The sequence below is a fragment of the Solanum lycopersicum genome, chromosome 2 (genome assembly GCF_036512215.1).
Source record: "Solanum lycopersicum chromosome 2, SLM_r2.1".
Taxonomy (NCBI): Eukaryota; Viridiplantae; Streptophyta; class Magnoliopsida; order Solanales; family Solanaceae; genus Solanum; species Solanum lycopersicum.
In genome coordinates this window covers 47,326,816-47,398,904 of record NC_090801.1, presented here as the reverse complement: position 1 = coordinate 47,398,904, position 72,089 = coordinate 47,326,816, and the positions used below count along the sequence as shown (strand labels likewise).

The 72,089-nt window shown below is 33.0% G+C and overlaps 2 protein-coding genes and 1 long non-coding RNA gene across 3 annotated transcripts; all 3 read left to right on the top strand.

Moving 5' to 3' along the window:
- The first annotated feature begins 27,237 nt into the window (after window positions 1–27,237).
- LOC101263172 (probable CoA ligase CCL11) lies at window positions 27,238–29,421 on the top strand. Its single transcript, XM_004231582.5, has one exon. It carries the CDS (start codon window positions 27,542–27,544, stop codon window positions 29,198–29,200), a length of 1,659 nt encoding a protein of 552 aa, XP_004231630.1. The 5' UTR covers window positions 27,238–27,541; the 3' UTR covers window positions 29,201–29,421.
- A 5,591-nt stretch (window positions 29,422–35,012) lies between these two features.
- Window positions 35,013–39,074, top strand: LOC138341711 (uncharacterized). The gene is made up of 3 exons (XR_011214579.1): window positions 35,013–37,121; window positions 37,702–37,771; window positions 38,831–39,074. It is a non-coding gene; the product is annotated as an uncharacterized lncRNA (long non-coding RNA).
- A 651-nt stretch (window positions 39,075–39,725) lies between these two features.
- On the top strand, window positions 39,726–41,898 carry LOC138342103 (uncharacterized). The gene has a single exon (XM_069294292.1). The coding sequence runs from the start codon at window positions 40,669–40,671 to the stop codon at window positions 41,896–41,898; it is 1,230 nt and encodes a 409-aa protein (XP_069150393.1). The 5' UTR covers window positions 39,726–40,668.
- Window positions 41,899–72,089: the final 30,191 nt, after the last annotated feature.

Below are 72,089 nucleotides of genomic sequence, written 5' to 3'. Positions count from 1 at the left end.
GAGGTATAAAGATTAGACTAAAATAATATAAATCCATTAAACAAACTGGATTATTCATTGAGTTTATCCCTAAACTTATACTATTCATCTATGTATATTCTCTAGATTTTATGAATCTTTTTGGACAAAAATGTATCTATTTATTATGATAAATAATATGACGACTTTGGAATAATTTCTCAACCTATATATAAAATTGTTCATTCACCATTGTGAAATACATACAGGAGAGACAAGAAGACATTTGAATAACATATCTATACATTCTACTCCCAATATATTTTGTCTATATTATTTATAGTATATTGTTTATATTTTACAAACTTATGGATAAAGAAAGTCCCAACGAGTATACTTGGGTGAACACAATTAAAGATTTTACAAAAAAAGTGTGTATAAAATTAGATTAGTCCTTTGAATTTGATTGGTATAACTAGGTTAGATGTGTCATATTGATGAAAAGATTGATTTCGTGATGATGATGATAAGGTCTAATAGAACATGATGATATTAAGAGTTTGTGATCAATTGTGATTGGGATGCAACTATATAATAAAGATTGTTGGTTAAACGAATTTTGTATGATAAATATGACTTGCGAGTATCTAAAATTGTGATTTTCTACTATTTGCTGAGAAACGTGATTGTATGTCAAGTAGTAGGTGATGGGAAACCGCTGGAATGAGCTAGAGTCATAATGAGAAAAAAAAAACTAGTGAAATGTAGTGCAACCTTCGAAAAAAGGTGAGAGCAAAAATATTTGATGTAAATGCCAGCGTTAAAATATCTTTAAAAGAGTTGAAAATTAAGTTCAAAGACACATGATATCATTTGTTTTGTTTGGGTTATGGTAATAGTGTCACATGTTCATCAGATTGATTAAAAACTATTGGATAAGACTTGAGAAAGAATTGTACAGAGGTTTGGATCAAGTGTAATGAAAGTTTTTTTGTGATTTTGAGTGTAGTAATGAGTCTATCGATAATATTTACTCAGTATATGTTGGGTTAAGGAAAAATTACATGAATTGATACTTTTTAATAAATAATTATTGATTTTAGTAATATTTTTTTATTTATTATCATTTATAGCAATATATAGTAATATTATGTTAAATCTGCAATATGTATTAAAAGTGAATTATGTATCCAATATATATGTATTACAATTTTTTTTTTAAAAAAAATATATTATGTTTGTTTGGTAAAAAATTGATACACTATATTATAAGTATATTAAAATGTGTGATAAATATATTATCCATGAATAAAATTTGTATTATTATCTTTATGAATATTATTATTATAATGATAACTATTTTTTAAATATAGTATAATTATGTAAGTTTCCTACTACTAACCCCTAATTGTACTTTCCTTTATTTTTCTTTGGTGGTGAGTCAACTGGAGTGTAACGACTTGTTTAGTCGTTTTGAGCAGCAGACTTCAATTCTGGAAAAACTGGCAGAAGCGACGGATCCCACGACGGACCGTCATGGGCACGACGGACCGTTGCAGGGTCTCGTTTCAAAACACTTAGAAAATCTGAAATTGGGTACTGAAAATCGACTCTCTGAACTTCGTAACGGAATGGCAGGACGGACCGTCACAGGTGTGACGGACCGTCACAGACCCTTCAGAGAAATTGAGTCTCTGAAGTCTGTGACGGAGCAGCAGGACGGACCGTCGCAGGCGCGACGGGCCGTCACAGACTGCGTAATCCCAGTCTGGGTCGGATTTCTTGATACGTTTTAAGGGACGTTTTTGACTATTCCTGCTTTAATTATAAAGTTAGTGGGTTAATGTTAATAAGTCTAATTACTTGGGGGTTAAAAGAGGTAACCTTAAGTTAATTAGTGGGTTATATTTGCCATCTTTTATTCTTAATTATATGCTAATTAGGGTAAAAGAAAGAGGGTTTGAATAAGAAAAAGAAAAGAACAGAAAGAGAGAGAAGAAGAATCGATAGAGAGAGACGAACGAAGAGGAAAAACACAAGGCTTTGGGAAATTCTTGCTTAATCACTAGTCTTCGGTGGAGGTAGGTTATGGTTATTTTATACTATTCGTAGTAAACTCTTAATAGCAAATGATATGTATTGGTAGTATTGTAAACCCTTCTATATGCTTAATTGTATGCTTGCATGAATGTGATTATGTAATTGTGATATAATAAGCATGATGAAGCTATTGAATCCTAAATCTTGAAAGATAACCCTAATCTACTTTGTTAATGATGATGTCTTGGTATAAAAGAAGGCTTGATGAACGAAAGTAGTGAGATTAGGGGATCGGGTGCCACATTCCAGTACCAGGATAGTATATGAGGATCGGAGTGTCACGTTCCGACACCAGGATAGAATATGGATCGGGTGCCACGTTCCGGTACCAGGATAGTATATGAGGATCGGAGTGTCACGTTCCGACACCAGGATAGAATATGGATCGGGTGCCACGTTCCGGTACCAGGATAGTATATGAGGATCGGAGTGTCACGTTCCGACACCAGGATAGTATATGGATCGGGTGCCACGTTTCGGTACCAGGATAGAATATGGATCGGGTGTCACGTTCCGACACCAGGATAGAATGAGGATCGGAGTGTCACGTTCCGACACCAGGATAGTATATTAAGGAGCGGAGTGTCACGTACCGACACGAGGGGAATAAAGATAATGAATCTTGAAAGATGTTAATATATTCAATCTAATGAACCGAATTCCCAAATGAGTATGATGAGGAGGCGTGAGTCCTCATTGATGTGCTTGGTGTTGTAACCAAGGGTTATGGTAACTGTAAATGCTGCATACTAAGGATATTAGTTGATTTTATGATATTGCTTAATATATACTGTTTTCTATTTTGAGTTGGCCGATGATATCTACTCAGTACCCGTGTTTTGTACTGACCCCTACTTTTATTGTTTTCTTCTTTGTTATCTGTGGAGTGTAGCAAACGTGCCATCGTCTTCAACTCAACCGCAACTCTAGGTAGTCTTCGTCACACCGGATCTTCAGGGTGAGCTAATACTTCTAGCTTGGACTGAATCTTCTCTTTCATGTCTTGATGCCTTGAACCTCCGGCATGGACTAGCTTTTATTTGTTTTAGCTTCTTAGAATACTCTTAGTTTAGTAATTTGATCATAGATGTTCTTGTGGTGATGACTTCTAGATTTTGGGGATAATAATAGTTATTGATTTTATTAATGAGTTTAAGTCTTCCGCATTATTTTCTGTTGATATTATATTGAAATGTTAAGGTTTAGATTGGTTGGTTCGCTCACATAGGAGGGTAAGTGTGGGTGCCAGTCGCGGCCCGAATTTGGGTCGTGACATGGAGACCCAAATTTTCAGATCTCATTGGAAGATTCTCATGAAAGAACTCCGGAAAAATTTCAATAGTTTTATTTTCAAATGTTGTTATTTTCATTATTTTTATTCTAGTTGTTATTATTGATGAATTTTTTTTATGTTTATTGTTTTAGTCAAATATTTTGTTTTTACATTATTATTATATCAAAGTTCTAAGATAGTTAACTCGGGTAATTACTGTGCTATCAATTTCACATTGTTTCACCGTTCTATCCAAATTATTTTCCCATTGTTTTGACATTTTGGTTTAATATTTCTTACTTGTTGAATGAGTTATACATTAAAATTTGCCAATAAAAAATATCTTTTCGTTAATTATAGAAGTTTTCTCAATGTTAAAAGATGAAATTTTAGTTTAAGTTTATATATATTGTATCTTAAAACTGGTCGATGATAAGACGAGTTCGAAGCCTAAAGGGCAAAAAAAATAATAAAAATTTCAAAAGTATACATGAAAAAATTTTCTAATCAAAAGGATAAAATCGCTATTGACGTACCGATTTATTTTAACGCCGTTAACAAATGAAAATCGATACTCTCTGAGTAATTTTGTCCAATTTTTTTTTTTGAAAATCGCTATCCCTGCAGCGTTTTTATAATATTTTTTAAAAAAAGTTTAAAGTCGCTGCTATGACAACATTTTTAATTAAAAATCTTCTTTTTTAGAAAAATCTTTAGAACTTTTTTTTTGGAAATCGCTGTCAAGACAATATATTAAGTTGAATTTTTTTTAAAAAAATGAAATCGCTACCTTGGCAGCGTCGTAAACTTCTTTTTCTTTTTTTAAAAAAATTGTTAATATTTTTTTAAATTTTATTTTATAAATTGGCTGGAATATAAAAAGTATAATACGATTTAAAATAATAGTTGGCTGAAATATTTATAAAATAAAATAAAAATTAAAAAGTATTGACAATTTTTTTTTAAAAAAAAAAAAGTTCACAAAAATCGCTGCCAAGGCAGCGTTTTACAATTTTAAAAATGTTAAAATATTTTTTAAAAAAAGATTCTCTAAAATCGCTGCCTTGGCTGCGATATCTTAAAAAAATAATTTCCAATCCACTAAAATCGCTCCCTTCATTTTTTTCTTCTTTTTTTTTTTTCAATTCAATTCACTAAAATTGCTGCCTTGGCAGGATTTCCAAGAATTCTACCTATTTTTTTTAACAAAAAGAAATTAAGGAAAATCGCTGCCAAGACAGCGATTTATAATTTTTTTAAAAAAATTTCAAAAACGCTACAGGAGTAGCGATTTTTTTAAAAATAAAATTGGACAAAATACCTTATAGAGCAACGATTTTCATCTGTTAACGGCGTTAAAATAAATCGCTACGTCAGTAGTGATTTTACCCTTTTGGTTAGAAATTTTTGATGTATCCTTTTGAAATTTTTATCATTTTTTTCCCTTTAGGCTACAGACTCTTAATAAGACGAGTTTTTATTTTGAATTTAATATTTAATTCATATATTTTTATTTAGTACTAACACTTTTACTAGTTGTCTTTACAGTTATTCGGAGTTGCTCCCCATTAATGCTATTCAAATGATGTTTGAGTTATATTCTTTATTAATTTATCATAGATTAATTACAATTTTACTTACAATTTACAGTTTCAAAATACATTCACTCCAGATAATTAATCAATGCTCTGGCAGGAAGTTCATAAGTTTATTTACAATACTTAAGAGAACATTTCACTTCAACATTACAGCCACTTCTTTGAACTAAAGTTAAATAAATTGGAAGGAAACAAAAAGTATGCATTACAACTTAGTGGTACTAGAAAATTTTTTAGAATTAAATAAGGGCATCTTAGGAAAAATTATTGTCCTTTATTAATTTGTTAAAATGGACAAGTAAATAGGGACAGATATAAAAAAAAATATGGACGAGTAAATAGGGACAGAGGGAGTATATATTAGTGTTAGGCAAACCTTACGCTAATTCTTATATTATTTTTTATTTTATTATTTATATTTCATGTTGCTTATACTTGTATATTTTTTATCTTCTCCTTACTTTGAAAAAAAATTATGAATGGGAACTACCAATTGGGATTTCGAAGGATGCCCACCTTTGTTCCTTTTAAGTTCATTTATTAATCGATTTTCTAGTTTGCCTAAAATTAAAATTAGGTAACGATTCATTTTAAATTGTTTTATCCATTTACCCCTTTTCAAAATTCTATTTTTTTTAAAAAGTTGATGATTGTCTTTTGGTGAGTCACGGCTACGTTCTCTCAAAGGATGTCAACACTTATTTCTCACGTTAATAAGATTTGAATTTCTGCATTATGATTGTATTTCGTAAGTTGAACAATTAACATATATTTAGATTGAATTCGTTGATTCGTCCACCTAGGAGGTTAAGTGTGAGTGTCATTTATGACTCGTTTTAGATTGTGACATATAATTAGAAATAATTTAACTTTAAAATTTATTCTTTACTTTTTTCTTTTGTTTGTACTTGTCACTGTTTGATATGACACATCTATTAAAAATAATTATTGATATATGTATTTTACTAAACTATTCCTAATAAATGATTTTACTTTTTAGTATTAGGTTTTGAAAAATAAGTATTTAATAATGAGGGTAAAATATGTAAAAAAATTGTATGATATCAAAAGTAAAATAAAAATAAAAATTTTATTTTTTAAAAAAGTGACAAGTAAAACGGAACAAATGGGATATTTAATTTTCTTTAATTAAAAAAATACAATTACATAAATATCTAAAGATTTTTTAAACCATAAATGTTTTTAAATTTTTTTAATTAAATATGGTATCAAATTAAAACTTACCATGTGAATATTTTTCCTTAATATTACTATTTCCTTTTTATATGTCGATCTCTTTCTATTAATAGTTGTTTTTAATATTTTCTTTATTCATATTTAATTGTTTATTTTTTTTATAGTTATCTCTAATTACTTGTTCATTTTGACGAATCAAAAAAAAATTTAAAAAAATTCTTATTATACCCTCAATTAATTACTTTGAAAAAGGCAGAACTCTTTGAAAATATTAAATTTTTAATTCATTTACTTCATAATTAATAGGGGTAAAATGATAAACTCACTATGTCAATGACTATTTTCTGAATAGGTGTGTCAATTCATAGTGAACAAATAATTAGGAACATATGGAGTACTTGTTATTCCATAAAATCAATGAATAAATTATCCTATTTTTCATTTTTTTTCCATTGTGATTTATTGACCATGAAAATATATATTTGACCAACTTAGAAAAGCTAAGTAAATGATTCATGTTCATTGGTTAAAGTAATTAATCAAATAAATTAATTTATATTCATTGATTGAAAACTTGAGTTCCAAAAACATTAAATAAGTATAGAATAGTAAAGTTACTCCCTCCGTTTTAAAAAAGCTAATCTATATTTTGGCCCACCTTCTAGGAAAGATTCTGTTTCAACTAAGTCTCAAATATAATACTAATAGGGGATAGTTGAGTTACTTGGGTAATATTTATTATTTAATATAAATATAAATTATAATTTATAAATATATAATATAAATCAATTAATAAATATTAATTAATCGAAACCAGACCGGACCGAAACCGAATAAATCGAAATGAATCGATACCGGTACACCAATATCAAACCTTGATTCCGTGTCCCGATTTAAGATGTCCCGTTCCGTCACATAGGCAACCAAATCGGGACGAACCAGAACGAATTGAAACGGTATCGAAATTGTACATCTCGTTCCGTTGCCCAGTCTTAACCTCATCATACATTTTAAAAGTCCTTTTTAGATTGTTATTTTACAAGAAAATAATCAACTTAATAGATCATAAAATTTAGAAAAAAGTGTTGAAAATATATTTTATTTAATATATTAATTACTTATTTCTCAAAACATTATTTTTCTTATTGATTTGGTTATTTTATTATTTATATTGCATGTTCCTTATATTTGTATATTGTTTTTCTCTTCTCCTTAGTTTGAAAAAAATGATGAATGAGAACTAACAATTGTGACTTTGAAGGATGCCCACCTTTGTTCCTTTTTCATTTATTAATCGGTTATTTAGTCTTTCTAAAATTAAAATTAGGTAACGACTCCTATTAAATTGTTCTATTCATTTATCCATTTTTAAAATTCTATCAAAATGAATTGAACTGATATCAAAACGGTACATCTCGTTCCGTCACCCAACCTTTTAACTTCATCATACATTTTAAGAGTCCTTTTGGGTTATTATTTTACAAGAACATAATCAACTTAATAGATCATAAAATTTAGAAAAAAATGTTGAAAATATGTTCTATTTAATATATTAATTACTTATTTCTCAAATCATTATTTTTTAAAACATTGTTACCATTAATTATATAGATATTATGATAAATACAGGTATAAATGCTTAAGGAGCATGCAAAGTTCAAAATAAAATGAAGAAAGTATTAAAGAATAATCCCTCAATTGTTTTTACTTATTAATTTTCTCTTTGAGAGTAAAAAATATTAACTTTGATTAGTATTTTAACATGTATTTTTTTATTGAATTGATATATATTATTTTTACTATTTCACACTACACTAATGAACTTCATGGCTGATTATACTTTGACAAATTGTAGTAGCTAATAATTATGTTATTAATAACTTTTTATTATTAAAATATCATGTTATGATTTTAGAATAATAAATTATCTATTTCATTATAAAAATGATTATTTATATCAAATTTAGCTATAATATAAAATTATGACTAGTGATAATAATAATAATGATATCATCAATGAAGGTTCTACACAATTTGGAAAAAGTAAGTACTTCATTCGTACTTGTACTTGGCACTCCAATTAATTGACATGCTTTTTTTTTAATGTTAAATACTCCGTTTCTATTTAGTTATTTATTTTAGAAATGACATACATATTAACACATCAACTATTATCATTGGTTAGTTACAAATATTATTCTTAACTTAAAAAATTATGTAACTTTCCAAGTATAATAAATGTATTTTCTGGTTTCAAAAAACATGCATTACAACTTACTAATACTAGAAATTTTCTAGAATTAAATAAGGACATTTTAGGAAAAAAATTATTATCCTTTCTTGATTTATTAAAATGGACAAGTAAATAGGGACATATATAAAAAGAAAAATATAGACAAGTAAATATGGACAGAAGGAGTATGACAAGTGAAAACAAAAATCTATTTTTGTGAGGTTAATAGAAGAAGTGGGGTTTTGGGTACATTGAGTACTTTAATTTTTAAAATTTAAGAATATAAATATGTTTCTTAAATATTTTATAGTCTTTATAATTTCTTAAATACTATGTCCGATTAAATGTTGTAATATAAAATGAGACAGAGGGAATACTTTTTAACTTTTAAAATAAAACACATTTTCTCCTTCGACTATATAGAAATTAAATAGGAAAAATTATATATAATAACAAACTATTAATTTAAATTAAATGTTATAACCACAGTTTGATTTAATTGTGCTCCATAACAAACTGTTGTCAGTCGCCTCTCAAAAATTCTCGCTCATTCTCTCTCTCCAATCTCTCCCTCGCCTGTCTCGCTTTGTACAAATAGAAATGTATAAATTGCGTTATGTTTGTATAGAACGAGAGAAAATTGTATCTACACATGCAAATATATATATTTTCGTCTTATACATTTATAATTATATAATATGAATAGTTCACTGCCTAGTTCTCTTTTGTCTTTCTCTCTTTCTCGCTTTATACAAACACAACTTATAGAAAAATACAATGTATAATTTATGTTTGTATAAAAGATAGATAGAACAATATTTGATATACAAACGTTTTATTTCAATTCAATTGGATACAAATTCAAATTTATACAGATATATAAATACATAAAATTAAATTTAGAGGCTGCAAACAAAATTATATGAATCTAAAAAGGAGCCACAATTGCTTCTTTGTATATATGTCTAGCGAAATAACCTAGCTTGTTTTGTATATACGTATAGCGAAATATAGCCATAACATGTTTAATATGAAGTGCAATTATATAAACTATAGCTATAACATATAAATGTTATTTTATATGTCATGACCCAAAACCGGGCCGCGACTGGCACCCACACTTACCCTCCTATGTGAGCGAACCAACCAATCTAAACCTTAACATTTCAATGTAATATCAACATAAAGTAATGCGGAAGACTTAAAATCATTAATAAAAACCAATTCAATAACTATTATTTTCCCCAAAATCTGGAAGTCATCATCACAAGAACATTTATCCTCAAATTACTAAAGCTAAGAGCATCTAAGAAGCTAAAAATACATAAAAGCTAGTCCATGCCGGAACTTCAAGGCATCAAGACATGAAGAGGAAGATCCAGTCCAAGCTAGAAGCATTAGCTCACCTTGATATCCGGAGAAATGAAGACTGGCTAGAGTTACTGTTGAGTCGAAGATGACGGCACGTTTGCTGCACTCCACAAATAAACAAGAAGAAAACAATAAAAGTAGGGGTCAGTACAAAACACGGGTACTGAGTAGATATCATCGGCCAACTCAAAATAGAAATCAATATATACCAAGTAATATCATAAAATCAACTATGATACTCGACATGTAGCAACAGCAAGTACTATATCATTAACAATTACCGTCAAGTTCACACATGAGGACTCAAGCCTCAATACCATGCTCATTTGGGAATTATGTTCATTAGATTGAGTATATTAACATCTTTCAAGATTCATTATCTTTATTCCTCTCGTGTCGGTACGTGACACTTCGCTCCCTCATATTCATTAATCCTCTTGTGTCGGTACGTGACACTCCGATCCCCTACTACTATGTGTCGGAACGTGACACTCCGATCCCCTAAATCTACGTGTCGGTTTGTGACACCCGATCCCCTAAATCTACGTGTCGGTTCGTGACACCCGATCCCCTAAATCTACGTGTCGATTCGTGACACCCGATCCCCTAAATCTACGTGTCGGTTCGTGACACCCGATCCCCTAATCTCCTTCTATCCATTCATCAAGCCTTCTTTCTTACCAAGGCATCATCAATCTCATTATTTTAGTTCATCACGCCTTCTTTTATACCAAGGTCTCATCATTAACAAAAAGATTAGGGTTTTTCAAGATTTGGGATTCAATAACTTCATCATGCTTATATAATCACAATTATATAATTACATTCATGCAAGCATACAATTAAGCACATAGCAGGGTTTACAATATTATCAATACATATCATTCGCTATTAATAGTTTACTACGAATATCGTAAGAGAAACCATAACCTACCTCCACCAAAGATTAGTGATCAAGCAAGCAATTTCCCAAGCTTTGTTTCTTTTCGTTTCTCCTCTTTCTCGTTCGACTTTCTCTCTCTTTCTCTTGTTCTTTCTATTTTCTTTATTCAAAACCCTCTTTCTTTTACCTTAATTAGCATATAATTAAGAATAAAAGATGGCAATAATAACCCACTAATTAACTTAAGGTTACCTCTTTTAACCCCCAAGTAATTAGACTTATTAACATTAACCCACTAACTTTATAATTAAAGCAGGAATAGTCAAAAACGTCCCTTAAAACAATTGAGGAATTCCGACTCAGACTAGGATTTACGCAGCCTGTGACGGCCCGTCGTGCCTGCGATGGTCCGTCCTGCAGGTCGTCGCAAGGTTCAGAGACTCAATTTCCTCCAAGGAGTCTGTGACGGTCCGTCCTGCCATTTCGTTACGAAGTTCAGAGAGTCGATTTTCAGTACCCAATTTCAGATTTTCTAAGTGTTTTAAAACGAGATCCTGCGACGGTCCGTCGTGCCCATGACGGTCCGTCGTGGGGTCCGTCGTCTCAGCCTGTTTTTTTTTCAGAAATAAAATCTGCTGCCCAAAACGACTAAACTGGTCGTTACAATAGATACCAATTTACCCATCGTTCGTCCCCGAACGATCACAAGAAGGAAAACAAGGGCGAAAAGGAGTACCTGAATCTGTAAACAGGTGTGGGTATCTTTCTCGCATATCTGCCTCCTTCTCCCAAGTGGCTTCTTCAACGGGTCGATTCTTCCATTGAACTTTGATGGATGCAATCTCCCTTGATCTCAACTTGCGAATTTCTCTATCTAGAATGGCAACAGGTTCCTCCTCATAAGACAAATTCTCGTCAAGCAAAACTGAATCCCAACGGATAATGTAGCTTCCATCCCCATGGTATCTTTTCAACATCGACACATGGAATACCGGATGCACTCCGGACAGCCCTGGAGGCAAGGCTAACTCATAAGCCACCTCCCCTACTCGCTTAAGTACTTCAAATGGACCAATATACCTTGGGCTAAGTTTACCTCGCTTACCAAACCGCATCACCCCTTTCATTGGCGAAACCTTCAACAAGACTTGTTCACCCTCCATAAACTCCAAGTCTCTAGCCTTCCGGTTTGCGTACTCCTTCTGTCTACTTTGCGCCGCTAGAAGCTTTTCTTGAATAGATTTCACTTTATCTAACGATTCCCTCAGAAGGTCAGTGCCCCAAGGTCTAACTTCAAATGCATCAAACCACCCAATGGGAGACCTACATTTTCTCCCATATAGTGCCTCAAATGGGGCCATATCAATGCTTGAGTGATAGCTATTGTTATAGGAGAACTCTGCTAAGGGTAAGAAGCTATCCCACTGACCACCAAATTCTATCACACATGCACGAAGCATATCCTCCAACACTTGAATCGTTCGCTCAGACTGACCATCGGTCTGAGGATGAAATGCAGTACTAAGGTCCAACCTAGTACCCAATTCCGCATGCAGTGTTTTCCAAAACTTAGAAGTAAACTGCGTACCTCTGTCTGATATGATGGAGAGTGGAACCCCATGCAATCGCACCACTTCCGAGATGTAAAGTTTGGCTAACTTCTCTGCATTGTAAGTCACCTTGACCGGAATGAAGTGAGCAGACTTAGTTAACCTATCAACAATTACCCAAATAGAATCAAATTTTCCCAATGTCTTTGGAAGACCAACCACGAAATCCATTGCAATCCTTTCCCACTTCCATTCAGGAATGGGCATTCTCTGAAGTGTTCCTTCGGGCCTTTAGTGTTCATACTTTACTTGTTGACAGTTTGAACATTTGGCAATAAAATCCACAATATCACGCTTCATTCTACTCCGCCAAAAGTGTTGCTTTAGGTCACGGTACATCTTGGTTGCACCCGGATGTATCGAATACCTTGAACTATGAGCCTCTGTCAGAATAGTGTTGATCAAATCATCGACGTGGGGTACACATACCCTTCCCTTGATCCTCAAAACACCTTCCTCATCGATTGTCGCTTCTTTAGCCTCTCCTTGCAACACTTTATCTCGGATCCAGATCAATTTTTCATCATTAAACTGCTTTCCCTTAATCTTGTCAAGGAAGGAAGATCTTGCCTCCACACAAGCTAAAAATCCTCCCTTCTCATTTACTTCTAATCTCATAAGGTCGTTAGCCAGAATCTGGACTTCTCTAGCCAATGGGCGTCTAGAAGCTTGCAAGTGAGCTAGACTTCCCATGCTTCCCGCCTTTCTACTTAAAGCATCCGCTACAACATTCGCCTTCCCCGGATGATACAAAATAGTGATGTCGTAGTCCTTCAGTAGTTCCATCCATCTCCTCTGTCTCAAGTTCAAATCTTTCTGAGTAAAGACATACTGTAGGCTACGATGATCCGTATTGACCTCACACTTAACCCCATATAAATAGTATCTCCATTGCGTTAATGCAAACACTACCACAGCCAATTCCAAATCATGAGTTGGATAGTTACGTTCATGCACTTTTAATTGTTGTGAAGCATAAGCAATCACATTCTTCTCTTGCATTAGCACTGCACCCAAACCCGAATAGGATGCATCACAATAGACAATGAAATTCTTACCTTCCACTGGCAAGGTGAGAATTGGTGCAGTAGTCAACAGAGTCTTGAGCTTCTGAAATCTTTCCTCACACTCATCCGACCATACAAATGGAACATTTTTCTTAGTCAAGTTCGTCAGTTGGGAAGCAATAGAAGAGAATCCCTTGACGAATCGGCGGTAGTAGCTAGCTAACCCAACAAAGCTCCTTATTTTTGACACATTAGTAGGTCTTACCCAATTATTCACTGTCTCAATCTTAGAAGGATCCACCATCACTCCATACTTGGAAACCACGTGCCCCAAGAAGGACACTGCATCTAGCCAAAACTCACACTTAGAGAACTTGGCATAAAGCTTTTTCTCCCTCAACATTCCCAATACCATTCTCAAATGCTCTTCATGTTCCTCCCTACTTTTAGAGTATATCAGTATGTCATCAATAAATACGATCACAAAGAGATCCAAATATGGCTTAAAAATCCCGTTCATCAAACTCATGAACGCAGCAGGGGCATTCGTAAGACCAAAAGACATCACTACAAATTCGTAATGCCCATACCTGGTTCTAAAAGCTGTCTTTGGCACATCCGTTGCCCGTATTTTCAATTGATGATAACCGGATCTCAAGTCAATCTTAGAATAGACACAAACACCTTTTAACTGATCGAACAAGTCATCAATGCGAGGAAGATGATACTTGTTCTTTATGGTTACCTTGTTCAACTGCCGGTAGTCTATGCACATCCGAAAACTCCCATCCTTCTTCTTTACAAACAAAACCGGAGCACCCCAAGGAGATGCACTTGGTCTAATGAAGCCTTTGCTCAACAACTCTTGAAGTTGGGCTTTTAACTCTCTTAACCCCGCGGGAGCCATTCTATAAGGGGGTATAGAAATGGGGCGAGTACCCGGTTCAAGATCAATACAGAAGTCAATATCCCTATCTGGTGGCATACCAGGAAGATCTGCAGGGAACACATCCAAAAACTCACGGACCACCGAAACCGACTCAATCGAAGGTACTTGGGTAGTGTCATCCTTGAGATGTGCCAAGAAAGCTAAACACCCTTTACTAACCATTTTCTTAGCACGAAGAAAGGAGATGATACGCACCGGATTGGAAGTGTAGTCACCCTCCCACACTAACGGATCTACCCCAGGCTTGGCTAACGTTACCGTTTTAGCATTACAATCCAAGATCGCAAATTGCGGAGAAAGCCAAGTCATACCCAGAATTACATTAAAATCAACCATTTCTAAGATAACCAAATCTACATAAGTGTTTCTCCCCACAAAGTTCACCAAACAAGACCTATATACCTTTTCAACTACCACAGACTCACCCACCGGAGTAGAAACACGAATAGACATATCAAGTAATTCACAATGTAAATTTAGATCATTAGCAAATGAGGAAGATACATAAGAAAATGTGGATCCAGGATCAAACAATACAGAAGCCATGCAATCACAAACCAGAAGATTACCTGTGATGACAGCATCAGATGTCTCCGCCTCCGATCTCCCAGGGAAAGCATAACAATGGGACCTTTCGTATGTTTGTCCGTTGTCCCTACCATGTTGTGATGTAGTGGCTCCAGTTTGCCCATCACCCCGGCCGTTTTGGTGACCACCATTACCTCAACCACCATGTCCTCCAGAATAACGACCTCTACCATGACCACCTCTACCTATAGCTATTGGGGGTCTATAACTCTGTTTGGGACAATTCCTCCTAATATGTCCAGTCTCCCCACATCCATAACACTCTCTAGAGTCAAACATAGGTCTCTCAGGGAAGTGTTGACCGGTCTGAGGTGGACCCCCAACTACAGTTTGTAGTGAAGACTGAATGGGTCGAACTGAGTAACCTCCGGAACCCTTTCCTCTAGAGTAAGAACCATTAAAATCACCTCCCTTTCGAAACCTCTTTGATGTCGATGCCATGGTGAATTCATCTGGCTTCACTCCTTCCACCTCTACCACGAAATCTACCACTTCTTGGAAGGATTTTGCCGTAGCCGCTACCTGTAAGCTGAAATCCGCAACTCTGACCTCAACCCCTTCACAAAACGACGAATCCGCTCTTGTGGACTGAAACAAAGTTGAGTGGCATATCTGGATAGTGCACGAAATTTAGCCTCATATGCATTGACCGACATCCTACCTTGCTCTAGGCTCAAGAACTCATCCCTTTTCCTATCCCTCAAAGTACGGGGGATATACTTCTCCATAAACAAGCTAGAGAATGAGGCCCAAGTCATAGGTGGTGCCTCCGTTGGTTGACACTCAACATGTGACCGCCACCACATTTTGGCGTTCCCTTGAAACTGATAACTTACGAACTCAACACCAAACCGTTGTACTATACCCATCTTGTGTAGTAGCTCATGACAGTCAACCAGAAAATCGTAAGCATCCTCAGATTCAGCACCCTTGAAGACTGGAGGTTTCAATTCCAAGAACTTACTGAAAAGTTCATGCTGATCATTTGTCATTATAGGCCCAGTAGTCAGACGTGGAAACGTACCTATGTCCAATGAGGCATCCATACGAGGAGCCATAGTGGCTGCATGTTGTACCTCTGAAACCGGAGGTGTTCGTGCAGAAAACACTAGAGGGGCCTGACCCTAATCAGACAACCCACTAAGATAAGTGAGAACCTGATTGATCATCTCTGGGGTAGGTTGGGGTGACAATTCCTCATTTTGCACTTGTTCATTCTCCCTTTCCTCACCCTCTCTTACAACTTCCTCAGTCGGTGGAGGAGTCACTGCCCTAGTATCAGATGGGCTAGGTGCTCGTCCTCTTCCTCTAGAGGACGTCCTCCCACGACCTCTACCACGGCCTCTTGCCGCTACTCTTCCTCGAGCTACAGCCCCAGTGGCTGGCTCAGACGCTTCTTGTCTTGCCGATGTTGATGTTGGCGCAATCGTTGCTCTAGTTCTAACCATCTGCGAAATAGAGTGAAGATGGTCAGATACCAATTTGTATCACCTAGATACCAATTGGACCCAAGTAATAGCACGAAAGAAAGAAAGAAGAATGGAATTTTCCTAAAGTCTTATAGCCTCTCAAAGAAAAGTAAAGGCGTCCCCCTACCGTTCCTTAAGACTCTACTAGACTCGTTCTTGTGTGATGGGACCAACGAACCTAATGCTCTGATACCAAGTTTGTCACGACCCAAAACCGGGCCGCGACTGGCACCCACACTTACCCTCCTATGTGAGCGAACCAACCAATCTAAACCTTAACATTTCAATGTAATATCAACATAAAGTAATGTGGAAGACTTAAACTCATTAATAAAAACCAATTCAATAACTATTATTTTCCCCAAAATCTGGAAGTCATCATCACAAGAACATCTATCCTCAAATTACTAAAGCTAAGAGTATCTAAGAATGGACGTGATGACACTCGTCTTATCCCACCAAGACAAGTAAGCCTAAAACTCAACTATTACAATAAAAATGCGGAAAAATTACTATCAACTTACATTATACCCCAAAACCTGGTTGTCACGTGTACAAGCCTCTAAAGTATTACAATCGGATCAAAAGAAAATATAAGTCTCATATGATATTGTTTCTAGAGTAGAACAAAATCATAAACAAGAGTAAGGAGGGATGCTGAGATGGCCAACAACTACCTCACAAAATCTCCAGGAAGCCTCGGAAAAGAAGAGAATATATCATAAAAGTCCGGGCTAGTAACCTACAAAAATTTGTAGAAGCAAGGGGTGAGTACCAAACCACACGGTACTCAGCAAGTAAACCTCTAACACAAGCTAAGGGGATGAAATACGGGTACTCCTACCACCCCCAACCGAACCTCCACAACTACAACCTGCATAAACATCAGCCCAACCTAACAACTCACAGTTTACATAGAACGTAACTCAACAAAAACATTTAGACAAATTACATATCCTCCACAACAACACTTTAACAAATTACATATCCTCAACATCAACACTTAAACAAATTAGATATCCTCAATAGCAACACTTCCACAAATTTACATATCCTCAATAACACACTTCAACAAATTACATATCCTCAACAACAACACTTCAACAAATTATATATCCTCAATAACAAGCTCAGTATTCAACAATCACAAGTTCCGCAAAAAGGCAATCACTAGATCAGCAAAACACAATATCAAGTTCACTAATGATAAGTATGTGCAATGTAATGGAATGCAATGTCAAGTATAATGATGTATGTCTGACATAGTGATACACACCCGCTGTCTCTCAGTCCGGGACCCATAGGGGAACATATCTGTCCATGCATCTGTCGCGGCGCACGACACGATCCTCGATAATAGTAACCATCGCGGCGCGCAATACGTCCCTCGAAATATAGTATCCATCGCGGCGCGCGATACGTCCCTCGAAATATAGTATCCATCGCGGCGCGCGATACGTCCCTCGAAATATAGTATCCATCGCGGCGCGCGATACGTCCCTCGAAATGGTACATCCTCTTAAGTACCCATTCTTTCTCAATGCACATAACACTTGTCACAACCAATGCCTCAGAATAATGCAGATGACAAGTTCACACATATAATGAGGAGATGACCATTTTCATAACATCACACAGTTCACAACCACACAAACATGAAGTTACATCAACAATGATTCAACAAGCCTTCAACCCTTTCTCAACACAATAGACATAAACAATTAATCACATTGCCTTTTGTTATCCCCATTCTTTTCATCATTAGAATTAATCAATGTGGACAAGTCAACCCATCACCAATCCCGTTACTCCTAACATATACCACAAGGACATACACACATTTCATACACTTAACAAGAGTTTAGAAATCCACTTGCCTCAATTAGTCAAACGATCACTCCGGGGACTTGAGCCTTTCCTTTTCGTTAAACTTCCAACTCAAAGCAATCTATTCAAATATATATTCACAATAAGGTTTCATAACTAACAACACTTATATTATTATATGTTTAACCTTGACCTAAAAACTCACTTAAATTTATAATCAAGTTCGTAAATCTTGATACCAATTAACATGTTTGCTCTTTCAATCTCCTTCAAATTCCAAGTCTAGTTAAGTCATATCTTCTCCAAACACTACCACCCTAATAGTTTCAAAAAATATAATACACTCAACATTCAATTTTATATATGTATACCAGTATATAAGGGATAACTCAAGTATAAAGGGTCATGAATTCCGATGAATTTAACGTGCAAACTTATAGATAATTTACTTTATTTTTCCTTTTGTTGTTTTCTTGGACAATTACCTTCATTCTTTAAAAACAAGGATTTAATTTATAACTGTAAAACAATAAGAAAATCATGAAATTTGTTTCACTTAGCCTTACACGTATACAAAGCAACATGAAATAAAATGTCAAACTTTTCCAGGCATAGTAATTAACTAATCTGTAGGTTAACATTAATTCACAATCATCTATTTTCCCACTAAATCTTGAATAAAAGAAACTTCCAACAATAATTAAAAAAAATTCTATCTTAGAAATCTATATTCATTCAATTCGAATGATTACCTTAATTGCACAGGTGACTCTCAAAATGTCGTTATCGCTGCCCTTGCTACGGCCGAGAGTTCTCCTCAAGTTTCTTTTTGTTTGTCTCTCAATTTATTATATTTTAAATTGGCAAACCCTACTACTACTTATTTTAATATAAATGGGTCAAGTAGTATAGGTCATTAAATAAATTAGGGACTTAGTTCATTAGTCACAAATTAACTTAATTATTCAAAAATAACCACCAATTAATTCACTCTAGTTAGATGAATGTTCAATTTTTTTTTAAAAAAAACTTCTGGGTTATTACAGACGGTCCGTCCTGCAGGTCGTCGCAAGGTTCAGAGACTCAATTTCTTCCAAGGAGTCTGTGACGGTCCGTCACACCTGTGACGGTCCGTCCTGCCATTTCGTTACGAAGTTCAGAGAGTCGATTTTCAGTACCCAATTTCAGATTTTCTAAGTGTTTTGAAACGAGACCCTGCGACGGTCCGTCGTGGCGTCCGTCGTCTCAGCCTGTTTTTTTTTTCAGAAATAAAATCTGCTGCCAAAACGACTAAACAGGTCGTTACATTATATTTATTATACGTGAAAGTTGCTCAAGTAAATATGATAGCCATTACTAACCATGGTTCGTTTACTTCTTTTATTTTTCCTTGCCACTTTCACGTTATTGGTATAGTTGATCATTAATATATACTTTTTTTAAAAATCGTTGGATGAGCCCTGACGTGTCCAACATAAAATATTATTAATCATTAATATACATTATAATTAGCTATCCTCTTCATGCTTTGTAGATCAAGATTACTGATGATCATCTAAAGAGTAAATCTATCTTTAATAAATTATTATATTGACAGATAAATTTATATTAAGAAATTAAAACTTTAGCTAAAACAGAAGGAGAGAGGGATTAAAACACAACAGCTCTCCGGTATTGAAAGAGTTAGAACATTAATATATATAATTTTTTCATTCGATGCGATACTTTAGAAAAGGATAATATTTTTCAAACTTTTTTGTATTATTCTTTAAATAGTAAATTGTTCATCCTATCTGATATAGTTTGTTAATGTAGATTAACACAACGAACTATATTAATTTGCGTCTTTCCTATTATATTTTTTTCCAATCCTTAATGATGTGATTTATCATTGATTAAAAATTATTTTGTTAATCTTGTGTGATGATTGATTATTTCAATCTTAGATATTAGTTATCTTTGGGTGACACATAATATAGTGACTTATATAGGAAGAGTATTATAATTATACGATAAAAAAATCGAGTTAGGTATATTGTATTAGCCGTAGCTCCCTTGTTTTGAAAATTTATCTCCACGTTATTGGTCAAACTGAATGCTTTTGACAAATTGTAGTAAATATCTACAATTATTTGGCTAGTTCACGAAATTTTCTTTCATGGTTGGTGATATTTGGGTGCAAATAATGTTTGTTTATATAATTTGTCACTATTTGAAAATTATTTTAAATTTTTAAATATTATTTTTTTAATTATTTGGATCAAATCTTATTATTTGGAATCTTTTATAAATTGAAATTTTATACATCAAACTTTTATTTTTTACAAAAACACCTCCTATAATAGTGGTTTGCGTTGTCTTCCATCATTTTTTATGTGAATACCAAAGTAGTGATGAAATATTCATGATGAACAATAGGCTCAGGGTAACAAAATCATGTGCTTTGTCTACTTCATTATGTATGGAATATGTTTGTGCACTCACTCCAAACTACCACATTACTCCAGTGTCATGGACACTAATTGCAACGATGATCCAATTGACTTGTTATACAAACTTATATTAGTTTTGGTAGTTCTTAAAACCTATAGGGTATACATCATATTTACTAAAAAAGTGAAATATGTTTCCCAAATACTATGACCAAACACATGGTAAAATTTCACCTAATTTTTCGCTAAATAATATTTGCCAAAAATATTTAAAAATCTATGGCCAAACATATTATATTATATACCAAATAAGAAAAGATAGTTCCAGTCTAAACAACGAACATTAACGCAAACGAAATATGTGCTACAACTATAATTAATATAATATAACACAAAGTATGGGAACATACAATTTAATTTTCTTGGGAGAAAAAGACTTGAGAGTTTATTTCTTGGGAAGGAAAATGTTTTTAGAGAATTTTTTTTTTTTTGAAAATAAGTAAGTTTGTTATTATTTTCTAGTGTTTGTTAGTAGGAGTGTATAAAAGTCAAACCTATAAAGTGTTATCGATTTGTTGTTATTGGGGTATTGAGTTAATAATTTTTAATGTTTTATAGAAAAAATTATTGGGTTATCGGTTCGATATTGAATTTTAATATTGGGTACTGGGCAAATCATAACCCATTAATATTAGTAATTTTACTACTTTTACATGTACATAAATATTATATTGTAATTTCAATATCTTACTAGTTACTATATATGTCCTTTAACCTTCAATTTACGCTTCACAATGACTTTGAGTTCACAATCTCACATCATACAAAACGTTAAAATCTAAAGTAAGAACCTTATTTTTCTTAATTTCTCTTTGTGTTACACTTGTATAGTTTTTTTTTTTCATGTTTGTTAGTTTATTGTTTCTATTTTATGATCATTTGTAAAGTTACATTATTATTTTTTTTTAATCAAATTTATTAGAAAAGTCATATATTTATTTTATAAGTATTTTCATATTGGTTAAATCGAAAATCGCATTATTAAGGACCAAAACCGTTAAAAATATCTTATTGATTTGAAATATTAAAAAACCAAAAACCAATAGAACCAATAATATATAAAACTGAACCGAGTCGACCGATGCACACTCGTATTTGTTAGTAATAAGAATATATTGTCCAAGAGCATTTAAATTTTATCTGAACAAATAATATGACACCAAATACGAATCCAACACGTTAGCATGGATCCGTATCTCATCGTAGTGGGAGTTAGGTCAAACTTTTAAATTTTCTTTCAAGAACCAAAAGGGTATTAATTAATATAACTGTGTTTTCACTGATTTTTTAGAAAATTATTGTTGGTATTTAGGATTGTAATGAGAGTGTGGGAGAGGGAATGACTGACTTGAGCTAGGACCATGTTCTTCCAGGAATATTGATGAAGAAGCAAGCCTGGTTAATATTTGATTTTGTGTATGGCAATGTGGATACATTTTTTATACATTATATATACGTGATTATACGATATATATAATAGAGATGCATTGCATATACAACATATAATAATAAATAAACGTTGTGTACCAATATATATATAAATATATATATCTTTTTTACATAATTAGTCATCAAATATATATTAAATTTATATTGTATAAATATATACAATATATTTAGAATCCCTTTGTTTTTTGGTTTAGAAATAAGTTTTGGGGCTTAGAACTTCAACCATTTATTGGGAACTTCGAAAATCTTGTAGCTTAAGTGCTTTTGGGCCTTGGACCCATTTTGAAGATGTTTGGAATGAGTTATCAGTTTTTGCCCAAATTCCAAATTCTATTATATTAAAAATCAAGGAAATTACGCGGTAAAACAAATTTATAATACATAATCATTTATCATAGCTATAATTTGTTATAATTATCACTAACGATTGGTATTATACATTAATTACATGGCCCTACTTGAATTTGTATAGTTAGTCATGTTTGTATATGTATAATTCGCCAAATTTGTATAATTCACAGCTAATAATTCTTTGTTTTATTTGTATTTATATACGATTGTTTGTATTTGTATACGACGATGATTTTCATTGATTTTTCAGTTTTGACATCATGTACATTCAATCTTTTTGTGTATAACTTTTAAAAGTTTGTATAAACGTGTAGTTTTTGGATTTTGTATGATATGATTTATATAATATAATGTGTATAATATATTTTGTATAATTGTATAAAGTTCATATATTTATATTTTTATCAATTTGTTATTTCGAGTTTTATTATATTTGTATAATTTCAGACTTTATATTTCTCAATTATACAAAAACACATGAATTATACAAACGTACCTGCAAATTATACAAACGAGATGCGAATTATACAAATTATTGTCCTCTCTCACTCGCCTCTATCCTCTCTCGCCTCTCTCCTTCTTCTCCCAATATTGCTCGCCCCTCTCCTCCCTCTCCAAATTTACCGTTGTCCCCAGACTTCACTCTTTCAACACTTGTATACTTTCTAAAGAGTCAGGGCTCACCTCTCTCTTTCCTCTCCTAATCTCGCTTGCCATATATACAAAGCATATGTAAAATATACAATTATCTAACTGATATACATATACAATTCACCTCTCTCCCACTCTTTGTCCTCTCTCGCTCACCTCTCTTCTCTTTCCCGGTCTCACTCGCCTCTCTCCATCCTATAACATGTAGGCACAAATTGTAAGTATCAAATTATAGCTATGAAGAATAATTAGTCGATTTTTGATTGAATATATGTGAAAGTTCCTCTAAAATCACTTTCCAAAGCTTTTACAAATCCAAACTGGAACTTTTCTTTTATACCTTAAAATCTTCACATTGAATTAATCAGACATCAAGAGTCGTCATCTAACCAACTTAAATAAAAAAAATTTGAAATTTAATTTTTATTTTAACCTATCTTTTTTTAAAAAAAATAATAAGTATCCATTTTAATTATCTTGTTTACGTATTACAATTATTTGGTTGAATTTAATTTGAAAAAGATAATATGCAATAATGCATGAGTATTATAGTATGGCATGGGACGATGGCTAATTCTTTTTTATCACGTAATAAACTGTTTCATCAATTGTAAAGTATATCCAACATTTAAGTACCGTTGATTTTTGTGAAGGGGTCGAGAGATTCATATCGATTTTAATTTGCGAATAAAATGTTAGGTGTTACTATTGAATGTTAAATTAATAAAATAATTAAAATGTATATCTTATTATTTGTTTAAAAATAGTTTAAAAGAATAATTTTAACAAAATTTAATGAAAAGGTTTTTAAGTTGGTTGAGTAATTTCCTAAAGGAAACATCAATAGTTGACTTTATAAGTGAAAGACGATAGTTAAGTGACATTTTAATTAAATGAAATCTCAATAGTTGAGTGAATTTTGAGTTATAAAACAAAGTAATGATCTTTAAGTAAACTATTTAAAATTAAATGATCATATGAGTTATTATCTTCGGACATCAAAGGTGATGTAAATTTAACTAAACTCATTAATCATTTGGTAATTAAAGCAATAAAAAACTAAACAAGTTAGCTTTGGAGACTAAAGATTCACATTTTCGTTTAGAGGTCCATCTAAGTTAACAAATAATAATAGATATAGTATATATATGTTCTTCAATTTAGTCGATCTTATTTTATATTTGTGTTCTTTAATTTTGGGTATGCAGAAGCAGTCACTTAAAGTTGTATAAATTTAAATAAATAGACACAAATATCCTCCGTGTTATCTTTACATGACAATATGTGTCCTATGTGGTATACTACGTGTATTATGTCACATAAAACCCATGTGTATACTTGTTCAACTTTATACACATTTAGTTGTCTACTTGTAGTCTTGTATACACCCAAAGTTAAATGACATAAATATTGAATTACCGGATTTGATGAATTTGATATGGACTTAAACTTGATGACCTTGATATTGGATTCAAGGGTTTTGTAGCTTGTTCTTGAATCTTCGACGAACTTGAACTTTATCTTGATGTTAACTTCTACTTGAATTCAAGAACTTCAAGCTTGTTCTTGAATCTGATAGTCTTAATCTTAATCTTTCTTGAACTTGTAGAGAAATATGTGACTTTTGATTCACGAGTTCTCTTTGCTTCTTGTTAAAATTCTAATCCATTTTCTAAATTATAAGGAGCCCTATTTATAGTTGTTAAATATATGAGTTGTGATAGGAACACGTTTCCTTTCGACCAATCAAATTTAAGTGACATGACATATTGAACTTATGAAGTGGGATTGTCGGTTTGACACATGACATGATTATATTTGCTTCTTTGTTTGACTTTGCATGCCACATTATTTGACACATGACACCAAAATGGACTTCTAGGATGAGATGTCATTGAACTTAGTAAACTAAGCTCATCTATTGTAGCTCAATCAATCAATTTAAACTTTAATTAATTGTGAATTTTCACATATAGTCACTTCAAAATGGCTTAAATATGTTCCATACCTATAATTTTTAATTACGATTTATAGCTACATGTTATAGATAGGAGAGTGACGAGCGAGATTGAGAGATGGAGGAGAGAGGCGAGCGAGAAAGGGGAGAGAATGGAGAGAGACGAACTGTATATGTATATTTATCAAAATACTTATATATATGTAGTAGGTATACATATGTATTTCGTACATCTGATGAGAGAGATTGGAAGAGGAGGAGAGAGGCGAGCGAGAGACAAAAATAGTATATATATATATATATATATATATATATATCAGTTCAATTGTTGTATATGTGTAACTGCAATTTGAATTCGTGTATAACCGATTCGAGTTAAAAACTTTGTCTTTGCATATACATTCTCTCTCATTTTATACAAATACAAATTATACATAGTATTTATATAATATGTGTTTGTATAAAGAGAGAGAAAGATAAAATAGAACTGGGCAACAAAAGATTTGTATTTGTATAATTTTTTAAGTGTATATGACGGTGAAATATGCATTTGTATTTGTACATCCCGCCTCTTTCGCTTTATACAAAGTTTGTATAGAGCGAGAGAGAGATTGACAGAAGAGAAGCGAGAGAGAGATTGGGCAGGGAGAAAAAGAGGAGAGTGACGAGTGACATTTCAGAGAGAGTGGAGAGATGCAAGAGAGAAAGAGAGAGAGAGGCGAGAGAGAAGAATATAATTCTACCTAGAAATAAGTTCCAAATTGTAGTCAATGCAAAACATAACTATGTTAGCTAATTAACCAACATATATTTGCCTAACCTCATAATTTTTCCATACTAATTCTTATCTATTGGATTTCTATAATTGAATCAATTATATTAATTCATAATATTTATTTATTCATTAGTCTAATATAATTTGAATTATTTTATACATTAATATTTAATAAATTTTAAATTATAACAAATGTTAGCCTATAACAAGCAAATAGAAATGGAATAACAAAGAAACTACTCTAAAAGTAAACCTTTGATTTAAAGAAAATGATTATGACAAAATGAATGCCACGTGGAGAGTGCGTGATTAATAGCGGGTATAATTATTTGTGAGAAATTGTGTGCACCCCCTACTGCACTGTACGTCCGATTAGTAATTACATAGATAAACTTTTTTTATTCTTTCTCAATTTGTAAAATGAACAAGTAAAAAATATCATTGATCAAAGAGCGCATAAATCATATTGGTGAGAAAGAACTTCCTGCGGTTATTTCAATGTTCCTTTTTTTCACTTTTATCTGTCTGATATTTTATAAATAAATGTTTACTTATACTTATCATTTTAAATACATTTAAAAAAAATAGCATTAATTACTTATTTTTCAAAAATAAGATCTATTATTAAACAACAATTAATAGGAGATGGTGATACAAAATAGTCTCGTCCATCAATGAATATGTCAAATGCCAAATATAAATAAGAGAAATATTGAAAACACTTTTCAATTTAATGCAAACTAATAGTTTCATCTTTGAATTATTGATAGTCTTAAAAATATCTCTCAATTTAGCGTAAATCAATAGTTTCATCTCTGAACTATTGACAGTCTTGAAAACATCTCTCTATTTGACTAACTAAGATATTCCTGATATACAACACGACATAACAAGTGATCTCAAATTCTTGTAAGAGTATGCTACTCTTAATAAAAAGTTGAAAAAAGTGTTTGGAAATATCTTTAAACTTGGTGGGAATTTAAAGGTGTAGTTCACTCATGTTGCCAGACTAAGAGTATATTTAAATTAAGTTAGTCTAGTAAATGAGTGTTTTTAAAGCTTTAATAGTTCGAGAATGAAACTAAAAATTCATGTCGTTTGCAAAATATTTTAAAGTGACAAAAATAAATTGCAATCACAAAAATAAATTATGAAGAAAACATTTCGGGTACAATTCTGCTCCTCCCTTAATTCTTCTCTCTTAAAATTTTTCGTGATTTCGACGTATTTCTCAAACTAGAGTGATTTGAATTTGATTTCTTTATGAATATATTCCATGAATTCGTTGAATATTCGAAGTGTTGATCTATGAATATCACATAATTTATGAGATATTTGATATTGTAGCATGAACTGAGATTTAGAGTTGAGTAGCGTTCAAGAATCCAAATTGAAGGTAGAGTCGAACTCAAATTGAAGCAAAAGGGTATGCTGTTCTGTTTCTTTTTATTATCTTTGTGAGAACACATGGTCCTGTTTGAAGTTTGGTTAATGATGCATGAGTACAGCAAGATGATATTGTTGGGAGTTATACTTACACATGGTGTGGGTGCATTTGCAGTTCGTCTACCTCTAAATTAAAGCTAAAGAATTAAGAATAGTTGTGAGAATTTATGATAGCCAGCAATAATTATACACTCCATATTCTATTTCTACCTCAACTAAACTCTCCTCAATGCAATAAATTTCAACCCTCTATAAACACACAGAAATATAATAAAAAAAACTTACAATTCTTCCATCTACAAACACACTTTGTATCATCTACAAAACCTGTTAGAAGAAAGAGACAGGTCTATACATATGGATCAATTGAAACCAAGTTCTGTCAATTCATCTCCTCTTACACCATTAACATTCTTGGAAAGAGCTGCTGTAGCTTATGGGGATAGTGTTTCCATTGTCTGTAACTCCACTACATACACCTGGTCTCAAACATTCACTCGATGTTTACTCCTCGCTTCCTCAATTTCAACCCTCATTGGTATCAAAAAAGGCCAAGTTGTTTCGGTTTTAGCTCCTAATATTCCCGCAACGTTAGAGCTTCAATTTGCTGTTCCAATGGCTGGTGCTGTACTCAACAACATCAACACTCGTCTCGATGCCAAAACCGTCTCTGTTCTGCTCCAACATAGTGAATCGAAGCTCTTGTTTGTTGATTACCAGCTATATCCTTTGGTACTTCAGTCGATTTCATTGTTTCCATCTGATGTCGACACTCCAATTCTTGTCCTAATAGAAGATGAAAACTCTGTTCCGTTTTCAACAAACTTGGATTTCGATCACTGTGATACTTATGATGCTATGTTGGCGAAGGGGGATTTGAATTTCAATTGGATTCGACCTGAGAATGATCGGGATGCGATGACGTTGAACTACACTTCTGGAACAACATCCTCACCTAAAGGAGTGGTACATTCTCATAGATCTCTTTTTATCATCACAGTTGATTCGTTAATAGATTGGTCTGTACCAAGTCAGCCAGTGTATCTATGGACCCTCCCAATGTTCCATTCCAATGGATGGAGTTACACATGGGGTATGGCTGTTGTTGGTGGGACCAACATTTGTCTTCGAAAATTCGATGCTAATGTTGTTTTTCATGCTATCAACAAATATAATGTCACACATATGTGTGGTGCACCTGTGGTACTCACTATGCTAGCCAATTCCCCCTGTGCTAAGCCATTACAAAACCCCGTCCACTTCCGTACTGGTGGGGCTCCTCCCCCTGCCACCATTGTCCTTCGTGTCGAATCCTTAGGATTCATAGTGAATCACGGGTATGGGATGACAGAGGTGGCAGGGGTAGTCGTATCTTGTATTTGGAAACCAAAATGGAACAAATTATCTGCGAATGTGAAGGCAAAATTGAAGTCTAGACAAGGGATTAAGAGTTTAGGTATGACGGAGGTTGACGTGGTGGATCCGGAATCTGGAGTTAGTGTAAAGAGGGATGGCGTTACAATGGGTGAAATTGTATTAAGAGGTGGATGTATAATGTTGGGTTATTTGAAAAATGAAGAAGCTACATCAAAATGTATGAAAAACAATTGGCTTTATACAGGGGATGTAGCAGTTGTGCATCCAGATGGGTACTTAGAAATTAAAGATAGATCTAAAGATATTATAATTAGCGGTGGTGAGAATGTAAGCAGTGTTGAAGTAGAATCCGTACTTTATTCAAACAATTTTGTGAATGAGGCAGCAGTTGTAGCAAGACCCGATGAATTTTGGGGCGAAACGCCTTGTGCATTCGTGAGTCTGAAGATGGAACTGAAACTTAAACCGAAAGAGAAGGAAATTATTGATTTCTGTAGAGAAAGATTGCCACATTATATGATACCCAAGACGGTAATTTTCATGGATGAACTACCCAAAACAGCAACTGGGAAAATTCAAAAGTTTTCTCTAAGACAGATTGCTAATGGTATGGGGTCGTTACCTGCTAGTCGAATGTAGTAAGCAAATCAAATTCTTTTTTCATAATATATATCAAAGTTGAATTCATTCATTCAAAAAATAAAAATATAGTGCAATTTGTTATGTGTAATGTTATTGTTGTGTATGTAACAAATATTTGTACAACGGATTGATTTGATTCTTTGTAATAGGAATAATGAATTTATAGTACAAGTATTAAAGAAGGAAATCAGGTCATTATGTTTCAAAGTTTTGATTAATTTAAATATTTGTAAGAACTGTTAAGTTGAGTATGTTGCAAAATTCATTTTTTTTACTCCACAATATCTGTTGTGCTCGATGGGGACCAATAAAAGAAAAAGTGAAGAAACAGATACTATAAATTGCTTTCAATGCGCCTTTAATTAGTTGAGTTGACATAGGGGGTATGTATTTGATTATTTGGGGTGGTTTTATACTAATTTTTTGATTTTTAGTTTTGTAAAAATGGAATCCACTTCAATTCAATATAAAATAAATTTAATTTGATTTAATTTTCTTTTGTTTGGTTCAAGTTTTTTTTTTTTTAATTATTTAGTTATGTGAATAATTAATAGCATGACCAATGTAATAGTACTGAATCCCTCAAATATACCTACTAATTTGAATAATAAGAAAAACATAAAACACAATGCTTATGAGTATACCTATTATAGATGTTCAAGCATAAAATATAAATGTAATCATCGTGAAAGACAATAACCAAATAAAACAAAAATGGTTAACTCCAACTTAATTCTAAACAATTATATAGATAGATATATAGATAGATAGATAGAGAGAGATAATTAGTTTTTTATTTTTATTTTTTAAAATCCGAAATCCAACCAAAAAACTAAACAAAGTAATTTATTAATCCAAAATCAATTCAAATAAGAATTCGATTTGATTTGATTTTTGTTACTCGATTTAACCCGAATAGTGCACAATCCTAGTTGACATGCCTATTAAAAAATAATTACTCATATAGTGAGATTATCATTTTATCCCTATTAATTATAAAGTAGATGAATTAAAAACTTAACATTTTTAAAAAAGTTCAATTTTTTTTCAATGTATTTAATTAAGAATATAATATGTAAAAAAAGTTATCATTTTTTGATTTATCAAAATTGATAAGTAATTAGAAATAATTAAAAAAAGAAAAAGTGAACAAATAATAGCGAGATGGAGCAGTACATTGTACTTTATGAAGTTATTTTACATAAATTCAACAAAATATGACAAATAATTAAATAAGATCTAATATTTTTGATGTATATTCATTTTTTATGTAAATTCCATAAATATTATATAAACTAGTAAGATATAATGATTTTAATGTAAATAAAATTAACCTATATTGAATCGCAATATATTATTGAAATTAATAAATATTAATTTATTAATTAAATAATATCTTTATAATATAATGCTAATAATTTATGATCCACATATATTAATTTAGTAAAATATTAATCTATTTTACAAGTAAAATTTTGAACCGAGAATATTGAGCTGTTTTTTATCCCCACAAAGATCGATGTAGTCAATGCTTAGATTATATCGTACCGTCTCTAAATCTAATTATAAGTTACATTAAATATATTATTATTATAACTTTTAATATTAATTACTCTTTAAAATTTAAGATTTAAGTGTATACACCAATTAATTCAATGAATTTATGATGTTTAAAATTCATTATTGACCACCCCCCCCCCCCCCCCCCCCCAAAAAAAAAAAAAAAAAAGAGGAAGGGAGTAGTTAAGATAATAATTCAACAACATAGAATGGGTGACCAGATAGCTATTTCATCAGTAACCTGATAATTGTCTACTCTTTTTTTTTTCTCGAAACAAGGAATTTTAATAAATTATCTCATAATTCTTTTATTTTACTTATTGTATTTTTTTTATTATACTATTTTAAAACAATTTAAATAAAAGGTTAATTTAATTGGGTTATTTCTATTTATTTTAAATACTACTCTTTTTTTTCATTACATTAATTTATCTTTACATAATATTTTACTAAATTGATATTATTAATATATTTTATAGTTATTTAATGCTAACAATAGTATATAAAAAAATAATAAACTTGCTTGACTTATTAAATAAACAAATAGTAAAAAGAAAAGAACACTGCCGTATGGCCACAGTTAATGCGGCTCAATTATGACAACAAATATAAAAAGACCACAACAACATTTTCCCACCAATTAAATAAAGCAAAGTTTTTACTTTTCTCTGAACTCTTAAAATAAATTAGTTGTAATTTTTAGTTTGTAAACAAATAATAGTGTCAATGATTTTCAAATATAACATTTCGTTCAAATATGATACCTAAAGCAATATTTTCTATGTTTTTTTTTCTTCCAATTTGTCAGACATGTTTTCTTTTAAAACGTATCTTTTGTTAATTAAATTTATCGTGTTAACCACTAAAGTGAAGTCTTTACAAAGCAACAAACTTAACACGCAGCTTGTTAGTTCTTAGAGAATTAACATCTCTAATCCTACTATAACATACTCTAACGTGTGGTGATTGTTTATTATAGTTGTGATTGTGCTGTGTGCTTGATCATGAGATAGGATACCGTATCGATATAAATTATTATTGGATCGAGTACTATGTTGATACACTATTATTGGATCAGATACCACACCAATACATACTATTACTGGATTGGATACCATCCTGGTGCAATAACAATGGAAACATATATATATATATATATATATACTATGTCGATGCACAATTGTGTGTATGGGCTCTATGAGAGAATCAAATAGACTTTGTTGTGCTTAGGTGATTCATGTTTATTATGATTTGTGTGTATGGGTTTCATGTAAAGATATTACTCTCTTTGTCTAATTTATGTGATACATTTTATTTTTGGAGAATAAAACAGTTTAAGTTTGATCGAAAATTTGTACATAAATTTTTTTTAAAAAAATAATGAAATTTATTTATTTGTAGACTACTTAAAAGGTACTATAAGTCACAATAATTAACAATTTAAAATATTTAATAGATATATGGAAAATTTACAGTACAAGATAAACTAGTTTAAATCTCAAAATCAGAAATATGTCATATAAATTGAGATAGAGAGAATATTCAATTTACAAAAATCTTTTTTTACCGTCCAACTAATTATAAACAGGAGAGAACATTAATTCACAAAATGGAATGAGAGGCTATTTAATATTAGACGTATTAGTCGTGTGACTTATGAGCAAGTTGTAACTATATGATCCATGTATTTAAATTTACTTTTCATCTTTTTACCCATTACATCTGTAGTTTGGTACTATAAATGTTATTATTATATTATATTATTATTAGTCCTCAACAACCTACCTAATTAAAGCATGCACTATACGAGATCCAGAGCTGTAAGAAATAAATTCACCAAATTAATTAGTCGATAGGAACTGATGGAGTTCTATATACTAAAAAATTTGAATACTGATATAAAAAGAGAAATTTATAATAAATTATTAACATATGAGATAATAGAAATAACAACCCAAGGTTGGACTGAGTTAACCATACAAAGTATACAAGATGAGCTTTATTATGACATGTATGATTTATATGATGATTTAGATATTGGAGATTAAATATGACTGAATATTGGCTAAGGCGATATGGTAGAAATTACAGGTTAAAAAAGATTAGATATCCAGATAAATTAAGTAAGCTTTTTAAAATATTATATAAAAAGTTATGATGAATAAAAATAAAAATATTAAAATAAAAAGAACTAAGATAGATAAAAAGGTAAGAAAAATATGGAAAAAATTAAGATCTTTATATATAGAATATGAACTATTACAACTAGTCAAAACAGATAATGATAGAAAAAATCAATTGATAAACATAATTTCAAAAATAGAATATAAATATGTCTGTTATTTGAAAAAACAATATGAACAAAGAAAAATATAAACAACAATTAATAGAAAAAATAATGGAACAAATAACTGAAAAAGAACAACAATTACAACACAGAAAAAGAAGGTTAGAAGAAAATACATTAGCAGGAGTATGTAATAAATCAATACTAGCACAAAGAAAAAATATATTAATGTTAGAATTAGAATTAGATTGTCTTGAATATGAATTACAACATAATATAATACATAGATCATAATGAATAAAGAAGAATTTGCAGTAGACGAAAAAACATATGAAAACCAAGATGGAATGATAATAAAAATAAATTTTCAAATTTAGGAAGAAGATACAAGAGAATAGGAAATAACTTATACTTAATGCTAGAAAAAGAAACAGCAAAATTAGAAGATAGTTTAACAGCTATGGTAAGAATAACAAAAGAAAATGAAGAAATAGATAAATCAAGAGAAATTGAAAAAATAAAAACACAAGCAAAACAAAAAGTACAAAATTTAGAAGAAATAAAAAATACAAGAATAAGTGAATTAGAAAAAGAATTAGCTAGGTTAAAATTATTATATGAAAATAAACAAAAATAAAAAGATAAAGAGCTAGAATTAACAAATGAAATAAAACAAATGGAACAGAAACTAAATGAAGATCTAAAAGATCTAAATGAAGATATTGAAGTAAATGAAATAGACGAAAATGAAAATGACCAACAATCAGAAATAAGTGATATAAGTGAAACATATACATAAATTCTAGAACAGATAAATAAACCAAAAAAATTAGAAATAAACACAGGAGATATGAATAGACCTAGTACGTCAAGAGTTAAAACCCCAGATAATAGTCCCAGAAATAGTCCTAGAGTTAGTCCTAGGAGAACACCACCAACTTATTATACAGAAAGCTATCAACAATCAGACAGAAATAATGCAATATGGAACAGTAGACTAAATAAAAATTGGACACCTAAACCAGCAAATGAACAATACAATTTCTTAGATTTAGATTGTATCGCAGATATAAATAAAGCAATATTGTTATGGATAGGAAATATGTCTAAACAGTTAATAGATAACAAAATAGAAACAGCGAAAACACCAAGATACGTAGAAAGAACATTCGTAGGAACAACAAAATTATGGATAAAAAATCTACCCTCGGAAAGTTTAGAAGTACTTAGAAATGATAAGAAAATGGATGGATCCGCATCAGCAACAAATATAGATATACTAGATAAATATGAATCAGCAATAAGAAATGAATTTGGAGGCATGACTACAGATATAAGAGAACAAAATAGAGAAAAAATAATAAATAGACAACTTATGACAAAATTAGCTATATGTAAAATGTGTTACTTAGAAGAATATACTTGCGCATTTAAAGAATATTATTACAAAGCTAAATATAATTTAGACGAAGCAAAAGAAATAAGAAAACAATATTATACAAAATTACCAGAACCATTTCGTACAAACGTAATAAAGGATTGGAATAATGAAGGAATGGTAGATACTTTAGGATCTAGAATAAAATTTTTAAATCAATGGTTCATACAACTATGTGAAAACCAAAAAGAAAAATTAAAAATGAAAAAAGTATTAAATAAAAATTTATCATGTTGCAAAAATAAAATGGCACCACAATTTGGATGCACAACTAAAAAACAAAAATCTAAAAGATATAAAAATTATAGAAAAAACAAAACTATATATAAATATAAACAACCAAGACGAATGTATTATGTAAAAAATCATAAAATAAAAAGACCATACAGACCAAAAAGAAAAATATCCCAATGTACTTGTTATAATTGTGGAAAGATAGGACACATAGCTAAAGATTGTAAATTACTCAAAAATCCAAAAAGAAAACAAATAGCAGAATTAATAATAGACAATGAAAAATATATGCAAATAAAGTACATAGATTATGAATTAAGTGAAAATGATAGTATATATGAAGTATCAGACATAGAAACTGAGAATGAAGAAGAAAATATTAACATAGATAATAACGAAACAGATGAAGAAATATAATGTCTGAAAATGAAATAAAAATAATATCTAAGGAAGAATATCAAGATGAAGAATCATCAGAACAGAAAATTATATTTGATAATACGATATTTGAACAAATAAAAGGAAAAGAGTTAGATTTAAGCGTTGAAAAAGTACTAGAAATACCTATTTTAAGAAATTGATTTAAAAGACAAAAAGAAGAATACTATGTAGTTAGTCAAAAAGAACATATCATAGATTGTAAATACACAAGAGGAAAAGCATATATACCTATAATAAATAAAAGAATGATAAACAAAGAAATACAAGATATAAAAGCTAAAACACCAATAAAATATGTACATTTAGGAGGAACAGAAATATTAATAAAAGCCTGCTTTAGAGAAGGAATAGATACACCTATAGAAATATATTTAGCAGATGATAGAATTGTACACCCTATAGAAAAAAGCATAATTAGTGCGGTAAAAGGAAACTTAATATATCAAAAATTTAAGTTTACAATAAGTGCTAATTATACAGTATCATTAACAGATAAAAATATAGATAGATCATTAGTTCTATATTGGAAAATGTCTGGAATAGAACTAGCACCAGGGAGCAAATTATTTACAGCAAGATGTAAAAATTTATATATATTAACAACAAAGCATAAAATAACAGCAAGAAATAAAATTAATAAAATAAAAATAGAAAATCCTTTTGAAAAAATAATTACTGTAATAGACAATAATGACTATAGCTATAAAGAAATTGATATAGAAGAAGATTTAGAGATAGTAAAAGAAAGATTAAGCACTTCAAGCGTACCAAATACATTGACAAGAGCTACCTCATCAAGGATGAGTACATCTAAAAGAAAATATGAAATTCCACAAAGCTTATTAGATAAAGAAGAAATAACACCATATCATTATTTCATAACAGGAATAATAGACCAAAGAAAATATAAAATATTAATAAATACAGGACAAGAAGAAAATTACATAACAAGAGAGTTAGTATTAGAAGAAGAAATTATAAGAACAGGACATACATGCCCTGGACTACCTAGTGAGATAGTGAACACGAATGAAGAAACAACAGAAAAAGAAATAATTATAGGAGGAATACCCTTAGTAATACAATTTAAAATATACAAAGGAAATCATAATATTACATTAGTAATAAAATGGTTAGAAAAAGTCAAACCATACAATATAGAAAATGAACAATTAACAATAACTTGTCAAAATAAGAAAATAATTATAAAAAGGACAAAATGATTAATGAAAATATTTATACTTGCAAAAATTATAGTAGAAGGATATCACAACAGATATTATACCCGTATGATAGATACAGGAGCAGAAGCGAATATATGTAAATATAATTGCTTACCAGAAGATAAATGGGAAAAATTAAAAACACCTATGGTAGTAACGGGATTTAACAATGAAGGAAGTATGATTAAATACAAAGCAAAAAATATAAAAATACAAATATGGGATAAAATACTAACAATAGAAGAAATGTATAATTTTGAATTTACTACAAAAGATATGTTATTAGGAATGCCATTTCTAGATGGATATTATCCACACATAATAACAAAAACACATTGGTGGCTTACTACACTGTAATGACCCGGATCCGAAAAGATCATTTTTGATAATTTTTAATTGTCATTTAACTAAATTAATTAATGTCGGGTAATTTATTTATTTTTAATAATAATAGGCCAAGTTTGAAATATTTAAATAGGTTATTAGAAAGTGTTACTTTTAATACATATATAATTTAAAAAAATGGAAAAGGAATTAATTAAATAAATTAATAAAATAATAATAAAAAAAAAGGGGCAAAGTGCCCTAGGCTATTAAAAATCCGCATGGCTTAAAGAAACAGAAAGAAAGGAACGATCTGGAAAAAAAAATACGCAGGTAAGAAAAGAAAAGAAAGGGAGAAAAGAAAAAGAAAAAGGAGGAGAAACAACGATATTTTTATCTCGAGATATCAAGGTAATTATTCTTATCCTTTCTATTAAATTTTTGAGTAACTAGGAATAGATTTTTAGGTTAAAACGTGTATAATTTATACTAATATGTGAACTTGGGGTTATAAATGTGTATAAGTATTATGGTTCAATCATTGGACAATGATTAGTCCTAATCATTGGACAATGATTACTCCAAGATTAGGATTATTAATAGTGGAACGATAAATATGAATTTGAACATTGAAAATAAGTGGTTTCAGCAAATAGTTTTGTAGTCCGCCATTGGTGTGTTGGGCAGTTAGTTTCGGCTTTAATTATTTTCATTTGATTATCATATTAGGATTCAAGTTTTGATATATTGAGATATGTGTTAAATAGTGGGTGCATTATGATATATAAAAATCATTATAATTATGTTATTCGGAGAATTAAGATTTAACCCTAAACTTGAAATTCAAAAAATATGAGATTTGATCAATTGGTTTGAATAAAAATTTAGAAATTTTATTATAAATTTGGATGAGTTTTGGGTGTAAGCTAGAGATATAGCAATATGAATGTTGTTAGTTTCGAAATCATATCGTGGTTATTTATTTGAATAGATTTTATTGGTTTGGAAGTCAACCAAAAGAGGAAGGCTCAAGTTTTGGAGTCATTGTTCGACTATTTGAGGCAAGTGGATTTCTAAACTCTTGTTAAGTGTATGAAATGTGTGTATGTCCTTGTGGTATATGTTGGGAGTAACGGGATTGGTGATGGGTTGACTTGTCCACATTGATTAATTCTAATGATGAAAAGAATGGGGATAACAAAATGCATTGTGATTAATTGTTTATGTGTGTTGTGTTGAGAAAGGGTTGAAGGCTTGTTGAATCATTGTTTATGTAACTTCATGTTTTTGTGGTTGTGAACTGTGCGATGTTATGAAAATGGTCATCTCCTTATTATATGTGTGAACTTGTCATCTGCATTATTCCGAGGCATTGGTTGTGGCAAGTGTTATGTGCATTGAGAAATAATGGGTACTTAAGAGGATGTACCATTTCGAGGGACGTATCGCGCGCCGCGATGGATACTATATTTCGAGGGACGTATCGCGCGCCGTGATGGTTACTATTATCGAGGGTCGTGTCGTGCGTCGCGACAGATGCATGGACAGATATGTCCCCCATGGGTCCCGGACTGAGAGACAGCGGGTGTGTATCACTAGGTCAGACATGCATCATTATACTTGACATTGCATTCCATTACATTGCACATACTTATCATTAGTGAACTTGATATTGTGTTTTGCTGATCTAGTGATTGCCTTTTTGCGGAACTTGTGATTGTTGAATACTGAGCTTGTTATTGAGGATATATAATTTGTTGAAGTGTTGTTGTTGAGGATATGTGATTTGTTGAAGTGTTGTTGTTGAGGATATGTGATTTGTTGAAGTGTGTTATTGAGGATATGTAAATTTTTGGAAGTGTTGCTATTGAGGATATCTAATTTGTTAAAGTGTTGTTGTGGAGGATATGTAATTTGTCTAAATGTTTTTGTTGAGTTACGTTCTATGTAAACTGTGAGTTGTTAGGTTAGGCTGATGTTTATGTAGGTTGTAGTTGTGGAGGTTCGATTGGGGGTGGTAGGAGTACCCGTATTTCATCGCCTTAGCTTGTGTTTAGAGGTTTACTTGCTGAGTACCGTGTGGTTTGGTACTCACCCCTTGCTTCTACAAATTTTTGTAGGTTACTAGCCCGGACTTTATGATATATTCTCTTCTTTTCCGAGGCTTCCTGGAGATTTTGTGAGGTAGTTGTTGGTCATCTCAGCATCCCTCCTTACTCTTGTTTATGATTTTGTTCTACTCTAGAAACAATATCATATGAGACTTATATTTTCTTTTGATCCGATTGTAATACTTTAGACGCTTGTACACGTGACAACCAGGTTTTGGGGTATAATGTAAGTTGATAGTAAATTTTCCGCATTTTTATTATAATAGTTGAGTTTTAGGCTTACTTGTTTTGGTGGGATAAGACGAGTGCCATCACGTCCATTTTTGGGTCGTGACATACACCATGCGGAAACAAGATAGGAGCAAAAAGAGTAAATAATAAACAACGAAAACCTATGGAATGGATAAAAGGAAGTGAAAAGATAAACCAAGAAATGGAAAATATAAATAATAAACAAATAACGCAATTAGAAATTATTATATTTGCTATAGACAAAGTCAAATTAATTAATGAACAACTAGAACAATTATATAGTGAAGATCCATTACAAGGATGGAAAAAATATAAGACAAAAGTAAAAATTGAATTAATAGATGAAAATAGTATAATAACACAGAAACCATTAAAATATAACTTTGATGATCTAGAAGAATTTAAAATACATATAAATGAATTGTTAGAAAATAATTACATACAAAAAAGCAATAGTAAACATACAAGTCCAGCATTTATAGTAATAAAACACAGTGAACAAAAAAGAGGTAAAAGTAGAATGGTCATAGATTATCGTAATCTAAATGCTAAAACTAAAACATACAATTATCCGATACCAAACAAAATACTAAAAATAAGACAAATACAAGGATATAATTATTTTAGCAAATTTGTTTGCAAATCAGGATTTTACTACCTAAAACTAGAAGAAGAATCCAAACAATTAACAGCATTCACAGTACCGCAAGGTTTCTATGAATGGAATGTTTTACCTTTTGGATATAAAAATGCACCAGGTAGATTCCAACATTTTATGGATAACTGTTTTAACCAACTAGAAAACTGTATTGTATATATAGATGACATATTGTTATATTCTAGAACACAAGATGAACATATAAGATTATTGGAAAAATTTATACATATAGTAAAAAATACAGGTATAAGTTTGAGTAAAAGAAAAGCAGAAATTATGAAATCACAAATAGAATTTCTAGGAATACAAATAGATAAAAATGGAATAAAAATGCAAACTCATATAGTACAAAAAATAATTAATATTGATGAAAATATAGATACAAAAAAGAAATTACAATCCTTTCTAGGATTAGTAAACCAGGTAAGAGAATATATACCAAAATTAGCAGAACATTTAAAACCATTACATAAAAAACTTAAAAAAGATGTAGAATATCATTTTGATAATAAAGATAAAAAACATATAAAAATTATTAAGAATCTATGTAAAAAATTACCAAAACTATATTTTCCTGATGAAAATAAAACATTTACTTACATTGTTGAAACAGATTCGAGTGATCATAGTTACGGAGGAGTTTTAAAATACAAATATGAAAAAGAAAAAATAGAACACCATTGTAGATATTATTCAGGATCTTATACAGAAGCACAAATAAAATGGGAAATAAATAGAAAAGAATTATTCGCATTATATAAATGTTTATTAGCATTTGAACCATATATTGTTTACAATAAATTTATTGTAAGAACAGATAACACACAGGTAAAATGGTGGATAACAAAAAAATTAGAAGATTCAGTTACAACAAAAGAAATAAGGAGATTAGTATTGAATATATTAAATTTTACATTTACAATTGAAGTAATTAAGAATGACAAGAACCTTGTTGCAGACTACCTATCAAGAAAAAGGAACTCAAACTGAACAAGATACAATAGAAGAAATACTCAAAGCAATTACTACACTTTCTACGAAGGTGGACAGTATGGGAAAAGAGTTACAAAATCTGAAAGCTAACAGTCAGCAGCATGACTCTAAAAATGCGGAGCTACGTCGTTCGGCGGACGGTAAAAAGCCAGAACTAGAAGGAGACGTTGGGAAACTCCATAAAACCCATGACAATGTTTGTTTAAATGCAGCTACAGCAAGCACATCTACAACAAAAGGAGCCAGTGGAATAAGATATACAAATTTAAATATGAACAAAATCTTCGATAAACCATTTATTCCAAAGAACCAAAAAGACTCATTATTTATACCACCACAAATACATACTTACTCAGAAAGTTTAAACCAAGATAAAAAAGCCTACAACCACATAACCCGCTCATATATTGAAAACCTTTATAAAATCCAACATTATTTAAACTCAACACCTAGATCTCCAACTACCAAAGACCCTAATACTGATTTTATAACCCAAAAGCTACAAGGATATAATAAGTTAATAACACAACCAGGCACCAATGCAAATCTAGTAAAAACATGTTATAGTTATGGATTACTTAATACAGTTTATACCCAAACAGGAGATGAAATATCTACCATACCAGAGCTATACAAAGCCTTTATGAACTATAAAAGAATTACTAAAGGAACATTGTTTTATATAAAGTTTTATTCAGCACCAGCAGAGATATTATTTGATGAGATAAAACCAATTATACAAGTTATAAAAATTGGTTTGACCAGAGATATGATAATTCCAGAAGATATCGGAATACAACAAGAAATACAAAAGATTGAGATACCAGAATTCTACGCCAACAAAAGAGTTATAGGAATAACAACTATCCTAAATGAACTAACTAACAATTATTTAAACGGAAATTCAGTATGGAGCTATTATGTACGAGAGCAAGTTATGATATATTCAAATTCTAAAGAAATCAGAGAACAAGATATGGAAGAGATACGCCAATGGATACTTAGTCTACTCAAGCCAGAGCAAAAACCAACAACAAGAGCATTAAGGAAAGGGTTTATTTCGGAAGAATTATTGACAAGATATTGCAAAATTATTGGACAAAAATATCCCGGCCATATATGTTCAAAATGTCAAGGAGAAGATAATGTCATACCAGACGTTCAAATCGAATAAAAAAAAAGTATTTTGTATTTTGTTAAAATTTTGTGTCGGCTGAATATCAGCCATATGTAAAAAGTAATAGTTTTTATTTTTGTCGTGTTGTGTCGGCTGTAAAAAGCCAATTGTAAAAGTCATAAAGAAAATAGTGTGTATGTCGGCCATAAATAAAGAAGAGGCCATTATGTAAAGTAGTAATAGTAAGTATTTTGTTTTCTTGTGTTGGCCGAATATAAAGAGGCCAAGTGTAAAGTATGTGTCGGCCATTTTTGGCCAAAAGTCTGTAAATTTTGTGCATAAATAGAGGGTTTCCCCTCATAAATAAAATCATCAATCCTTCATCTAACAATCTTCTCTCTACTCTCTACTCTCAATTCACAAATCTGCTTCCACCCCCTCCATTGGTATCATCTAATTTTTTTGGTTTATTTATCTGTTCTAGAATTTCTGTATATGTTTCACTTATATCACTTATTTCTGATTGTTGGTCATTTTCATTTCCGTCTATTTCATTTACTTCAATATCTTCATTTAGATCTTTTAGATCTTCATTTAGTTTCTGTTCCATTTGTTTTATTTCATTTGTTAATTCTAGCTCTTTATCTTTTTGTTTTTGTTTATTTTCATATAATAATTTTAACCTAGCTAATTCTTTTTCTAATTCACTTATTCTTGTATTTTTTATTTCTTCTAAATTTTGTACTTCTTGTTTTGCTTGTGTTTTTATTTTTTCAATTTCTCTTGATTTATCCATTTCTTCATTTTCTTTTGTTATTCTTACCATAGCTGTTAAACTATCTTCTAATTTTGCTGTTTCTTTTTCTAGCATTAAGTATAAGTTATTTCCTATTCTCTTGTATCTTCTTCCTAAATTTGAAAATACTATTTTTATTATCATTCCATCTTGGTTTTCATATGTTTTTTCGTCTACTGCAAATTCTTCTTTATTCATTATGATCTATGTATTATATTATGTTGTAATTCATATTCAAGACAATCTAATTCTAATTCTAACATTAATATATTTTTTCTTTGTGCTAGTTTTAATTTATTACATACTCCTGCTAATGTATTTTCTTCTAACCTTCTTTTTCTGTGTTGTAATTCTTGTTCTTTTTCAGTTATTTGTTCCATTATTTTTTCTATTAATTGTTGTTTATATTTTTCTTTGTTCATATTGTTTTTCCAAATAACAGACATATTTATATTCTATTTTTGAAATTATGTTTATCAATTGATTTTTTCTATCATTATCTGTTTTGACTAGTTGTGATAGTTCATATTCTATATATAAAGATCTTAATTTTTTTCATATTTTTCTTACCTTTTTATCTATCTTAGTTCTTTTTATTTTAATATTTTTATTTTTATTCATCATAACTTTTTATATAATATTTTAAAAAGCTTACTTAATTTATCTGGATATCTAATCTTTTTTTAACCTGTAATTTCTACCATATCGCCTTAGCCAATATTCAGTCATATTTAATCTCCAATATCTAAATCATCATATAAATCATACATGTCATAATAAAGCTCATCTTGTATACTTAGTATGGTTAACTCAGTCCAACCTTGGGTTGTTATTTCTATTATCTCATATGTTAATAATTTATTATAAATTTCTCTTTTTATATCAGTATTCAAATTTTTTAGTATATAGAGTAGTAATATCTTATAATCAACATTATCGTCTAATAGGTATGTTTCCATTTTTATTATTTTCATTTTTCACTAAAATTTTATTCCTTCCAACCTCTTAATAAATTATACTTGCTTATTATGCAAAAATAATGATTTAATAATCATCTCGTCTGGTCACTACTACAACTTTCTTCTTTGATTAGTTACCCTAACAGCGCCTCAACTTTGTTTACTCCCCTAAACGGCCTTCTCTGCCTACCGGTTTCAACCTTAGGATGACATAGTCTGGGCATACTTATTCGAAGAATATTTCTGTAGCAAGCTTTCTAAAGATGGTTATTATAACATTATTCAAACATGATAAACAATTATAATTAACAAAAGATTTTCAAGAATAAATTAATTTAGCTACTCATGAATATAAAATGGTATACCTGTTTTTGTGGATCATTTGTCATAGTTGATTTGTTTTCCATAATTATTTAATTATCTAGCTCTGATACCAATGGAGGGGGTGGAAGCAGATTTGTGAATTGAGATTAGAGAGTAGAGAGAAGATTGTTAGATGAAGGATTGATGATTTTATTTATGAGGGGAAACCCTCTATTTATGCACAAAATTTACAGACTTTTGGCCAAAAATGGCCGACACATACTTTACACTTGGCCTCTTTATATTCGGCCAACACAAGAAAACAAAATATTTACTATTACTACTTTACATAATGACCTCTTCTTTATTTATGGCCGACATACACACTATTTTCTTTATGACTTTTACAATTGGCTTTTTACAGCCGACACAACACGACAAAAATAAAAACTATTACTTTTTACATATGGCTGATATTCAGCCGACACAAAATTTTAACAAAATACAAAATACTTTTTTTTTTTGGAAATTTGATGTGGTTGAATTTTAAGGTTGTTATATATATATATATATATATATATATATATATATATAACCTACTGATATCAGATGTTTGTTGTCATTATTTTTAATTAAATATTTGGGCAAGCTGTATTTGCTGTTTATTTTTTCAGAAATTTATAAAATTAAAGTAAATTGTAACACCTCTCAACTTCCAAGCAAAGGTATGAATTATTCTCCACATGTGTGTAGGTTCAAATCCGATGATTTCTAATTGTATCTACATATGTGTTAAAGATCAATTCTTCGTGTTTTAAGGGTAATATATATGAATTAGGATCATAAGAACCTCTAGCACTGAGTTGAGTTCAAAACTTTGCTATCGAGTAAGATTTTTATATAAATTTATGTAAGAATCAACTTCGAACAATCATATATCCTATCATATCATGAAGAGTTACATCTAGTAACCTATCAAATATAATGAAAGATCTTGGAATTTAGTTCCCAATGCATCCATCTGCTCATCAATACGACTTATGAGTAAAAAGTTATGATCATTTACTAAATAGTGAAAGATTGCGTTGCAGAGCCACATGAAGTTGAAGGGTATCGACCAATATCCCTTTGGTAGAAAATTACACTGTATAGTTAGAGTAATTTTTTTATGTATGTATATTACATATTGACATTCGTTGACTTCTACACAATTTTACTTCTTTATATTTTGACACCCCTTTATCAAAATTATGGCTCCGCCATTGATCGTACCTACACAGCTAAGCATAACATTTTCCCTCTTTTAATATGTTGATGACAAACTATATCAAATTGTTCCCTCTGTCAATTACTAGTTTATTGCTTGCACATTCCCTCTATTAGCATGTTTTCCCTATGTCACATAGACAATATCCCACGAAGGACCAACATCATACGTTCAGTATTAGGGGCATAAGAATTGAGCAACTCCTTGGTGAGGTCCTTAATCATTGACAATTAAAATTGTTTAAACATCATTCCTATTGTGCATAACTATGTAGGTCTAGTTTTTTAAAAAAAAATAATTTTCCTATCTTCACAGGTTATAATGATAATTCATTTTAGAAAATATCTCTTTCTTTATATATAATAATAATTCTATCTTTTTTTTATACATCTAGCAAAATCACAAAATTGAAAAAAAACATTTTATTTTTGGTAAAGGGCTAAAAATGTCTTTTAACCATGTGAAATGAATAAAAATGTTCTCTATTTATAGTTTGACTCAAAAATATCCTTGTCGTCAATATTTTGTTCAAAAATGTCTTTGCAATCAATGTTTACATCCCTACTCTATTCAAAATAGGACGAAACATCGTGGCGATTAGAAAAAATGTCAATTAACTCAATTTTAAAGAATTTAAAGAATAAAAGAATTTTAAAGGAGTCGCCACCTAATTTAAGGAAAAAACTAGGAAACCAATTAAAGTAATCTACGAAATGTCACGACCCAAAATGGGTCGCGAGTGGCACCCACACTTATCCTACTATGTGAGCGAACCAACCAATCTAAACCCCAAAATTTCAACCATAATAAACATAATATAATGCGGAAGACTTAAACTCATTAATGAAAATCGATTAAATAACTTCTAAAAACTCAATACTTATTATTCCCAAAATCTGGAAGTCATCACCACAAGAACATCTATCCTCAAATCACTAAATCTAAGAGTATCTAAGAAACTAAAATAACTAAACAGCTAGTCCATGCCAGAACTTCAAGGCATCAAGACGTGAAGAAGAAGATCCAGTCCAAGCTAGAAACAATAGCTCACCCTGAAATCTGACGTGATGAAGACTGGCTAGAGTTGCGGTTGAGTTGAAGACGACCGTACGTTTGCTGCACTCCACAAATAACAAAGAGAAAACATACAAGTAGGGGTCAGTACAAAACACGAGTACTGAGAAGGTATCATTGGCCAACTCAAAATAGAAAGCAATATATATCAGATAATATCATAAAATCAACTACAATACTCAACAAGTAGCAGCAAACAATACAAAAATCATTGATAATAACGCCAAGTACACCCATGAGGACTCAAGCCTCCATACCATACTCATTTGGGAAATAGGTTCATTAATTTGAATATATTAACATAATTCAAGATTCATTCTCTTTACTATCCTGGTGTCGGAATGTGACACTCCGATCCTCCTCATACTATCCTGGTGCCGGAACGTGACACCTGATCTATCAATACTATCCTGGTGCCGGAACGTGACACCCGATCCATTAATACTATCCCGGTGCTGGAACCTGACACCCGATCCATTAATACTATCCTGGTGCCGGAATGTGGCACCCGATCCATTAATACTATCCTGATGCCGGAACGTGACACCCGATCCATTAATACTATCCTGGTGCCGGAACGTGACACCCGATCCATCAATACTATCCTGGTGCCGGAACGTGACACCCGATCCATTAATACTATCTTGGTGCCGGAACGTGACACCCGATCCATTAATACTATCCTGGTGCCGGAACGTGACACCCGATCCATTAATACTATACTGGTGTCGGAACGTGACACCCGATCTATTAAGACTATCCTGGTGTCGGAACGTGACACCCGATCCATTAATACTATCCTGGTGTCGGAACGTGACACCCGATCCACTAATCTTATTCTTTTAGTTCATCAAGCCTTCTTCTATACCAAAGCATCATCATTAACAAAGAGGTTTTAAGGTTTAAGATTCAACAGCCTCATCATGCTTATTTTATCACAATTATAAATATAATCACATCATGCAAGCACACAATTAAGCATATAGAAGACTTTACAATACTACCCAATACATATCATTCCCTATTAAGAGTTTACTACGGAATAGCATAAACCATAACCTACCTCCACCGAAGAATTGCGATCAAGCAATCTACTTTCCCAAAGCTGCGTTCTTTCTCTCTCTCAATCGATCGTTTCTCCCTTTCTCTCTGTTCTTTTTCTTTTTCTTATTCAAATCCTCTTTCTTTTACCCTAATTAGCATATAATTAAGTATAAAAGATGATAAAATACCCCACTACTTGTTTCAAGGTTCTCTCTTTTAACCCCCAAGTAATTAAATTATTAACATTAAACCACTAACTTTATAATTATAAGCAGGAATAGTCCAAAACGCCCCTTAAAATATTAACAGAAATCCGACCCAGTCAGGGTCACGCAGCCTGTGACGGTCCGTCCTGCACGTCCGTCACAAAGTTCAGAGAGTTAATTCTGCGGAAGGATTTGTGACGGTCCGTCGAGCCCTCAACGGTCCGTCCTGCCATGTCGTCGTGAAGTTTAGAGAGTCGATCTCAGTACCCAAATTTCTAAATTCTAAGTGTTTTGGAACGACACACCCTCGACGGTCCGTCGTGCCCATGATGGTCCGTCATGGGATCCGTTGACCCAAACAGTGATTTTTAGAATTTAACTTTGCTGCTCCAAACGACTAAACAGGTCGTTACAATAGATACCAATTTACCCATCGTTCGTCCTCGAACGATCACAAGAAGAAAAACAAGGGCGAAAAGGAGTACCTGAATCTGTAAACAGGTGTGGGTATGTTTCTCGCATATCAGCCTCCTTCTCCCAAGTGGAATCTTCAACTGGTCGATTCTTCCATTGAACTTTGATGGATGCAATCTCCCTTGATCTCAACTTGCAAATTTCTCTATCTAGAATGGCAATAGGCTCCTCCTCATAAGTCAAATTCTCATCAAGCAGAACTGAATCCCATCGAATAATGTAGTTTCCATCCCCATGGTATCTTTTCAACATAGACACATGAAATACCGGATGCACTCCTGACAGTCCTGGGGCAAGGCTAATTCATAAGCCACCTCCCCTACTCGCTTAAGTACTTCAAATGGTCCAATATACCTTGGGCTTAGCTTACCTCTTTTTCCAAACCGCATCACCCCTTTCATGGGCGAAACCTTCAGCAAGACTTTCTCACCCTCCATGAACTTTAAGTCTCTAACCTTTCGATCTGCATATTCCTTTTGCCGGCTTTGAGCCGCTAAAAGCTTTTCTTGAATAGATTTCACCTTCTCTAATGAATCGCTCAAAAGATCAGTACCCCAAGGTCTAACCTCAAATGCATCAAACCAACCAATGGGAGACCTACATCTCCTCCCACACAATGCTTCGAAAGGAGCCATATCAATACTTGAGTGATAGCTATTAGTGTATGAAAACTCCGCTAAGGGTAAGAAGTTATCCCAATGACCCCCAAATTCTATCACACATGCACGAAACATATCTTCCAACACCTGAATTGTTCACTCAGACTGACTATCGGTCTGAGGGTGAGATGCAGTACTAAGGTCCAACCTAGTACCTAATTCAGCATGCAATGTTCTCCAAAACTTAGAAGTAAACTGTGTACCTCTATCTGATATGATGGAAAGTGGAACTCCATGCAATCGAACAATTTCTGAGATGTAGAGTCTGGCTAACTTCCCTGCATTGTAGGTCACCTTGACCGGGATGAAGTGAGTAGAATTAGTTAATCTGTCCACAATTACCCAAATAGAGTCAAACTTCCCCAATGTCTTTGGAAGACCAATCACGAAGTCCATTGCAATTCTCTCCCACTTCCATTCAGGAATGGGCATTCTCTGAAGTGTTCCTCCGGGCCTCTGGTGTTCATATTTTACCTGCTGACAATTTGGACATTTGGCAACAAAATCAACAATGTCGCGCTTCATTCTACTCCACCAAAAGTGTTGCTTTAGGTCATGGTACATCTTGGTTTCACCAGGATGTATAGAATATCCGGAACTATGAGCCTCTGTAAGAATAGTGTGGATCAAATCATCAACACGGGGCACACATACCCTTCCCTTAATTCTCAAAACACCTTCCTCATCCATTATTACTTCTTTAGCCCCTCCTCACAACACCATATCCCGAATTCGGCTTAGTTTCTCATCATCAAACTGTTTTCCCTTGATCTTGTCAAGAAAAGAAGATCTCGCCTCCACACTGGCCAAAAATCCTCCCTTCTCATTTACTTCTAACCTCATAAAGTCATTAGCCAGAGTCTGAACCTCTCTAGACAATGGGCGTCTAGAAACTTGTAAGTGGGCTAAACTACCCATGCTCCCTGCTTTTCTACTTAAGGCGTCTGCCACAACATTAACCTTTCCTGGGTGATACAAGATGGTAACATCATAATCCTTCAGTAGTTCCATCCACCTCCTCTGTCTCAAATTCAAGTCCCTCTGAGTAAAGAAATACTGTAGGCTACGATGATCCGTATAGACTTCACACTTGACCCCATATAGATAATGTCTCCATTGCTTTAATGCAAACACAACTGCGGCCAATTCCAAATCGTGGGTCGGATAGTTACGTTCATGCACCTTTAATTGCCTCGAAGCATAATCAATTACATTTTTCTCCTACATTAGCACTGCACCCAAACCAGAATAGGATGCATCACAATAAACAATGAAGTTCTTACCCTCTACTGGCAAGGTAAGAATAGGTGCAGTAGTCAGCAACGTCTTGAGTTTCTGAAAGCTTTCTTCACATTCATCCGACCATACAAATGGAACATTCTGCTTAGTCAAGTTCGTCAATTGGGAAGCAATAGAAGAGAATCCCTTGACAAATCGACGGTAGTAGCTGGCTAAACCAACAAAGCTCCTTATTTATGACACATTAGTAGGTCTTACCCAATTTCTCACCGCTTCAATCTTAGAAGGATCCACCATCACTCCATCCTTAGAAACCACGTGCCCCAAAAAGGACACTGAATCTAGCCAAAACTCACACTTGGAGAATTTGGCATAAAACCTTTTCTCCCTTAACACTTCCAACACAATTCTCAAATGCTCCTCATGTTCCTTCTTACTCTTGGAGTATATCAGTATATCATCAATAAATAAGATCACAAAGAGATCCAGATATGACTTAAAAATCCCGTTCATCAAGCTCATGAAAGCAGCAGGGGCATTCGTAAGACCAAAAGACATTACTACAAATTCGTAATGCCCATACCTGGTTCGAAAAGCAGTCTTTGGTACATCCGTTGCCCGTATTTTCAATTGATGATAACCGGATCTCAAGTCAATCTTAGAGAAGACGCAAGCACCTTGTAACTGATCGAACAAGTCATCAATGCGAGGAATGAGCCTTGTTCTTAATAGTTACCTTATTCAACTGCCGGTAGTCTATGAACATCCAAAAACTCCCATCCTTCTTCTTCACAAATAACACCGGAGCACCCCAAGGGGATGCACTTGGTCTAATGAAACCTTTACTTAACAACTCTTGAAGTTGGGCCTTTAACTCCCTTAACTCTGCTGGAGCCATTCTATAAGGAGGTATGGAAATGGGGCGAGTACCCGGCTCTAGATCAATGCAAAAGTCAATATCTCTATCTGGTGGCATACCAGGAAGGTCTGCAGGAAACACATTCAGAAACTCACGGACTACCGGAACCGACTCAATTGAAGGTACCTGGGTAGTATCATCCCGGAGATGTGCCAAGAAAGCTGAGCACCCTTTACTAACCATTCTCTTAGCACGAATAAAGGAGATGATACGAACTGGAGTGGAAGTGTAGTCACCCTCCCACACTAACGGATCTGTCCCAGGCTTGGCCAACGTTACAGTTTTAGCATTACAATTTAAGATTGCGAAATTTGGAGAAAGCCAAGTCATACCCAGAATTACATCGAAATCAACCATTTCTAAGATAACCAAGTCTACATGAGTATTGCTCTCCATAAAAGTCACAAGACAAGACCTATATACCTTTTCGACTATCACAGACTCACCCACCGGAGTAGAAACACGAATAGGAATGTCAAGCAATTCACAATGTAAATTAAGAACAGTAGCAAATGAGGAAGATACATATGAAAATGTGGATCCAGGATCAAATAATACAAAAGCCATGCAATCACAAACCAAAAGATTACCTGTGATGACAACATCAGATGTCTCCGCTTCAGATCTCCCAGGGAAAGCATAACAATGGGCCCTATCACCTGTCTGCCCGTTACCTCTACCAGGTTGCGCTGCAGTAGTTCCCATTTGTCCGTCACCCCGACCGTTTTGGTGACCACCATTACCTTGGCCACCACACCCTCCAGAATGACGGCCTCTTCCATGACCACCTCTACCTCTGACTATTTGAGGTCTGTAACTCTGTTTTGGACAATACCTCTTAATGTGTCCATTCTCCCCACATCCATAACACTCTCTGGATTCAAGCATAGGTCTCTGTGAGAATGACGAAGTCTGGGGATAACCTCCAAACTCAGAGAAGTGTTGACCGGTCTGCGGTGGACCCTCAACTACAGTCTGTAGTGAAGACTGAATAGGTCGGGCTGGATAACCTCCTGAACCCTGCCCTCTGGAGTAAGAACCATTAAACTCACCTCCCTTACGAAACCTTTTAGATGTCGATGCCATGGTGAAGTCATCTGGCTTCACTCCCTCCACCTCTATCACGAAGTCTACCACTTCCTGAAAGGATTTCGCTGTAGCCGCTACCTGTAAGGCTGAAATCCACAAATCTGACCTCAACCCCTTCACAAAACGGCGAATCCGCTCTTGTGGACTGAAGCAAAACTGGGTGGCATACCTGGATAATGCAAGGAACTTAGCCTCATACGCAGTCACCGACATCTTGCCTTGCTTTAGGATCAAGAACTCATCTCTCCTCCTATCCCTCAAGGTCCGGGGGATATACTTCTCCATAAATAAGCTAGAGAACGACGCCCAAGTCATAGGTGGTGCCTGTGCGGGTTGACACTCAACATGTGACCGCCACCACATTTTGGCATTTCCCTGAAACTGATAGGTTACAAACTCAACGCCAAATCGTTCCACTATGCCCATTTTATGTAGTAACTCATGACAATCAACCGAAAAATCGTAGGCATCCTCAGATTCAACACCCTTGAAGACTGGAGGTTTCAATTTCAAGAACTTACTGAAAAGTTCATGCTGATCGCTTGTCATTATAGGCCCTGTAGTCAACCGAGGAAACGTGCCTATTTCCAATGAGGCATCCATGCGGGGAGCCACAGTAGCTGCATGTTGTACCTCCGGAACCTGAGGTGCTGGTGCAGAAAACACTGGAGGTGTTTGGCCTTGATCAGATAACCCGCTAAGATAGGCAAGAACCCGATTAATCATCTCTGGGGTAGGTTGGGGTAGCAATTCCTCATTCTGCACTTGCTCATTTTCCCCTTCCTCACCCTCTCTTACTACTTCCTCAGTCGGTGGAGGAGTCACCGCCCTAGTACCAGATGGGCTAGGTGCTTGTCCTCTTCCTCTAGAGGACGTCCTCCCGCGACCTCTTCCACGGCCTCTTGCCACTACTCCTCTTCGAGTTACAACCCCAGTGGCTGGCTCAGACGCATCTTGTCTTGCCGGTGTTGGTGTTGGCTCAGTTGTTGCTCTAGTTCTAACCATCTGCGAAATAGAGTGAAGATGGTCAGACACCAATTTGTATCACCTAGATATCAATTGGATCCAAGTAATAGCACGAAGGAAAGAAAGAATGGAATTTTTCCTAAAGTCCTATAGCCTCTCAAAGAAAAGTAAGGCGTCCCCCTACCGTTCCTTAAGACTTTACTAGACTCGTTCTTGTGTGATGAGACCAACAAACCTAATGCTCTGATACCATGTTTGTAACGACCCAAAACGGGTCGCGAGTGGCACCCACACTTATCCTACTATGTGAGCGAACCAACCAATCTAAACCCCAACATTTCAACCATAATTAACATAATATAATGCGGAAGACTTAAACTTATTAATGAAAATCGATTAAATAACTTCTAAAAACTCAATACTTATTATTCCCAAAATCTGGAAGACATCACCACAAGAACATCTATCCTCAAATCACTAAATCTAATAGTATCTAAGAAACTAAAATAACTAAACAGCTAGTCCATGCCAGAATTTCAAGGCATCAAGACGTGAAGAAGAAGATCCAGTCAAAGCTAGAAACAATAGCTCACCCTAAAATCTGACATGATGAAGACTGGCTAGAGTTGCGGTTGAGTTGAAGACGACGGTACGTTTGATGCACTCCACAAATAACAAAGGGAAAACATACAAGTAGGGGTCAGTACAAAACACGAGTACTGAGTAGGTATCATCGGCCAACTCAAAATAGAAAGCAATATATATCAGATAATATCATAAAATCAACTACAATACTCAACAGGTAGCAGCAAACAGTACAAAAATCATTGATATTAATGCCAAGTACACCCATGAGGACTCAAGCCTCTATACCATACTCATTTGGGAAATAGGTTCATTAATTTAAGTATATTAACATAATTCAAGATTCATTCTCTATACTATCCTAGTGTCGGAACGTGACACTCCGATCCTCCTCAAACTATCCTGGTGCCGGAACGTGACACCCAATCCATCAATACTATCTTGGTGCCGGAACATGACACCCGATCCATTAATACTATCCTGGTGCCGGAACCTGACACCCGATCCATTAATACTATCCTGGTGCCGGAACGTGGCACCCGATCCATTAATACTATCCTCGTGCCGGAACGTGACACCCGATCCATTAATACTATCCTGGTGCCGGAACGTGACACCCGATCCATCAATACTATCCTGGTGCCGGAACGTGACACCCGATCCATTAATACTATCCTGGTGCCGGAACGTGACACCCAATCCATTAATACTATCCTGGTGCCGGAACGTGACACCCGATCCATTAATACTATCATGGTGTCGCAACGTGACACCCGATCCATTAATACTATTCTAGTGTCAGAACGTGACACCCGATCCACTAACCTCATTCTTTTAGTTCATCAAGCCTTCTTCTATACCAAGGCATCATCATTAACAAAGAGGTTTTAAGGTTTAAGATTCAACAGCCTCATCATGCTTATTTTATCACAATTATATATATAATCACATCATGCAAGCACACAATTAAGCATATAGAAGACTTTACAATACTACCCAATACATATCATTCGCTATTAAGAGTTTACTACGGAATAACATAAATTATAACCTACCTCCACCGAAGAATTGCGATCAAGCAATCTACTTTCCAAAGCTGCGTTCTTTCTCTCTCTCAATCGATCGTTTCTCCCTCTCTCTCTGTTCTTTTTTTTTCTTATTCAAACCTTCTTTCTTTTACCCTAATTAGCATATAATTAAGTATAAAAGATGATAAAATACCCCACTACTTGTTTCAATGTTCTCTCTTTTAACCCCCAAGTAATTATATTATTAACATTAAACCACTAACTTTATAATTAAAAGCAGGAATAGTCCAAAACGCCCCTTAAAATATATAACAGAAATCCGACCCAGTCAGGGTCACGCAGCCTGTGACGGTCCGTCACAACTGTGACGGTCCGTCCTGCACGTCCGTCACAAAGTTCAGAGAGTTAATTCTGCGGAAGGATTTGTGACGGTCCGTCGAGCCCTCAACGGTCCGTCCTGCCATTTCGTTGTGAAGTTCAGAGAGTCGATCTCAGTACCCAAATTTCTAAATTCTAAGTGTTTTGGAACGACACACCCTCGACGGTCCGTCGTGCCCATGACGGTCCGTCGTGGGATCCGTCGACCCAGACAGTGATTTTCAGAATTTAACTCTGCTGCTCCAAACGACTAAACAGGTCGTTACACGAAACCATCAAATAAAAGATAAGTTCAGGTTATTCCAAAGGGAATGTGTTAAACACATTTCGAAATTCACAAATGTGAGTGCCGACTGAATTCATTTTTTTTTCAAATTGAGGAAGAGACGAAAATAAAATACAGTGCAATTAACATGCAATATACACAAATAATAAAATAAAATAAGAAAAAATTATTAAACTACACTACATATGTTTACATATTATCATTTAATCCCTACTCTTTCATAAAAATTCAAGAATCCCCACTTTTCCCAAATTCGTCTATTCAGGATACTTAATTTTGAAAGAAATCAAACCCACCTTTCTCATCCCCAAAATTCTCGCCTCTAATCTCTCCCACTACCAAATTAGTTATCGGATTCAAAGGAATTTGATTTTCAGCCGATTCAACGATCCAAATTTCAAAATAGATATTATCTTCTTCTTCATTTTTCTTTCAAAATTAATTCTATTTTTCAATCGATTTTCTATCGGTTGTCAAAACGGATCATCCATCTTTTAATATTGGGATTTCCCAAAGAATAACACCTAACAATGATCAAATTTTTGAATCAGAAGATCCCAACTTGACAGAACAGAGGTCTAAAAGCTTGCATGCACCGTCATTAATGGAGAATCACTTCTACGAAGAAAAAATAAAAAAAGTGAAGTGGGTGAATCATCTAAAGCAAAGGATGCAAAAACTAAAAAAAAAGTGGTAGAAAGGTTGCCCCTCCCATTTTGCGATCACATTACCCATTGTATGTTTTTCTTTTTCTTTTAATTTTGATATTATTGAAAAATAATTTTTACTAGTGTATATTGAAATCTGGAGTTTTACCTAGTAACACTAATTTTTTGGGTTAGAATATAACTTTTACAGTTGTAAATGAAAGACATTGTGAAAAATAATATTTTATTATATGTATTGAAATTTGGAGTTTATTATCAGAGACACCGATGTTTTACCAAGTATTGATATTGAGTATAAGTTTTACATCTGTAGATGAAACACATTGTTGAAAAATAAAGTTTTTTTTGTATATACTGAAATCTTGAGTTTCTATCAGAAACACTGGTATTTTATCAAAAGTTGGTATTAAGGTTTCATTGTCCTTCATAAGTATTTGTTTTACATTTGTAGATGAAAGACTAGTTTAAGACAAATTTTGTGTGTTTAGAATTGTATCTAAGATTCGCGTTCAATTCGCGGTATGATATAGAGGTTATTTTTTTGCACAATATATCATATTCGTAGATACGCACCTCCATGATGTGAATACAGAATATAACATATCTGATAGTTAACATTTTGTATTGTATTTAAATTGAAGTCAGTGTATATAAGTAATATGATTTTGTGTATCAGTCATGCATTGTTAGTATACTAAGTATAAAATGATCTGAAACATTATATTGTTAATCAATTATGGTATTTTCCTTTTAGTTATGTATGCATAATTTATCGATTTAGTGATTGATAAACATTATTTATCTTTATGGAATTGCAGAATATGAAATATGTAATTAAACATATTCCAAAACAGCCTCTATTAGAATAATATAGTAGTATATAAACTGACTTACAGGTGGAATTTGCTCGAGGCATTATGCAACAAGAGATCGATAGCCTTTCAGTATTATATCCACCGAGCTTTACTTACACATTTCATTCAATTTATAATGTATATTCTTTGTCTTTGCAGCGACTGCAGAACATATGTAGCTTGTTTTGCTAAATTTCTGAATGACAAATTCAAAGTCCCATCGATTACTTTTCGAGGAGATTGCCTTTGCTCAAGATATGCAACACTGTTATGAAAATATGGTACCGACAAGTCCAAAGATGGATACCATAGCTAGAATGATGATCTTATAAGGCCAAAGGTTGTTTCCATTCCATTGATAAACGATGAACTGATTAATGTAGAATAATAGTTTATTTACTGACTTACAGAAAAGATATGAAATTTTACTGTTTTGAAGATACATTAACTGTTATGGAGTTTTCTTCCCCAGGTCAACATTGTATTTCTAAGTAATTAGTTCTTCTAAATTTGAAGAATTGTTATGTCTACTATTTTTATGTCGCTTTTAAATTAATTTTTAGTACATTTTAATACCTTATTAATTTCTATATATTTTAAGTATTATACATATCCCTGCAGCTTTTACTACACTGAATCCAATTTTTATCAAAATTATTAGGTATACGATACAAAATTGTGTTCATCAAATGACAAAAATTTATTGTTCACACAACATGGTACAAATTACATCTTATAAGGTGATACAAAATAATTTTCACTTATATAATATTATGTATTATGATACATAATATTATCTATATGATACATAGGTACAGATTTTCAAATTGATACGATTTTATTATCTCATGCCAAAGTTACAAAGATATTAAGTATCATATACACAAATTTTATGCTAAAATTACTCTAACTTTTTTAAGTTGATATTAAATTTCCTGTAAACTATTATGTGCATGAAACTCATGAATTGCGTCCACATATGTAAAAATTACTTTTTCGATAATTCATTATTAGTAGATACAAAATTTAGAAGATCATATTATGTATATGATATATGACTGGTTCAAATGACACGTTTTACATGTTTTCTTTTTTAACTTTGGCACATATCTTTACAAAGATAGTAAGTATCAAACAAACAAAATTTATACTAAAATTATTCTAACCTTTTCTAAAATAAATTTCCAGAAAGTTATTATATACATGAAACACAATTGCATCCACAAATATCAAAATTATATGTATATGATATATAATATTAGTAAAATAATACAATTTCGATACTCTATTCGTAGTAGATATAAAATTTAGAAGAAGATATTATGTATATGATATATAATTTAGTCAATGACACCTTTTTTCCATGTTGTCTGTATTAACTTTGGCACACATCGCAACTATTTAGCACTATTAATCAATCACATACAAAATTAATAAACAATAAATAATCAGAGTCACTGCAATGTATACCAAATCAATTTTATCATAAATTATCAATCGAAAATATTGTCAGATTTCAAAACATAACATTATTCATTTATTGCATCAGGAAATATTAATCTGAAATTAATTCTTAAAGTATCAAATTTGATAATTATTAGACATGAAGCATAGAAGTACTTCTAAGAAGCAAGTATCAAGAATTTTTTGGGAAGAAAGTACATGATCTTCTATCGTAAACCTTCCTGTCCACATTGTGCACAACAGTTCGTGTTTGTGTTAATCTTTTCATCTCGATTTTTCTTTCTCTTTTTTTTTGGTCTTTCAGGCTTTTTTTAGTATCTTGGTGGCAAGAAGACTTCTTCCAAAATAGATTCCGGAGCTATCCAATCACTTTTGTCTGGCAGTGATTCTATTGTAACTGCATATGTGTTTGTTAATGCATCAAGTTTATAGTAATCAGAGCAGTAGGATGTACATCTTTAATATTCTTCTTCTTTATAACAGCCATGCATGCACACAAGGTATCTCTTCATGTTGAAATCTATCACATGAACAAGTTTTTCGCTCAAGGCAAACACTGTATCTTATCACACCTTCATACACTGCAAAGAAATATTTAGAAGATGCAACTACTTGCAAATGTTTAAGAATTAATGGATACATTATATGAATTTTCAATTTGTATAATTAACAATACAATGAGAAGTAAAGCTAGAAACATAATACTTGTAATATAAATATGTACCTTCATTTTCGCACATACGTCTCCCTAATGTTTCCTCTGTATAAGATGCTATTTTTCAATTTTTACAATTTCAAGTACCAAATAAAATTCTAGCTTCTTCCAGAAAGTCTATAATAGGTAATCGTCAACACTTTTTACCGCCCCTATCTAACATCACTTTCTCATATACGTGAATGCCTTAAAAGATCGAAATATTCATTACAAATCTTCATCAAAAATGCGTTTTTAGAATCAGCCTGAGAGCTTTTCGTAAAATAGCAATGGAGAATTTCAAAATTTGAAATTTAAAATTTCAATGCAGTAGTGTTTAATGCATGAATGATTTGAAGATGAAAGAAACTTATGGGTGAATTGTGGCAGTTAATTTGTATTTCTGTTTTAAATTTCTTTTTTAATGCATTAAACTAATAAAATCCTTTTTTACCGCACTGACCTGATAATTACAACTTCTACATTAAAGTATCCGTCCGCATACCAAAGTATCCGCAACATAACAAAAGAAGAGAGTTTTGTAATTTATAAAAGAGTAGGGATAGAAAGTAATTTGTTTACTTATACCATGTGTTTTCTATAATTTTTATATAAAATAATTATGTAAGAATTGACCTAAGGTCTATCAAATGTCAATATATACAAAATAATGCATAAAAATTATAATTTGAACTCTATTTGAATAACTTCAATAGGAAGCGACTTCGTGTACATGTAAAGATACTTAGTAAATGTTAGTGCTAAATAAATATGAATAAAAATAAATACAAATAATAACTTAAAGGTGAAAATCCATCTTATTAACATGAGAGACCTTGGAAATTGACGGTAATTTCTTCATCGACCAATTTTAACATACAAAATATATAAATTTAAATTAAATTTTTGTATTTAATATTGGAAAGACCTTGAAAATCAAGAAAGAAATTTATACATTGGCCACTTTAACTTATGAAAAATAAAAAGTAACAAATATAACAAGGTAAACTAAGCAACAACAACCATAAACAAGTACGGCAACAACGACAGTATTAAAGTTTTTCTAAATTGTTCTTTAATTGTAACAAAAATAATAACAATAGTAAAATAGTTTCTGGTAATTAAAGTTAAAGTGTCATAAATGGAACCAAAAAAATGCTATAAGCAATCAATATATATATATATATATATATATATATATATATATATATATATATATATATATATATATATATAAAATGAGGATCTTCAATCCGCCTATGTGGCATGCCTCAATGATGAGAAATATATATATATATATATATATATATAAAATAGGATTTTTTAGATTATTTTTTTACACAATAATATTATGTGTATATATATATATTGCTATTAATAAGTTACTTAATGAACATTACACCTTCTAACCTTTTAATAATATATATATAACACCTAACCTTTAATTTAATAATATAACTCCTAACCTTTCATATTCATAACCTTCAAAATATTTAATATAAAAATTATAACTCCTAAATATTACACCTATAAAAATCCACTTTGAGACATTGCATGATGGTCATTTTATTTTTATTTTTCTTATTCTTAATTTTTTGTTTCTTTGATTTGTTAATTTCTTTTGTCTTATTTGATCTGATTTTTGCAGGAGAGGGATATATAGTGAAAAATGTTATATATTTTGCATATTTTGATTTTGTGAGGTAAAATGATTTGACATGTCTAATTATCATTTTCACTTTTGTTCTCTTGTAATTACATTTATATTTGATATTATATGGTTGGATTGTTGATGATACAAATCATGATTCTTTTATAGAAAAAATAATTTGTTCATTTTCTTTTTTGCTTCTCTTTGTAGTTTTTTGAGATTTTTTTTCTTATTCTGGTAGTTTCTACCAACACCGATTGTCTCTATTCACTTTGTAAATTTGAAGAATCGAATTATGTTATGTTGAGAACATGATCCTTCTTTCCTCTTCAAATCATATATAATTAAATATTTTAAATATTTTTGCTTGATTAGTTAACTATAATTTTATGTCTTTTTGTTGTTATTATTGTAAGGATTGTAATTATGTTATGTTGAGAACATGATCCTTCTTTCCCCTTCAAATCATATATAACTAAATATTTTAAATATTTTTTTTTGATTAGTTAACTAATTTTATGTATGTTTATTGATATTATTGTAAGGATTGTTTATAGTTTTCCGGTTAAACCTCCAATGCAATAAGAGTTGATTGGTTCCTTATCAGCTTAATTAGTTAATTGAAAAAACGCCAATATATCTTATTTCTAATTTCGTCTAACAATATCTTCCTCCTCACTAGCTATAAAAATGTTTTACAAATATATAATAAATATAAGTAATAAAACAGTAATATATCACATCTTAATATAAAGTAAATAAAATACTAAATATTAAATACAAATATTATATAGTTAAGAATCAAATAAATCGATTCCTCTTTTAATTTTGTATCTCACAATCACATAATAATGTTATGATAAAAATACGTAATTTTAACGTTGCATTATTTATTATATTATTTATATATAGAAATTATTTATAGGCCAAATGTTTCACAATTTTGAGAATTCAATCAACAAAAAAATTAAATATTTTTTAATTTTATTTTAAAACATCCATACAATTACTTTATTTTTTGATAATTTCAAATTTTTTTCTATTCCTTTTGATTAGATTTTTAATTCTATGTCCCTTTTAAATTTGTTTTTAATTAATTTTTCTCTTAATAGATATCTCTCCTATAATATAAAATAAGAGAAAAAATATATATTGTTCAAAATAATAGTAATTACTAAAAATAATGTTTATTATTAGAAGTATATTTGGAGACTTTTAATAATTTGAAATTTCTAAAATGATGTAAAAAAAAATATGTCATATAATAAATAAATCATAAAAATATGTAACCTTTTTCTTTTTTAACCTTTTTCCTCTTATTTTTATATATTTATTTTTAATTTAATTTTTATCATAAACTCACACTTCTTCATCTTTCATAACCTCTATACTTAATTAATACTTATTATTAATACCTATAACTTCCAACTTTATATATTCATAACCTCAAATTACTTAATGTTTAAATTTGTGACATCTTAAAAGCACATAAAAAATATTTCTAACCAAATATATTTATGTTTAGCTTAATAGTCCTCTACTTTAATCTTATAATGCAAAAATCTATCGACAAAGACTGCTTTGTGTAATTATTTTTACTTCTAATAAGAATAAGATATATAAAAGAGAATAATTGATTTATTTTATTTTTGCATGAAACTATAAGAACAAGATCATTACTAAAAGTAAGACAAAAATAATTCTTGAAAATATTAAAATGTATTTGTAGATACACTTAGCGGGGGGAGATAATCAAAATTATTATGAAGTTATTTTTAAATTTTAATTAAAATATGAATTATGAAAATCTAATAAAAATTAATTAAGAGAACTCATTTAAATATTTTGCTTAAATTAATAAAAAGCTACAGACAAGCTAACTTGATTATGTTAAGATATGATGCTAATTGTTACTGTTTAAAAAATATATATATAAAAATTAGTAAAAATAATAAAGACGAGCAAACTTCATTCTCTTACTTACGATGCTAATTGTTTGTGTTTTATTAATAGAATTAAATAAGCAAAGACTAAAAAAAAAAGAAGACTAAAAAATAGCGTTTAAATAAATTTTAAAACAAAACTTAGAATTATAGAAGAGAATTTATCAAGGAAAAAATTAATACAAATAATTATTTCAAATATACTTATTACTTAACCACTCATCCTCCATTATGATGATTCTAAAAATTTACTTAGTTTTTCCTCCTACACTTTAACTATAAGAAAATATTATTTATCGTTAATAATTATAAATATTCATATTATTTGTGAACATTTTTTTTATGTTTACTTTACTTAGAAAAAAATTCAAGAATCTAATTATAAGTTTTTAGTAGATATATAAGTTTTTTTTTTTTTAAATCTTAACATAAAACCTTTTATCATTCATTTATAATAGTTCATTTATTACTTATTTTATCATGCATTTAAAAAATAATATATTATTTTTATGTTAATTCTATATCACTAAAAATTATTTTACCGAACTAAAATCATGTATTACCCATCTCCTTCCAAAGAATCAATATATACAGAGAACTTTATATTTTAATATATAAATATTGAAATACCTTTTTAAGTCTTCAAATCATAGATAGCTTATCTATTACGAATAATTTTTCATATTTCTAAGCCTGTTTTTGAATTTATTACTATATTAATTCTTTTGATATTTTTTTAAATTTAAAAGACTAAAAATCTCACTTTAAATTTTTAACAAAACATTCAAGTGAACCATATTTAATTTTGAGAACTCATTCAAATGGATAATAAAGTCATAAATTCTTAAATTATATATTATAACTAACATAAAAGAATAGGTACTATTCAACCAAAAAAAAGTATAGGTATTTGACCGTACTGCTAATTTAAGGTATTTATTTTTTGATAAAATTAATTCACGAATTGAGTTGAAATTACAAAACTAAATGATAAAATTTATTAACTAATCTATTTGAATTTGAAAATTAAATAAAAATAAAAACTTTTAAACACCGTGCATAGCGCGACTAAGTTTACTAGTAATAACATACTATTTAGTAGTAAAACATAAGTGGTCAGCTTCTATATAAAACAAAGTACCAATAGTTAGATATTACTTATAATAATATTAATCTAAGTTACACAGTTGTCACGACCCAAAACGAGCCGCGAGTGGCACCCACACTTATCCTACTATGTGGGCGAACCAATAAATAACTTTTAAAATTTATCAATTACTATCATTATCCCCAAAATCAGGAAGTCATCATCACAAGAACATCTATCCTCAAATTACTAAGTCTAAGAGTATCTAAGAAGCTAAAATAACTAAACAGATAGTCCATGCCAGAACTTCAAGGCATCAAAACGTGAAGAAAAAGATCCAGTCCAAGCTAGAAACAATAGCTCACCCTGAAATCTGACGTGATGAAGACTGGCTAGAGTTGCGGTTGAGTTGAAGACGACGGTACGTTTGCTGCACTCCACAATGAACAAAAAGAAAACATACAAGTAGGGGTCAGTACAAAATACGAGTACTGAGTAGATATCATCGGCCAACTCAAAATAGAAAGCAATATATATCAGATAATATCATAAAATCAACTACGATACTCAACAGGTAGCAAGAACAAGTACAAGAATCATTGATAATAACGCCAAGTACACCCATGAGGACATAAGCCTCCATACCATACTCATTTGGGAAATAGGTTCATTAAATTGAGTATATTAACATCATTCAAGATTCATTCTTTTTACTATCCTGGTATCGGAACGTGACACTCCGATCTCCTAATACTACGTGTCGGTTCGTGACACCCGATCCCCCTAATACTACGTGTCGGTTCGTGACACCCGATCCATTAATACTACGTGTCGGTTCGTGACACCCCATCCATTAATACTACGTGTCGGTTCGTGACACCCGATCCCCTAACCTCATTCTTTTAGTTCATCAAGCCTCCTTTTATACCAAGGTATCATCATTAACAGAGAGGGTTTTAGGTTTAAGCCTCACAAACTTATCTTTCCAACCCATTACAATTACATAATCACATCATGCAAGCATACAATTAAGCATATAGAAGACTTTACAATACTACCCAATACATATCATTCGCTATTAGGAGTTTACTATGAAATAGCATAAAAATCATAACCTACCTCCACCGAAGAATTCGCGATCAAGCAAGCTATCTCCCAAAACCTTTGCTTTCCTCTTCATTTCTCTCTTCCCTCGATCGTTCTCCCTCTCTTTCTCTTTTTCTGATTTTTCCTTATTCAAACTCTTTTTCTTTTACCCTAATTACCATATAATTAAGTATAAAAGATGACCAAAGTAACCCACTAATTAATTCAAGGTTATCTCCTTTAACCCCCAAGTAATTGAATTATTAACATTCAACCACTAACTTTATAATTATAAGCAGGAATAGTCCAAAACGCCCCTTAAAACATTTAACAGAAATCCAACCCAGTCAGGGTTACGCAGCCTGTGACGGCCCGTCGTGCCTGCGACGGTCCGTCTTGCTGCTTCTGTCACAACGTTCAGAGAGTTGATTTTATTTAAGACTCTGTGACGGTCCGTCGTGCCTATGACGTTCCGTCCTGCCATGTCGTCGCGAAGTTCAGAGAGTTGTTCTCAGTACCAAATTTTCTAGAATCTAAGTGTTTTGGAACGAGACCCCCTCGACAGTTCGTCGTACCCATGACGGTCCATCGTGGGATCCGTCGACTCAGATAGTTATTACCAGAAAATAAACTCTACTGCTCAAAACGACTAACAGGTCGTTACAATAGATACCAATTTACCCATTGTTCGTCCTCGAACGATCACAAGAAGAAAAACAAGGACGAAAAGGATTACCTGAGTCTGTAAAAAGGTGTGGATATCTTTCTTGAATATCAGCCTCCTTCTCCCAAGTGGACTCTTCAACGGGTCGATTCTTCCATTGAACTTTGATGGATGCAATCTCCTTTGATTTCAACTTGCGGACTTCTCTATCCAAAAGGGCAACAGGCTCCTCCTCATAAGACAAATTCTCATCAAGAAGGACTGAATCCCAACGAATGATGTAGTTTCCATCACCATGGTATCTTTTTAGCATAGACACATGAAATACCGGGTGCATTCCTGACAGTGCTGGGGGTAAGGCTAATTCATAAGCTACCTCCCCCACGTGCTTCAGAACTTCAAATGGACAAATATACCTCGGACTTAGCTTACCTCGCTTACCAAACCGCATCACCCCTTTCATAGGTGAAACCTTCAGCAAAACTTGCTCGCCCTCCATAAACTCCATGTCTCTAACCTTTCGATCTGCATATTCTTTCTGCCTACTTTGAGCCACTAAAAGCTTTTCTTGAATGCATTTCACTTTATCTAACGATTCCCTCAGAAGATCAGTACCCCAAGGTCTAACCTCAAATGCATCAAACCACCCAATGGGATACCTACATCTTCTCCCATACAATGCCTCAAATGGGGCCATATCAATACTTGAGTGATAGCTATTTTTGTATGAGAACTCTGCTAAGGGTAAGAAGTTATCCAAATGACAACCAAACTCTATCACACATGCACGAAGCATATATTCCAAAACCTGAATAGTTTGCTCAGACTGACCATTGGTCTGAGGGTGAAATGCAGTACTAAGATCCAATCTAGTACCTAATTCAGCATGCAATGTTTTCCAAAACTTAGAAGTAAACTGCGTACCTCTATCTGATATGATGGAGAGTGGAACTCCATGCAATCGAACAATTTCTGAGATGTAAATTTTGGCTAACTTCTCTGCATTATAAGTCACCTTGACCGGAATGAAATGAGCAGACTTAGTTAATCTGTCAACAATCACCCAAATAGAGTCATACTTACCCATCGTCTTTGGAAGACCAACCACGAAGTGCATTGCAATTCTCTCCCACTTCCATTCAGGAATAGGCATCCTCTGAAGTGTCCCTCCAGGTCTCTGGTGTTCATACTTTACCTGCTGACAATTCGGGCATTGAGCAACGAAATCAACAATGTCCCGCTTCATCCTGCTCCACCAAAAATGTTTTTTAGGTCACGGTACATCTAGGTTGCACCAGGATGTATAGAATACCTTGAACTATGAGCTTCTGTAAGAATAGTGTGAATCAAGTCATCAACGCGGGGTACACATACCTTTCCCTTAATTCTCAAAACACCTTCCTCATCGATTTTTGCTTCTTTAACCTCTCCTCGTAACACCTTATCTCGGATTCGGATCAGTTTCTCATCGGTAAACTGCTTTCCTTTAATCTTATCAAGAAAGGAAGATCTTGCCTCCACACATGCCAAAAATCCTCCCTTCTCATTTACTTCTAGACTCATAAGGTCATTAGCCAGAGTCTGAACCTCTCTAGCCAATGGGCGTCTAGAAACCTGCAAGTGGGCTAGACTTCCCATGCTCCCTGCCTTTCTACTTAAAGCATCTGCCACAACATTAGCTTTTCCCGGATGATGCAAGATAGTGATATCATAGTCCTTCAGTAGTTCCATCCACCTCCTCTGTCTTAATTTCAAATCTTTCTGAGTAAAGACATACTGTAAACTACGATGATCCGTAAAGACTTCACATTTAACCCCATATAGATAATGTCTCCATTGCTTTAATGCAAACACTACTGCAGCCAAATCCAAATCGTGGGTCGGATAATTACGTTCATGCACCTTTAATTTCCTCAAAGCATAAGCAATTACATTCTTCTCTTGCATTAGCACTGCACCCAAACCAGAATAGGATGCATCACAATAAACAATGAAATTCTTACCTTCCACTGGCAAGGTAAGAATTGGTGCAGTAGTCAACAAAGTCTTGAGCTTCTGAAAGCTTTCTTCACACTCGTCCGACCATATAAATGGAACACTCTGCTTAGTCAAGTTTGTCAGTTGGGAAGCAATAGAAGAAAATCCCTTGACAAATCGACGGTAGTAGCTAGCTAAACCAACAAAGCTCCTTACCTCTGTAACATTAGTAGGTCTTACCCAACTCTTCACTGCTTCAATCTTAGAAGGATCCACCATCACTCCATCCTTAGAAACCACATGCCCCAAGAAGGACACTGAATCTAGCCAAAACTCATACTTGGAGAATTTGGCATAAAGCTTTTTCTCCCTCAACATTTCCAATACAATTCTCAAGTGCTCCTCATGTTCTTTCTTGCTCTTTGAGTATACCAGTATATCATCAATGAATATGATGATAAAGAGATCCAGATATGGCTTAAAAATCTCGTTCATCAAGCTCATGAAAGCAGCAGGGGCATTCGTAAGATCAAAAGACATTACTACAAATTCGTAATGCCCATACCTGGTTCGAAAAGCAGTCTTGGGCACATCCGTGACCCGTATTTTCAATTGATGATAACCAGATCTCAAATCGATTTTTGAGAAGGTACAAGCACCTTGTAACTGATCAAACAAATCATCGATGCGAGGAAGAGGGTACTTGTTCTTAACAGTTACCTTATTCAGTTGTCTGTAGTCAATGCACATGCGACAACTTCCGTCCTTCTTCTTCACAAACAAAACCGGAGCACCCCAAGGAGATGCACTTGGTCTAATGAAGCCTTTGCTTAACAACTTTTGAAGTTGGGCCTTTAACTCTCTTAACTCAGCGGGAGCCATCCTATAAGGGGGTATGGAAATGGGGCGAGTACCCGACTACAGATCAATGCAAAAGTCAATATCCCTATCCGGTGGTATACCAGGAAGGTCTGTAGGAAACACCTCCAGAAACTCACGGACTATCAAAACCGACTCAATTGAAGGTACTTGGGTAGTATCATCCCTGAGGTGTGCCAAGAAAGCTAAACAACCCTTAATAACCATTCTCTTAGCACGAAGAAAGGAGATAATACGAAATGGAGTAGAAGTGTAGTCACCCTCCCACACTAACAGATCTATCCCAGGCTTGGCCAATGTCACAGTTTTGGCATTACAATCTAAGATTGCAAAGTTTGGAGAGAGCCAAGTTATACCAAGAATTACATCGAAATCAACCATTTCTAAGATAACCAAGTCTACCTGAGTATTGCTCCCCATAAAAGTCACAAGACAAGACCTATACACCTTTTCAACTATCACAGACTCACCCACCGGAGTAGAAACACGAATAGGCATGTCAAGTAATTCACAATGTAAGTTAAGACTAGTAGCAAATGAGGAAGATACATATGAAAATGTGGATCCAGGATCAAATAATATAGAAGCAATTCAATCGCAAACCAAAAGATTACCTGTGATGACACCATCAGATGTCTCCGCTTCAGATCTTCCAGGGAAAGCATAACAATGGGCCCTATCACCTGTCTGCCCGTTGCCCCTACCATGTTGCGCTGCAGAAGTCCCAATTTGCCCGTCATCCCGGCCGTTTTGATGACCACCATTACCTCGGCCACCACGTCCTCCCGAATAATGACCTCTTCTATGACCACCTCTACCTCTGTTTATTGGGGGTCTGTAACTCGATTTTGGACAATTCCTCCTAATATGTCTAGTCTCTCCACATTCATAACATTCTCTGGATTCAAGCATAGGTCTCTGTGAGAACGACGAAGTCTGGGGATAACCTCCAAACTCAGAGAAATATTGACCGGTCTGCGGTGGACCCCCAGCTACAGCCTGTAGCGAAGACTGAATAGGTCGGGCTGGATAACCTCCTGAACTCTGCCCTCTAGAGTAAGAACCATTAAACTCACCTCCTTTACGAAACTTCTTAGTTACTGATGCCATGGTGAAGTCATCTGGCTTCACTCCCTCCACCTCTATCACAAAGTCTACCACTTCCTGAAAGGATTTTGCTGCAGTAGCTACCTGTAAGGCTGAAATCCGCAAACCTGACCTCAACTCTTTCACGAAACGGCGAATCCGCTCTTGTGGATTGAAGCAAATTTGGGTGGCATACCTGGATAGTGCACGAAACTTAGTCTCATAAGCAGTAACCGACATCCTGCCTTGCTCTAGGCTCAGAAACTCATCTCTCCTCCTATCCCTCAAAGTCCGGGGTATATACTTCTCCATAAACAAGCTAGAGAATGATGCCCAAGTCATAGGTGGTGCTTGTGCTGGTTGACACTGAACATATGATCGCCACCACATTTTGGCATTCCCCTGAAATTGATAGGTCACAAACTCGATGCCAAATCGTTCTACTATGCCCATCTTGTGTAGTAGCTCATGACAATCAACCAGAAAATCATAAGCATCCTCAGATTCAGTACCCTTGAAGACTGGAGGTTTCAATTTCAAGAACTCACTGAAAGGTTCGTGCTGATCGCTTGTCATTATAGGCCCTGTAGTCAACCGAGGAAACGTGCCTATTTCCAATGAGGCATCCATGCAGGGAGCCACAACAGCTGCATGTTGTACCCCCAGAACCTGAGGCGCTGGTGCAGAAAACACTGGAGGTGTCTGGCCCCGATCAGATAACCCGCTAAGATAAGCAAGGACCTGATTAATCATCTCTGGGGTAGGTTGGGGTGGTAATTCCTCATTCTGCACCTGCTCATTCTCCCCTTCCTCACCCTCTCTTACTACCTCCTCAGTCGGTGGAGGAGTCACCGCCCTAGTACTAGATGGGCCAGGTGCTTGTCCTCTTCCCCTAGAGGACGTCCTCCCGCGACCTCTACCACGGCCTCTTGCCACGGCTCCTCTTCGAGCTACAGCCTCAATGGCTGGTTCAGACGCATCTTGTCTTGCCGGTGTTGGTGTTGGCGCGGTTGTTTCTCTAGTTCTAACCATCAGCGAAATAGAGTGAAGATGGTCAGATACCAATTTGTATCACCTAGGTACCAATTGGATCCAAGTAATAGCACGAAAGAAAGAAAGAATGGAGTTTTTCTAAAGTCTTATAGCCTCTCAAAGAAAAGTAAAGGCGTCCCCCTACCGTTCCTCAAGACTCTACTAGACTCGTTCTTGTGTGATGAGACCAACGAACCTAATGCTTTGATACCAAGTTTGTCACGACCCAAAACAACCCGAGAGTGGCACCCACACTTATCCTACTATGTAGGCGAACCAACAAATCTAAACCCCAACATTTCAAACATAAAAAACAGAAAACAATGCGGAAGACTTAAAACTCATTAATGAAATCAATAAATAACTTTTAAAATATATCAATTACTATCATTATCCCCAAAATCTGGAAGTCATCATCACAAGAACATCTATCCTCAAATTACTAAGTCTAAGAGTATCTAAGAAGCTAAAATAACTAAACAGATAGTCCATGCCAGAACTTCAAGGCATCAAGAGAAGAAGAAGAATATCCAGTCCAAGCTAGAAACAATAGCTCACCCTGAAATCTGACGTGATGAAGACTGACTAGAGTTGCGGTTGAGTTGAAGACGACGGTATGTTTGCTGCACTCCACAATGAACAAAAAGAAAACATACAAGTAGGGGTCAGTACAAAACATGAATACTGAGTAGATATCATCGGCCAACGCAAAATAGAAAGCAATATATATCAGATAATATCATAAAATCAACTACAATACTCAACAGGTAACAACAACAAGTACAAGAATCATTGATAATAACGCCAAGTACACCCATGAGGACACAAGCCTCCATACCATACTCATTTGGGAAATAGGTTCATTAAATTAAGTATATTAACATCATTCAAGATTCATTTTTTTTACTATCCTGGTGTCGGAACGTGACACTCCGATCCCCTAATATTACGTGTCGGTTCGTGACACCCGATCCCCCTAATACTACGTGTCGGTTCTTGACACCCGATCCATTAATACTACGTGTCGGTTCGTGACACCCGATCCATTTATACTACGTATCGGTTGATGACACCCGATCCCCTAACCTCATTCTTTTAGTTCATCAAGCCTCCTTTTATACCAAGGCATCATCATTAACAGAGAGAGCTTTATGTTTAAGCCTCACAACCTTATCTTTCCAACCCATTACAATTACATAATCACATCATGCAAGCATACAATTAAGCATATAGCAGACTTTACAATACTACCCAATACATATCATTCGCTATTAGGAGTTTACTATGAAATAACATAAAAACCATAACCTACCTCCACCGAAGAATTCGTGATCAAGCAAGCTATCCCCCAAAACCTTTGCTTTGCTCTTCGTTTCTCTCTTTCCTCGATTGTTCTCCCTCTCTTTCTCTTTTTCTGATTTTTCCTTATTCAAACTCTTTTTCTTCTACCCTAATTACCATATAATTAAGTATAAAAGATGACCAAAGTAACCCACTAATTAATTCAAGGTTATCTCTTTTAACCCCCAAGTAATTGAATTATTAACATTCAACCACTAACTTTATAATTATAAGTAGGAATAATACAAAACGCCCCTTAAAACATTTAACAGAAATCCGACCCAGTCAGGGTTACGCAGCCTGTGACGGCCCGTCGTGCCTGCGACGGTCCGTCCTGCTGCTTCCGTCACAAAGTTTAGAGAGTTGATTTTATTTAAGACTCTGTGACGGTCCGTCGTGCCTATGACGGTCCGTCCTGCCATGTCGTTGCGAAGTTCAGAGAGTTGTTCTCAGTACCAGATTTTCCAGAATCTAAGTGTTTTGGAACGAGACCCTCTCGACGGTCCGTCGTGCCCATGACGGTCCGTCGTGGGATCCGTCGACTCAGACA

Coding starts and splice junctions, on each gene's coding strand:
- LOC138342103 (XM_069294292.1), top strand. CDS start 40,669: ATGACAAGAACCTTGTTGCAGACTACCTATCAAGAAAAAGGAACTCAA.
- LOC101263172 (XM_004231582.5), top strand. CDS start 27,542: ATGGATCAATTGAAACCAAGTTCTGTCAATTCATCTCCTCTTACACCA.